This window comes from Manis javanica, chromosome 7 (assembly GCF_040802235.1).
Source record: "Manis javanica isolate MJ-LG chromosome 7, MJ_LKY, whole genome shotgun sequence".
In the NCBI taxonomy this organism is placed as follows: Eukaryota; Metazoa; Chordata; class Mammalia; order Pholidota; family Manidae; genus Manis; species Manis javanica.
The window spans coordinates 93,789,473-93,861,561 of record NC_133162.1 but is presented as its reverse complement, the minus strand read 5'-3'; the positions used below and the strand labels follow the sequence as shown (position 1 = coordinate 93,861,561).

Below are 72,089 nucleotides of genomic sequence, written 5' to 3'. Positions count from 1 at the left end.
ATAATTCTCATTCCCATAAGAATTCCTTTTTATATGCTTATATTTTTCATTGCCCTTTTCTTTCCTCTTCTCTTTTTTGTTTCTAAATCAGAAAGTATATTCCTATGTGTTAATGCTTTCCATTTCTCTAAGATATGTCAGTTACTTTCCACTTGGGTGGTCAGTAAGGGGAAAGGCCTACTAATAAGCATGTATCTCTCCATATACCAAGGATTTTTCATTGGAAAACGTTCTTAACAATTTCCACTGCTTCACAGTGTCATCCAGTCATGATAACTGAAAATACTCTTAATTTGCACAAGAATGCTTCTAATTTCAGCATGGCATATTTTCTTATTTTATTGAATATTATTATAATAATGTAACATATGCTATTGTATTTATTTACTAATAAATATATGATATATATATGTGTGTGAACATACATATATTAGTATTTGTTAAATGCAGCTATTTTGATGGGATGACAGCTTTTCAATAACCATTGTGTATTCTTATGTGTTCAAAGAAGTACTTTTTAAAACACATGAAAACACCCATCTACTCATTGAATTCACAAAACGTGTATATTGCACAATTTTTCAAAGTTCACTGTATTTTAATTCATAGGAGACATTTTGTCTGTTAAGATTATGTGCCAAGCAAGGTACAACTTTGGCATAATGATATAACCAGTAGAGATACAATGTCTTTTCTCTCTTTGGGCAACTTGTGTAGGGATGAATAACCCTGACAAGGCACATTTATGTCAACATTATCCATTTCCAATTTACTAGTAATTATTGAAGATATCTAGATTCATAGCGTTGTGGTTGGAAAAGAAACTCGATATTTCAGTAAAATTTATTGAGACTTGTTTTGTGGCCTACCATGTGATCTATCCTGGAGAATGTGCCATGTAGACTTGAAAGAATGTATATTCTAATTTTTGGATGGAATATTCTGTATGTATCAGTTAAGTCCATCTGAGTTAATGTGTCCTTATAGCCAGTGTTCTTTTATTGATTTACTGTCAGGGTGATCTATCCACTGATGTAAGTCTTCTGCTATTACTGTATTACTGTCCATTTCTTTCTTTATGTCTGTTAATATTTGTTTTATATATTTAGATGCTCCTATGTTGGGTATAGAGGTATTTACCATTGTTTTATCTTCTTGTTGGATTGATCCCTTTGTCATTATGTAATGATAATGACATGTATATATGTAAAGAACTTGATTTTTGTTACAGTCTTTGTTTTAAAGTGTATTTTGTCTAAGCACTGCTAACACAGTTTTCTTTTTGTTTCCATTTGAATGGAATAACTTTTTCCATCTCTTTACTTTCAGTCTGTATGTGTTTTTTAAGGTCTGCAATATAGTGTGGGCAGCCTATTGATGGGTTTTTTAAATCCATTCAGTCACCCTGTGTGATACAAGAGCTGAAAAAGAGTCACTCAGAGCTGAAGAATACTGTAACTGAAATGAAATATACAATGAATGGAATGAATAATAGATAGCTGCAAGTAAAGGAGACAATCAATGAGATGGAAGTTAGTAAAGAAGAACACGATGAAGCTGAGGAACAGAGAAAAAAATGGATCTCTGGGAATGAAAGAATGATGAGAGCTGTGTGACCAATCTAAATGAAACAATATTTGCATAGTAGGGGTACCACAAGGAAAAGAGAGAGACAAAGGGATAAAAAGTTTCTTTGAGGAAAGAATTGTTGCAAACTTCCCCAATGTGAGGAAAGAAATAGACATTCAGGTCATGGAAGTACAGAGAGCCCCTAATAAAATGAACCCCAGGAAGACAACACCAAGACATGTAATAATTAAAATGACAAAGATTAAGGATGAGGAGATAGTATTACAAGCAGCCAGAGAGAGAAAAAAGATTACTTATAAGGGAAGCCCCATCAGGCTATCAGCAGACTTCTCAGAAGAAAATTTATAGGCCATAACAGAGTGGCATGAAATATTTAATGTACTGAAATGGAAGGATCTTCAACCAAGAATTCTCTGCTCAGCAACATTATCATTCAAATTTGAAGCAGAGATTAAACAATTCCCAGATAAATGAAGGCTCAAGAAATTTATAACCACTAAGTCAACATTACTTATGTTAAAGGTACTGCTGTAAATGGAAATGCTCCTAAGTCTACATAGTTTTCACCAGTGAAAATAAACCCACAATAAAGGTAGTAGACCAATTAATTACCAAGCAAGTACGAAATTAAAACAAAAGTAGTAAAACAAAGTATACACAAAATCAGTCAAAGGATACACAAAAAAATACAAATTGTGACATCTAATACATAAAGTGTGGAGGAAGATGAAAAAAGAAGTACTTTCAGATTGTGTTTGAAATAGAGCAATCATCAACTTAATATAGACTGTTATAGACCAGGAAACAATCCTTGAACTTTATGGTAACCACAAACCTAAAGCCTGTAGTGGATACACAAAAAATTAGAAAGAGAAATCCAACCACAACACTAAAGAAAACCAATATAGAAAGAAAGGAACAGAGAGGAATTATTTTAAAAAAACAGAAAACATTAAGTTGGCAATAAGTATATACCTATCAATAATCACCTTAAATGTAAATGGACTGAATGCACCAATCAAAAGACATAGAGCAGCAAAAATGGATAAGAAAGCAAGAACCATCTATGTGCTGCCTATAAGAGACTCATTTCAGACCCAAAGACATACACAGACTAAAAGTGAAGGAATGGAAAAAGATACTTCATGTGCATAATAGAGAGAAAAAAGCAGGAGTAGCAGTACTTATATCATACAAAGTTGATTTCAAAACAAAGAAAGTAATAACAGACAAGGACATTACATAATGATAAAGGAATCATTACAAGAGGATATAACCATTATGAATATCTGTACACTGAACATAGGAGTACCTAAACATGTAAAACAAATACTAACAGAATTAAGGGGGAAATAGCTTGTAACACATTCATTTTAGGAGACTTTATTTTAACACACCACACATGTCAATAGACACATCAACCAGACAGAAAATAAATAAGAAAACAGAGGAACTGAACAATATGTTATATCAAAGGGACCTGACCTAACAGACATCTACAGAACACTCAACCCAAAAGCAGCAGGATACACATTTTTCTCAAGTGTACAGAAAACATTCTCCAGAATAGATCACATACTAGGCCACAAGAAGAGCCTCAATAAATTCAAAGGATTGAAATTGTATCAAGCAGCTTCTCAGACCATAGTGGTATGAAACTAGAAACAAGTTACACAAAGAAAACAAAAGGACTTACAAACACATGGAGGCTAAACAACATGCTTCTAAATAATCAAAGATAATGAACAAATTAAAACAAAAATCAAGCAATACATGGAGGCAAATGAAAACAAAAACACAACTGACCAAAATCTGTGGAAGGCAGCAAAGACAGTTCTAAGAGGAAAGTACATAGCAGTACAGGCTTATCTCAAGAAACAAGAACAATCCCGAATAGTCTAAAATCACAAACTAGAAAAAGAAAAACAAATGAAACTCAAAGTCAGTAGAAGGAGGGACATAATAAAGTTCAGAGCAGAAATAAAGTAGAGGAGAGTAAAAGAATAGAAAAAAATCAGTGAAACCAAGAGCTGGTTCTTTGAAACAATAAACAAAAGAGATAAGCCCCTAGACAAACTTTTCAAGAAAAAAAAATGAGTGTCAATACATAAACAGAATCAGAAACAAAGAAGGAATAATCACAACAGATACCACAGAAATACAATGAATTATTGGAGAATATTATGAAAAATGATAATGCCAGGAAATTGGACAACTTAGAAGAAATGGCAACCTCCTAGAAAAATACAATCTTCCAAGACTGACCTAGGATGAAACAGAAAATCTGAACAGACCAATTACCATCAATGAAACTGAACTGGTAATGAAAACACTCCCCAAAAACAAAACTCCAGGTCCAGATGGTTGTACAGCTGAATTCTACAAAACATTTAAAGAACAGCTAATACCTGTCCTTAAAATTTTCCAAAAAGTAGAAGGGAATTCTTCCAAATTCATTCTATGAGACCAGCATCACTCTAATACCAAAACAAAGACCCCACAAAAAAAGAAAATTACAGACAAATATCCCTGATGAACATAGATGCAAAAATCTTCAATAAAATATTAGCAAACTGAATCCAAAAATACATCAAAAAGATCATCCACCATGACCAAGTGGGGTTTATACCAGGGATGCAAGGATGGTACAATATTTGTAAATCAGTATAATATACTACATTAACAAAAAGAAGGATAAAAACCAAATGATCATCTTAGTAGACACTGAAAAAGCATTTGACAAAATTCAACATTCATTCATGATAAAAACTCTCAGCAGAATGGGTATAGAGGATATGGGTATGTACCTCAACATAATAAGCACTATATACAACAAATCCACAGCCAACATCATACTTAATAGTGAAAAACAAAGCTTTTACTCTAAGATTGGGAACCAGACAAGGATGCCACTCTCACAACTTTTATTCAGCATAGTACTGGAGGTCCTAACCATGGCAATCAGACAAAACAAAGAGATAAAAGACATCCATATTGGTAAGGAAGAACTTAAACTCTATTTGCAGATGACATGATATTGTACATAGAAACCCCTAAAGAACCCACCAAAAAACCACTAGAGCTAATAACTGAATTCAGCAAAGCTGCAATATACAAAATTAATACACAGAAATCTGCTGCATTCCTGTATACTAACAATTAACTAGCATAAAAAGAAATCAGAAAAACAACTCCATTTACAACTGCATCAAAAAGAAAAGAACCTGGCCAAGGAAGTGAAAGATCTATACTCTGAAAACTATAGGACACTTATGAGAGAATAAAGAAGACATCAAAAAATTGAAATCTATCCCATGCTCATGGATAGGAAGAACTAATATTTTCAAAATGGCCATCCTTCCCAAAGCAGTCTACAGATACAATGCAATCCCTATCAAAATACCAACACCATTTTACAATTAATTAGAACAAATAGTTCTAAAATTCATATGGAACTACAAAAGACCCCAAATAGCCAAAACAATCCTGAGAAAGAACAACAGAGTTGGGGGGATAACACTCCCTGACTTCAATCTCTACTACAAAACTACAATAATCAAAACAATTTGGTATTGGCACCAGAACAGATCCATAGATCAATGGAACAGAACAGAGAGCACAGATATAAACCCACACATAAAAATGATCAGTTAATATATGATAAGGATGCCATGAGTATACAAATGGGGAAATATCAGCCTCTTCAACACCTGGTGTTGGGAAAACTGGACAGCTACATGTAAGAGAATGAAACTGGAGTATTGGCTATCTCCATACATGAAAGTAAACTGGAAATGGATCAAAGATCTGAATGTAAGTCATGAAACCATAAAACTCTTAGAGGAAAACACAGGCAAAAATCTCTTGAATATAAGCATGTGCACCTTTTTCCTAGACACATCTCTGGTAAGGGAAACAAAATAAAAAATGAACAAATGGGACTACATCAAATTAAAAACTTATGTACAGCAACCTTCTGTACATCAGCAGAACAAAAAGGCATTCTACAGTATGGGAGAATATATTCATAAATGACTAATCTGATAAGGGGTTAACATTCAAAATATATAAAGAACTCATATGCCTCAACACCCCAAAAGTGACCTGATTAAAAAGTGGGTAGAGGACCTGAGCAGACACTTTTCCAAACATGAAGTACAAATGGCCAACAGGCATATGAAAAGATGTTCCACATCACTAATTATCAGGGAAATGCAAATTAAAGCCACGAGATATCATCTCACACCAGTTAGAATGGCCACTATCAAAAAGACAAGAAAAAAAGTGCTGGAGAGGATGTGGAGAAATAGGAACCCTCCTACACTATTGGTGGGACTGAAAATTTGTGCAACCATTGTGGAAAGCAGTATGGAGGTTCCTCAAAAAACTCAAAGTAGAGATACCATTTGACCCAGTAATTCTACTCCTAGAAATTTACCTGAAGAAAAGAAAATCCATGATTCCAAAGATATATGCACCCCTATGTTTATCACTGCACTGATTGCAATAGCCAAGATATGGAAACAACCTAAGTGTCCATCAATAGGTGAATGGATAAAGAAGATGTGGTACATATGGACAAAAGAATATTATTCAGCGATAAAAGAAAAGAAATCCTACCATTTCCAACAATATGGATGGACCTAGAGGGTATTATGCTCAGTGAAATAAGTGAGGCTGAGAAAGACAAATACCCTATGATTTCACTTATGTGTGGAATACAAAAACAAAGCAAAACAGAAAGAACAAAACAGCATTAGACTCCTAGACACTGAGAGGTGACTGGTGGTTACCATGGGGAAGAGGTAGGGGTGGATGGGTGGGGAGATTTAGGGAAATAAAGGGGCACAAAAAGTCTTAATCCTAATAAAAGTTGTTCATGGGGATGGTAGTACAGCATGGAGAATATAGCCAGTGGTTCTGTCACATCTTCCTATGTTGATAGATAGTAACTGCACTCATAGGGGTGAATATTTTATAATACGGATAACTGTTGAGTTACTGTGTTGTATGTTTGAAACTAATATAAGAGTGTGTATGTCAATGATATTTCAATAAAAGTAAAAAAAAAGAAATTGTCTGAAGTACCCTAAAATTTATTTCTTCCTTGTTCAAAATATCACCCACACTGCTAATTTACATGCAATTCTATATTCATTTTGCATCAAGATGCCATGGGTTTCAGCATCATATATTTCCCCTTTGATATTCCCTATATGATTATGTGATTATAATGTTCACCTGTGTAAAAATGCTCCATTTAATCCCCCACTTAGAGCAGCAAAGCAGCCACCTCTGCACCACATACCCCAAGCACTCTGCACTGGTTAATTCCCCACGAAGGTCATGTCACTCCTTCCCATCCTTTTGACATTAATTTCTCTGATAGAATCACCCCAGAACAGAGCCAGAGTGGTGATCCCTTTCCAAACCTCTCACTATGCCCCTGGAAACACACCTGCAGAGACAGACTCAAGGCAGTACAACCAATGAAACAAAATTGTAGCTGAGACCCAAGTTGCCATCATCCATCTGCATCTTGGAAAATGACAGGATGCAGTGATTCTGGAGGTCCATGTGGATTGTCTGGAGGAAACCCTGCAAAAGAAAATGCCCTTCTTGTCCTGTGTTCCTTCAGAAGGGTCAGTTAATTTTCATAGTACCCAGTAGCAGAAAAAGTTCATATGGAAAAATGGGATTTAATAGTGTCACTGTTACCCCAGGTATCCCAAATTATTCAACAGCAAAGATACAGTGGTATTAATAGAATACTCACATATTGCCTTCTAAAAACTGTTCAGACTCTTACAAGGTTGATTAGCTCCACAACTTGGTTTGTCTGGAGCTGAATCAGGCCCTTCCTCTGTAACAAATTTTGTGGTCATATCTGCTTACTGATGTAGTATCAACATAGACATTTAATTAAAAGAGTTTGCAAATAATTTCAAGTGTATAGAAAACCTGGAATATCTCTGACATTCCTTTATTCAGGTTCCCCATTTGTTATTACTGTACCACATTTGCTCCTTCATAGAAAATACTCCAATACATTTTTCCAATTACAGGCATAATTTACCTAAAAAATACTGCATTACCCACACATCAGGAAACAAACATTGTTGATAATCTAATGTGAAGATCCACTTTAAATATCAGCAACTTCACTAATTACATGAGACTTTCCTTTTCATGACTACAATTTATATAGAGAGTCCAAATTTCTCCAACCTCACCATGTACAGCCTCAGGCATCCTTGTCTTATTCCTGATCTTAGAAGAAAAACTTTCCATTTTTTTTTACTATGTGAACTGTGGTTCTGTTGTATATGGCCATTATTATGCTGAGTTCTGTTCTATCTGTACCCTGTTGGTTGAGGGTTTTAATCGAGAAAGAGTACTGTATTTTGTAAAATGCTTTTTCTGTATCTTTTGAAATGATCACGTTTTTTCTTTAATTCTATTAAAGTGATACATATTGATTTAGAGATGTCAAGCCATCCTTGCCTTCCAGGGATAAATGTCATATGGTCATGGGGTATAGTCCTTTTAATGTGTTGAATTTTGTCAATATATGTTGAAAATTTTTATATCAGGGATATTGGCATACAGCTTTCATTTCTGTAATGATCTTATCTGGGTTGTTATCAGGTAATGCTAGCCTCATAGAATGAGTTTTGAAGTGTTCCCTAGCCTTCAGTTTTTTGGAAGATTTTGATAATTGGCATTATTCCTTCATTAAATTTTTGTAGAATTAACCAATGTAGCTTATTGGTCATAGGGTCTTCTATACAGCTAGCCTTCTTATAAACTTCCCTTATGCTGTTGTAGTAAGTGGAGCTTACTGTGATGAAGACATCTCATTATATATTGTATTAGATTTATACCTAAGCATATCATTTTTGGATATGTAAATGATATTTTATTTTAAAATTTCAGTTCTCACTTGTTCATGGTTGATATATAGAAAAGTGAGTGACTTTTGTAAATAACTACCATAATTGTTTATTAGTTCCAGGAGTCTGTTGTCATTGATTCTTTTGGATTTTCTCTGTCAATAATTAGATGTGAACAAAGACAGCTATTTTTCTTCTTTCTCAATCTTTGTATCTTTTGATTCCTTTTCTTGTCTCATTACATTAGCTAAAACTACCAGGATGACGTGAAGGAGTGGTGAGATAGGACATCTTTGCCTTGATCCTGATCTTAGCAGGAAAACTCTACATTTCTCACCATGAAGTGTGATGTTAGCTATAGGGTTTTTCATAGGTATTATTTAACAATATCTCCATCATATTTTTCTGCATCTTATAGATCATGCAATTTGTCTTCTCAAAGCCTGTTTTGATGGGTTACATTAACTGATTTTTTGAATCTTGGGCCAGCCATTCATACCTGGGAAAGTCCAACTTGGTCATGGTGTATAATTCTTTTTATGTATTTGGAGTTCAATTTATAAATATTTTTGAGGATTGTTGCACCTATGTTGGGCTATGTTTTCTTGTAATATCTTTGGTTTTGGTGTTAATGTAGAATGAGTTAAGAATTCCTTCTGTTTCTACCATTTGAAAGAAGTATAATTTCTTCCTTAAATGTTGAAAAATCACACAATCTCTGTTCCTGATGCTTTCTGTGTTCTGGGTCATTTTTTTTCTTTTGGTATCATTAATCTACAATTACATGAAGAACATTATGTTTACTAGGCTCACCCTTTCACCAAGTCCCTCACACATACCCCTTCACAGTCACTGTCCATCTGCATAGTAAGATGCTATAAAATCACTACTTGTCTTCTCAGTGTTGCACAGCCCTCCCCATGCCCCCCATGCACTATACATGCTAATCACAATGCCCTCTTTCTTTTTCCCCACCCTTACCCTCCCTTCCCTCCCATCCTCCCCAGTCCCTTTCCCTTTGGTAACTATTAGTCCATTCTGGGTTCTGTGATTCTGCTGCTGTTTTGTTCCTGCAGTTTTCCTTTGTTCTTATACTCCACATATGAGTGAAATAATTTGGTACTTGTCTTTCTCCGCCTGGCTTATATCACTGAGCATAATACCCTCTAGCTCCATCCATGTTGTTACGAATGGTAGGATCTGTTTTTTTCTTATGGCTGAGTAATATTCCATTGTGTATATGTACCACATCTTCCTTATCCATTCATCTACTGATGGACATTTAGGTTACTTCCACATTTGCCTACTGTCAATAGTGCAATGATAAACATGGTGGTGCATCTGTCTTTTTCAAACTGGAGTGCTGCATTCCTAGGGTAAATGCCTAGGAGTGGAATTCCTGGGTCAAATGGTATTTCTATTTTGAGCATTCTGAGGAACCTCCATACTGCTTTCCACAATGGTTGAGCTCATTTACATTACCACCAGCAGTGTAGGAGGGTTCCCCTTTGTCCACACCCTCACCAACATTTGTTGTTGTTTGTCTTTTCGATGATGGCGATCCTTACTGGTGTGAGGTGATATCTCATTGTGGTTTTAATTTGCATTTTTGTGATGATTAGTGATGTGGATCTTCATGTGCCTGTTGGCCATCTGTATTTCTTCTTTAGAGAACTGTATATTCAGCTCCTCTGCCCATTTTTTAATTGGATTATTTGCTTTTTGTTTGTTGAGGTGTGTGAGCTCTTTACATATTTTGGATGTCAATCCTTTATCAGATCTGTCATTTATTAACATATTCTCCCATACTGTAGGATACCTTTTTGTTCTATTGATGGTGTACTTTGCTGTACAGAAGCTTTTCAGCTTGATATAGTCTCACTTGTTCATTTTTGCCTTTGTTTCCCTTGCCTGGGGAGATATGTTCATGAAGAAGTCACTCATGTTTATGTCCATGAGATTTTTACCTATGTCTTTTTCTAAGAGTTTTTTGGTTTCATTACTTACATTCAGGTCTTTAATCAATTTTGAATTTACTTTTGTGTATGAGGTTACACAGGGATCCAGTTTCATTCTCTTACATGTAGCTGTCCAGTTTTGCCAGCACCATCTGTTGAAGAGACTGTCATTTCCCTATTGTATGTCCATGGCTTCTTTATCGTATATTAATTGGCCATATATGTTTGGGTTAATGTCTGGAGTCTCTATTCTGTTCCACTGGTCTGTGGCTCTGTTCTTGTGCCAGTACCAAATTGTCTTGATTACTGTGGCTTTGTAGTAGAGCTTGAACGTGGGGAGTGAGAACCCCCACCCCCCACTTTATTCTTCCTTCTCAGGATTGCTTTGGCTATTTGGGGTCTTTGGCAGTTCCATATGAATTTTTGAACTATTTGTTCCAGTTCATTGAAGAATGTTGTTGGTGATTTGATAGCGATTGCATTGAATCTGTATATTGCTTAGGGCAGGATGGCCATTTTGATGATATTAATTCTTCCCAGCCAGGAGCATGGGATGAGTTTCCATTTGTTAGTGACCTCTTTAGTTTCTCTTAAGAGTGTCTTGTACTTTTCAGGGTATAGGTCTTTCACTTCCTTGGTTAGGTTTATTCCTAGGTATTTTATTCTTTTTGATGCTATTGTGAATGGAATTCTTTTACTGATTTCTCTATTAGTTCATTGTTAGTGGCTTTCATAGGAAAGCCACAAATTTCTGTGTTAGTTTTGTATCCTGCAACTTTGCTGAATTTCCATATTAGTTCTAGCAGTTTTGCAGTGGAGTTTTTAGGGTTTTTTATGTACAATATCATGTCATCTTCAAATAGTGACAGTTTGACTTCTTTACCACTCTGGATTCCTTGTATTTCTTTGTTTTGTCTGATTGCCATGGCTAGGACCTCCAATACTACATTGAATAACAGTGGGGAGAGTGGGCATCCCTGTCTTGTTCCCGATCTCAGAGGAAATGCTTTCAGCCTCCACTGTTCAGTATGATGTTAGCTGTGGGTTTATCATATATGGCCTTTATTATATTGAGGTGTTGGGAGCAAATCTGTGGGCCTTTAGGCATATTCGGTCACAAAAGCCTTAAGACAACAGCAACGTTTGAGTAAAGTCTTTCCTGTAAAGTCAGCAACAATGAATCCATCCACGCGTTAGAAACAAGTTTTCCCCTATTACCAAGAAACGCATTTAGTGAACTCCTAGGTTAGAGCTAATGGTTAGGTTACCTAGCAACATGTGCTTTTCTAGGTTAGAGCTAGTGGTTAGGCTACCTTGCAGCATGTGCTTTTTCTGTCCTTTGTTAATCAAGAAACACCCTCTGCCCCAGGGGAAAGCCCCTCCCTTAAAACCTCCCTCCCAAGGGCCCCCACCCCCAAAATGGCGAGCTCCCCGCTTCTCTTCCGGGTCCTCCATTCCTGCCGGCGCCAACCAAGACCCAATCACCCCTCTACACCTCCCCGCCGGTGCCACCTAAGGTCCAATTATCTCCTGACCCACCCCTTACTTGCAAACCTGTATAAATTGAGCCTGCAAACAATAAACTGTGCCAGCTTGATCAGACATCCTGTCTTGCTGGTCATTCTTTGTGTCCCTTGCCCCTCTCTTTTTTGTTTTTTTCAATTCTCTCCTCCAGATCATCGACCTCCGTTGATAGTCCTGCAGGTCAGGACAACTGGCGCCCAACGTGGGACCTCAGACGGTCCGTGAGGAGGCCCGATCGACCAAAGAGGAGGGAACGTCGCCCCCAGGAGGGTGGGCCCACCCATGAAAGGAGGTGTCTGCAGCGAGACCCTCGCCTGAGTCGCCACCTTCTGAACCCGGCGTGAGACAGACTCATGTGTATTTTCCCGGTGATGAAGTAGGACGGTAAGTAAAGTTATTATGGGGCAGGAATCCTCCCATGAAGAATTATTTATAGCCGGACTCAAGGAGTCCCTCAGGACACGAGGAACAAGGGTTAAGAAAAAGGATTTGAAACGTTTTTTTGTCTTTCTAAAAGATGTCTGTCCTTGGCTCCCTCAAGAAGGGACCATTAGTGAAAAGAAATGGCAATGCATGGGCGATTGCCTTCAAGACTATTACAGAGTTTTTGGTTCAGGAAAAGTACCTGTGTAAGCATTTAGCTATTGGAATCTCATTAATGATATCCTGCGCGTTCATCGCGAATGGCCCGATTTACAGAGAGTTGTTATTGAGGGAGAAAAAACCTTGAAATCCCGTTCTTGTCCCCCTTCCAAAGCCTCCCGGCCAGCTTCCCCTTCTTTTAAAACACGTCCTTCATATCCCGCTACAAACCCTTCCCAGGACCCAAACAAGCTCCTGCCCTTGCCAACAATTGAGTCTCTTTCTCCGTCCCCTCCCCTTGATAATTCTGCTGATCCTGTTATTCCTCCCCCAGGTATTTACTCTACTCTCATCGACCTAAACCCTGATAAGCCCCTTAGTCCTGCTGATGAGGCCACTCTAGAGGAAGGGGCAGTGCGCCATAATAATTCTGACTGGCCATCTAAAAGCCCTGCTGTTGTTCCTGCTGCTGCGTCCCGCCCTTCAACTGTAACCCTGCCTCTCTTCCTCCCACTGCCACCTTATCATTTCCCTGTTCTTGACCAAGTGTTTCCTGTCTCATCAACTCTCTCCCGTGAGCGTCTACATATGACAAATGACCTCTCAGTCCTCAGGCACATGGTCAAAAACAGAAAAGAGCAGATTCAACTCCTGCAGGCCATCCGTGATTTAGATCAGGAGCTCTCCAAATTGACTCACATAACCTACATCCCAAAACCTCCTCCTAAAAGCGTTCCCCCCCCTCAAAATCACTTGCGCAAAACCAGAAGAAAACATCCAACCCTGTCTTAACTTTCCTTGTCTCCCTACGGAGTGGAGTTTCTATTCCCCGGAGCCCCTTCCCTAGATTATTTGACCCCAATAACCCAGAAGAAGAAAGTGGTGACCCTGATATAGATGAGGAACATCCCGTGAGTATTGCTCCTGGGGTTGGAACCGAAAGAGATTTGTGGTGTGATGACCGCAATTTAGACGATGGCCCCGAGGACCGAGCTAACGGGGGCCCGCATCCTAATGACGGGCCTCCCGCATCATCTTTTTCACCTCTAGATATTTGAGCTTTGGAAAAGCTCAAGTCAGCTGTTTCCAATTATGGGCCGGTGCCCCTGTTTACGCTAGCTCTGCTAGAATCTATCACTAATGATTGGCTTACCCCAAACGAATTCCATCAGCTTGCTGGTGCAGCCTTAAGCGGAGGAGACTTTTTTCTCTGGAAAGCCGAGCTTGCCGAATTCGCAAAGGAAATTGAAAGTAAAAATCTTACTCGACTCAGTTCCCGGGACTGGACAGCAAAAAGAATTCTAGGTGAAGCTCCTTATAACACTCTAGCAGCCCAAGCATGCTTTCCCACAGGCCTCCTAGCTCAAGTTAGACAAGCTGGCCTCGGAGCTTGGAAAAAGTTACCCCCTAAAGGAGCTGCTACTGCCACTCTTACTAAGATACAGCAAGAAGCAGATGAACCCTACAGCTCCTTTGTCAGCCATCTTACGGAGGCTGCCGAATGCATGTTCGGAATCCAAGAGCCTGATAACCCTTTTATCAAGCAGCTAGCTTTTGAAAATGCCAATCCAGTCTGCCAGGACCTGCTTCGACATCATCGTAAAGAATCAGTATCCGACTTTGTGCGCCTCTGTGCAGGCGCCGGAACTAGTCATGCCATTGGACTGGCTATTGGAGTTGCCTTGCAAAGGGCAGGCATTAGCTCAACACAAAAACTTGCTTTAATTGCAAGCAGCCTGGTCATTTTGCCAAAGATTGCCCACTGCCTCGAAACCCTTGACCCCCCAATTCTAGCTTTAATCTGCCCCTCCCTAGTGGTTCAGGCAATGCTCCTAAATCAACTAATCCATTCCCCCCCCACCCCTTGTCCCAAATGGCAAAAAGGATATCACTGGGCCAGAGACTGTTGGTCAAAAACCGATATTCAAGGTCTGCCCCTCCCTCTTAAGAACCAGGTAAACCCCTTCAGGGGGCAGCTGCCGGCCCCCCTGCAAAAGATGAACCCCGGGGCAATTGGGTTCAGCCCCTCAACAGCGACCAAAAACCAATGTCAGACAGTAACCCAAAGTCAATCTCAGACCTCTGGAGAGCCACAAAAAACAGCCCAGGATTGGACCTCTGTTCCACCACCAGCACAATATTAACTCCAGAAGAAGAGGCAAAGCTTTTGCAGACAGGCATCCGAGGATCCCTACCCCCTAACACCTTTGGCTTAATTCTGGGACGTGCTTCAGCCTCCCTAAAAGGGCTTCAAATACACCCTGGAGTGATTGATCCAGATTTCAAGGGAGATATCCAAATCTTAGCCTCCACGCCTAAGGGCCCCGTATACATCCCAGCAAAAACTACTCTTGCCCAACTTCTCCTCTTACCCCTTATCCCTTCCTCTAACAAGTGCCTTAAAGAGCACCACGAAACGGGCGACATCGGCACCACAGACATCTATTGGGCTCAACAAATCACGCGCGCCCGCCCCATGTTAATTCTGTCCCTAAATGGGAAAGCCTTTCAAGGCCTCCTAGACTCAGGAGAAGATGCCATTGTTATTGCTAAAGAACAGTGGCCCTCTTCCTGGCCCCTTACAGACTCCACTACCCACCTACAAGGAATCGGGCAGTCTCAAAATCCTCAAGTTATTTCCCAGTCTATTCATTGGTCAGACCAAGAAGGGAATTCAGGGACAGTTATTCCCTTTGTAATTCCTAAGCTTCCAGTCAATTTATGGGGACGAGACATTCTCTCTCAAATGAATATTATTATGTGTAGTCCAAATGAGTTAGTGACCAGGCAGATGCTGACACAAGGCTACTTGCCAGGCCAAGGGTTAGGAAAGAATGCACAAGGCATTAAAACTCCTGTGACCATCCTATCAAATACTCAAAAAAGGGGACTAGGATTCCCTTTCTCCTAGAGGCCACAATCATACCTGTACCCCAGCAGTATGCTGATAAAATAACATGGAAAACAACCGAGCCTGTCTGGGTTGATCAGTGGCCTCTGAAGACAGAAAAATTGCATGCAGCCACGCAGCTTGTACAGGAGCAGCTGGCAGCAGGTCATATTGAACCTTCCAATTCCCCCTGGAATACCCCCATCTTTGTCATTGCAAAAAAATCAGGCAAATGGAGGCTCCTGCAAGACCTTCGAGCCATTAATAAAGTTATGGTACCTATGGGTGCTCTGCAGCCCGGTCTCCCGTTCCCCGCAGCCATACCCATAAACTATTATAAAATTGTTATAGACCTGCAAGACTGCTTCTTTACTATCCCTCTCCATCCTGATGATTGTGTTCATTTTGCCTTTAGCCTTCCCCAAATCAACTTTAACAAACCAATGCCTAGGTATCAATGGCACGTTCTTCCCCAAGGTATGGCGAATAGCCCTACCCTAGTCCAAAAATTCATAGCTCGAGTTCTAGTCCTCGTCAGGAGACAATGGCCTCATATTTACTTCCTTCCTTATATGGATGACATCCTTATTGCTTCTCCTGATGAAGCCCAAGGCATTGCCTGTTTTCAACATCTTATAGAAACCCTAGAGGCCTCTCATTTAAAAATTGCTCCCAATAAAATTCAATTTTCCGAACCCTATACTTACCTAGGCTATAGCCTCCAGGCTCACAGGATTTTCACACCCAAAATAGAGCTCCAAACTTCCTCTCTCAAAACGCTGCACGACTTTCAAAAATTGCTAGGCAACCTACAGTTTTTAAGGCCATACCTGAAACTTCCCCCTGAAAGCTTAACTCCCTTAAACAATTTACTAGCAGGCGACTCACATCCCCTCTCCCCCCGCACCCTAACGCCCTTAGCAGTTGCTGCTATAGAACAGATCAATCAAGCTATCTCTCTACAAACCTCTTTCCACATTGACTACTCTTCTCCTTTATATCTTATCATTTGTGCCACCACCCATGCTCCAGTAGGAGTTTTTTGGCAGTCAGGCAAGACCCCTGAACAATGAGGCAAGCCTCTTCTTTGGGTCTACCTCTCCAACAAACCTGTAAAAGTCATAACACCTTATTTTTCCCTAACTGCCTCTATTATCATAAAAGGGAGAAAATTAAGCAGACAGTATTTTGGTAAAGATCCCGATATCATTGTAGTCCCATGTACTACAGAGCAGATAGATTGGTTGCTACAAACCAATGATGACTGGGGTATTGCCTGTGCCTCCTTTGCTGGGACCATAGATAATCATTATCCCACTGACCATTTGATTCAGTTTAGCAGACTGCATCCCCTAGTTTTTCCCAAAGTTACCTCCCCCTCTCCTTTGCAAGAAGCCCTCCTCATCTTTACAAATGGCTCAGCAACAGGGCAAGCAGCATATGTTATTCAAGGTAAAACCCCGGTTTCCCTGTCCACTTCCTTTTCATCTGCCCAACTTGTTGAACTTTATGCAGTTCTCCAAGTGTTCCAATCACTCCCTAATACCCCTTTCAATCTTTATACAGACAGCTCTTATATAGCCCACTCAGTACCTCTCCTAGAAACCACTCCCTTTATTAAACCTTCATCTAACGCCGCTGATCTGTTCAAATTCAATATCTCATAGTCCGATGCTCCAAACCCTTTTTTATTGGCCATTTGCGAGCTCACACAGGACTCCCCGGCCCTCTTTCAGCAGGCAATGCCCTTGCTGACCAAGCCACCCATACTCTTCCCTTAATAGCACCAACCTTTAGCAGTGTACCCCTAACTCAAGCTCAGCATGCTCACTCCCTCCACCACCTTTCAGCAAATACTCTGCAGCTCATGTTCAAAATTAAAAGAGAGCAAGCCCGAGAAATTGTCAAAAGATGTAATGACTGTGCTCCACATCTTCCTGTTCCTCATTTAGGAGTGAACCCTCGGGGACTGATCCCGAATGAAATTTGGCAAATGGATGTCACTCATTTCACCCCTTTAAAAAGATGAAATATCTTCATGTTACTATAGATATCTTTAGTGGTTTTATTTTTGCATCGCCCCTTACTGGAGAGGCTTCTAAAGATGTCATTACCCACACCTTGCGCTGTTTTACAGTGCTAGGCAAGCCAAAGATTATAAAAACCAACAATGGGCCAGGTTACACAGGAGCTAAATTCCAGTGCTTCTGTTCTGACTTCCAGATAAAACATATCACAGGCATCCCATATAATCCCCAAGGACAAGGAATTGTAGAGCGAGCTCATCAAACACTTAAAAACATGCTCTCCCGCCTCAAGAACAATCCCCTCATGTATACGACTATCAGCCCCCATAACCAACTTAGCCATGCCTTGTTTGTCATTAATTTATTGACGCTCGACTCCCACGCATGCTCAGCTGCTGATCGGTTATGGCACCCCAAAACCAATGAGCTTCAAGCATTAGTAAAATGGAAAGATCCACTGACCTTCACATGGGAAGGTCCTGACCCTGTTATAATCTGGGGCAGAGGGTCCGTCTGCATTTATGACCAGCAAAACTCCGAGACTCAATGGCTCCTTGAGAGACTAGTTAAAAGTGCTAACTCACCACCGTCCAGACGGGAGTCCCTCCGCCTGAGACAAATTCTCCTTCCATTGCAGATGCAGTCGCCAACAATCCTCGTTCTCCTGATTACAACTACAGTTCTGAGTCATCAGCCAGCACCACCACCCGCGAAGTCCCAGCATTTCCCCTGGAACTACACCTGGATAGTGCTGTCTGAAAGAGGAGATGTTGTTTGGTCCCGCTGTCAAACCTCACCAGACGTCTGGTGGCCAAAAGTTCTACAGCCCGATCTCTGTAAGCTGGCCCTCAGTGCAGGAGCCCCTTGGGGAGTAGAACATCTCTTCGAGCAGAGTGAAGCACTTTTTATCCTTCGTGCAGGTCTCGCCTACCCTGGGTGCTCTAACCCAGGGCACCGGTCAGTTCTTAGGTCATATCCCTTTTATGTTTGCCCCAGGCAACACCGGCCCCGTCACCTCCTTCATAAATGCGGAGGCAAGACAGATTATTATTGTGCATCATGGGGGTGTGAGACTACAGGAGATACTTACTGGAAGCCCTCCTCTTCCTGGGACTTTATCACTGTCAAAGCCAATTATTCCCACAATCCTTTTGAGGGGCATAAATACCCTGAAATACTCCCCAAGTGCAAACCTGAAAATAGGGCCAAAGGTTGGTGCAATCCTCTCTCTATCACACTCACTGAAAAAGGGACACAAGCCTCAAACTGGGCACAAGAATATACTTGAGGCCTTCATTTATATAAAGACCATTATGATGAAGGCATCACCTTTACTATTAAACTCCTTAAAGAGTTCCCTGCCACCCCTTCTGTTGCCATAGGCCCAAATACAGTCCTAGGTGGGAAGCACCCTCCCTCACCAAAGCTCTCCACCCTCTCACCTAAACATAGCTTCACAACTAGTAGTCTTAAACCCTCCCCTACTCCACCAGTGCCCACTTCAGCGAGTTCTAAAAAACCTTGTCTTCACCCTCATAAATCAAACCTAAGAAAGTATTAATTCCGCCACCCCTGAGCTTACCACCGAATGTTGGTTATGTTATCTCTCCTCCCCCCCCCCCCTTTTATGAAGGCGCTGCCATCCCTGGTAATTTCTCCACCTCCAATGATACTCACAACTGTCGTTGGGAACGCGCTAGTTGGGAAGGCCTAACCTTAGCCCAAGTAGTCGGTAACAGGACTTGTATAACTAACACTCCTCAAATGATCCCTCATGAGTACACCCACTTCTGTCGAGAAATCTTCCCCATTGAACAGAGACCCCAATATATTGTTCCCCCCAATGACGCCTGGTGGGTCTGCTTAGATGGACTCACCCCCTGTGTCTACAACCCCATATTACAAGAACATGGATTTTGTGTTCTCGTAAAAGTTATACCCAGGCTTATTTACTACCGGTCTGATGAGTCCTTCCATATCTGGGAACAATCTTCAGACCCTTCCCTCCCTAAACGCTCCCGCTGAGAACCCATTACTGCTGTTACTATTGCTGTTTTGCTTGGCCTAGGGGCTGTAGGTGCCGGTACAGGCATCTCTTCCCTAGTTCTTTTTAACTCTTGCTATCATGAACTCAGTGCCACTATAGACCAAGATATCCAAGAATTGCAAAAAGGAATCTCTGACCTGACAGATTCGATCTCATCCCTTGCTGAAGTAGTTCTCCAAAACTGCAGGGGGCTAGATCTGCTCTTTCTGCAGCAGGGCGGGCTTTGCGCCGCCCTAAAAGAAGAGTGTTGTTTCTATGCTGACAAAACAGCGGTTGTTAGAGATAGTATGAGAAGGGTCAGAGAAGGGTTAGAGAAAATAAGAAAAGAAAGAGAGCAGAGTGAAAGTTGCTATAAAAATTGGTTCTCTACCTCTCCATGGCTCACTACTCTTTTGCCCTCTCTCTTAGGCCCCCTCATAGGATTAATATTGCTCTTGTCTTTCGGCCCTTGGGCTCTTAAACATTTGACGAGCCTTGTAAAAAAGCAAATAGACACCCTTGTTGGCAAGCCTATTCAAGTCCACTATCACAGACTTGCTCGTGATAGCGATGATGAGGAAGCTCCCTCCCCCAGCACATATGAACATCAGTATGACTCTTCTAAGAGTCATTGAGTAAGCTGACTGAGTACCCAGGGTAACGGCAGCAAAAAACCTGCCTTGAGGGACATGTCTGATTGCATAGAGGTTTGTGTCCAGCATCTTCCTCTCCTCAAAAAATAAGGACATTTCATGCATAATTAAGCAACTCCCTTCTCTTCAGCACAGTCTGTAAGACTAAAGGAGTTCTCGTGTGCCAGGCACCCATATGCCAGGTACCCACTGAGGATCAGACCTTTGACCCCCCCCTTTTTTTGGAGTGCTCAGCTTTACAGAATTCTCACTGAAAAATATAAATTCTTACAACAAATCAAGTCAAGACTGGTAGCCAATGACGGGTAAGATATGGTTGTATAGGGAATAACAACATAAGACAGGGTATAGTCGCTAGAAGACTATATCCCCATGACGGGTAAGGATTTCCTTCAGCCATACAACCTGACAGGCACAGGCCTTGACCCAACCAGAGCTAGGCTGGCTGTTCCAATATAAGAAAAATAGGGGAGATGTTGGGAGCAAATCTGTGGGCCTTTAGGCATATTCAGTCACAAAAGCCTTAACATAACAGCAACGTTTGAGTAAAGTCTTTCCTGTAAAGTCAGCAACAATGAATCCATCCACGCGTTAGAAACAAGTTTTCCCCTATTACCAAGAAACGCATTTAGTGAACTCCTAGGTTAGAGCTAGTGGTTAGGTTACCTAGCAACATGTGCTTTTCTAGGTTAGAGCTAGTGGTTAGGCTACCTTGCAGCATGTGCTTTTTCTGTCCTTTGTTAATCAAGAAACACCCTCTGCCCCAGGGGAAAGCCCCTCCCTTAAAACCTCCCTCCCAAGGGCCCCCACCCCCAAAATGGCGAGCTCCCTGCTTCTCTTCCGGGTCCTCCATTCCTGCTGGCGCCAACCAAGACCCAATCACCCCTCTACACCTCCCCGCCGGCGCCACCTAAAGTCCAATTATCTCCTGACCCACCCCTTACTTGCTAACCTGTATAAATTGAGCCTGCAAACAATAAACTGTGCCAGCTTGATCAGACATCCTGTCTTGCTGGTCGTTCTTTGTGTCCCTTGCCCCTCTTTTTTTTTTTTCAATTCTCTCCTCCAGGTCGTTGACCCCTGTTGATAGTCCTGCAGGTCGGGACATTGAGGTACTTGCCCTCTATGCCCATTTTGCTGAGAGTTTTTATCATGAATGGATGTTGAATTTTGTTGAATGCTTTTCCAGCGTCTATGGAGATGATCATGTGGTTTTTGTCCTTCTTTTTGTTGATGTGGTGGATGATGTTGATGGGTTTTTGAATGTTGTACCATCCTTGCATCCCTGGGATGAATCCCAGTTGGTCATGGTATATGATCCTTTTGATGTATTTTTGAATTAAGTTTGCTAATATTTTGTTGAGTATTTTTGCATCTACGTTCATTGGGAATGTTGGTCTGTAGTTTTCTTTTTTGGTGGGATCTTTACCTGGTTTTGGTATTAGGGTGATATTGGCTTCATAGAATGAGTTTGGGAGTATTCCCTCCTCTTCTATTTTTTGGAAAACTTTAAGGAGAATGGGTATTATGTCTTCTCTGTATGTCTGATAAAATTCCAAGGTAAATCCATCTGGCCCAGGGGTTTTGTTCTTGGGTGATTTTTTGATTACCGCTTCAATTTCATTGCTGGTAATTGGTCTGTTTAGATTTTCTGTTTCTTTCTGGGTCAGTCTTGGAAGGTTGTATTTTTCTAGGAAGCTGTCCATTTCTCCTAGGATTTCCAGCTTGTTAGCATATAGGTTTTCACGGTATTCTCTAACAATTCTTTGTATTTCTGTGGGGTCCGTCGTGATTTTTCCTTTCTCGTTTCTGATTCTGTTGATGTGTGTTGACTCTCTTTTTCTCTTAATAAGTCTGGCTAGAGGCTTATCTATTTTGTTTATTTTCTTGAAGAACCAGCTCTCTGTTTCATTGATTTTTTCTATTGTTTTATTCTTCTCAATTTTATTTATTTCTTCTCTGATCTTTATTATGTCCCTCTGTCTGCTGACCTTAGGCCTCATTTGTTCTTCTTTTTCCAATTTTGATAATTGTGACCTTAGACTATTCATTTGGGATTGTTCTTCCTTCTTTAAATATGCCTGGATTGCTATATACTTTCCTCTTAAGACTGCTTTTGCTGTGTCTCACAGAAGTTGGGGCTTTGTGTTGCTGTTGTCATTTGTTTCCATATATTACTGGATCTCCATTTTAATTTGGTTGTTGATCCATTGATTATTTAGGGGCATGTTGTTAAGCCTCCATTTGTTTGTGATCCTTTTTGCTTTCTTTGTATAATTTATTTCTAGTTTTATACCATTGTGGTCTGAAAAGTTGGTTGGTAGGATTTCAATCTTTTGGAATTTACTGAGGCTCTTTTTGTGGCCTGGTATGTGCTCTATTCTGGAGAATGTTCCATGTGCACTTGAGGAGAAGTGTATCCTGTTGCTTTTGGATGTAGAGTTCTATACATGTCTATTAGGTCCATCTGTTCTAGTGTGTTGTTCAGTGCCTTTCTGTCCTTACTTATTTTTTGTCTGGTGGATCTGTCCTTTGGAGTGAGTGGTGTGTTAATTCTCCCAAAATGAATGCATTGCAGTCTATTTCCTCCTTTAATTATGTTAGTATTTGTTTCACCTATATTGGTGCTCCTGTATTGGGTGCATATATGTTTATAATGGTTATATCTTCTTGTTGGACTGAGCCCTTTACCATTATGTAATGTCCTTCTTTATCTCTTATTAATTTCTTTATTTTGAAGTCTATTTTGTCTGATACTAGTATTGCAACACCTGCTTTTTTCTCCCTGTTGTTTGCATGAAATGTCTTTCTCCATCCCTTGACTTTTAATCTGTGTCTGTCTTTGGGTTTGAGGTGAGTCTCTTGTAAGCAGCATATAGATGGGTCTTGCTTTTTTATCCATTCTATTACTCTGTGTGTTTTGATTGGTGCATTCAGTCCATTTATATTTAGGGTGATTATTGAAGGATATGTACTTATTGCCATTGCAGGCTTTAGATTCATGGTTACCAAAGGTTCAAGGTTAGCTTCTTTACCTCCTTACTGTCTGACTTAACTCGCTTATTGAGCTGTTATCAACATTGTCTGATGATTATTTCTTTCCCTTCTTTTTCCTCCTCCTCCATTCTTCATATGTTGGGTGTTTTGTTCTGTGCTCTTTTTAGGAGTGCTCCCATCTAGAGCAGTCCCTCTAACATACCCTGTAGAGGTGGTTTGTGGGAGGCAAATTCCCTCAACTTTTGCTTGTCTGGGAATTGTTTAATCCTTACTTCATATTTAAATGATAATCGTGCTGAATACAGTATCCTTGGTTCAAGGCCCTTCTGTTTCATTGCATTAAATATATCATGTCATTCTCTTCTGGCCTGTAAGGTTTCTGTTGAGAAGTCTGATGAAAGCCTGATGGGTTTTCCTTTGTAGGTGACCTTTTTTCTCTCTCTGGCTGCCTTCAATACTCTGTCCTTTTCCTTGATGTTTGCCATTTTAATTATTATGTGTCTTGGTGTTTTTCTCTTTTGGTCCCATCTCTTGGGAGTTCTGTGTGCCTCTGTAGTCTGAGCAACTATTTCCTCCCCCAGTTTGGGGAAGTTCTCAGCAATTATTTCTTCAAAGACACTTTCTATCCCTTTTTCTCTCTCTTCTTCCTCTGGTACCCCTATAAACCTAATATTGTTCCTTTTGGATTGGTCACACAGTTCTCTTAATATTGTTTCATTCCTGGAGATCCTTTTATCTCTCTCTGCATCAGCTTCTATGCGTTCCTGTTGTCTGGTTTCTATTCTATCAATGGCCTCTTGCATCTTCTCCATTCTCCTTATAAATCCTTCCAGATTCTGTTTCACTTCTGTAATCTCCCTCCGGACTTCATCCCTTAGCTCTTGCATATTTCTCTTGCATATTTCTCCAGGCTGTTCAGTCATTCTGCTGTGGGCTTGCACAAGCCTGTCCTAGTCCTCTCTGGTGCCATTGGTGCATGGATCTGCTCCTGGTCCCTTCCGGTGCCTCCACCTCCGGCACGCGCTACCACTCTCCTGCTACTGGGCCGGTGTGTTGGGCTCCTCACCAGTTGGAGGAACGATTGGCAGGCTGCTTAGTGCCATGAGGGGCTTCAGAGCTGCACTGCCTCTCCGGGGTTTAGGGTGCCTAAGTTTCCCCAGAATTCCCAGCTGCTGGCTGAGTGTGCTGGGGCAACTTCATCCAACTATGGGGTCCCTGTCTCTTTAAGACTTGCAGAAAGCACTTGCTTTTCTTTTGTCTCAGGGGTGCTGTTTGCAGAGACCTGCCCACAGGTTTTGCTTTTCCGTTTCTCTAATATCCAGCACCCTGTGCACCTTGTGTCTGTGCTCCGGGTGCGGATTTCTAGAGCTGGTTGTTTAGCAGTCCTGGGCTTTCACTCCCTCCCTGTTCTGATTCCTTTCTTCCCACCGGGTTTTGGGGTGGGGGAGCATTCGGGTCCCACCTGGCCATGGCTTGTATCTTACCCCCTTCATGTGTTGTTGAGTTCTCACAGATGTAGATGTATCCTGGCTGCTGTACTGCATCCACTGGCGTCTCTTTTAGGAATAGTTATATTTATTGTATTTTCATAAATATATGTTTTGGGGAGGAGATTTCCTCTGAACTACTCATGCCGCCATCTTCCTGTGGCTCATTTTTTGAAAATCAAATCTATTTAACTGATAGAGGACTGTTCACATAGGCTTTTTTTTTCTATGTGAATTTTCAGACAGATTCTTGCAAGGAGGTAGTTTGTTTAATCTGTCCTTTCATATTTGTGGGCACAGGGTTGTTCATATTATTTCTTTATTGAAGTTAATATCCTTAGAACATTCATAGATTTGTCCCCTTTTCATTTATATTAGTAATTTATATATGCTGTCTTAGCCTAGCTAGAGGCTTATCATTTTTATTGATATTTTCAAAGCATCAGCTTTTGAGTTTCATTCATGTTCTGTTTTTTATTTCATTGGTTTCTACTTGAATTATTATTTATTTTGCTTAATTTGGATTTAATTCACTCTTTTATTGCTAGCCTCCTAAGGTGGACACTTATATTATTGATTTTTTATCTTTCTTTTCTTCTAATAATACACATTCAATCAATGCTAGACATTTCCCTCGAAGCATTTCTTTCACTGTATCCTACAAATTTTAGTTATATTTTTCATTTTAATTTAATCCAAAATATTTTTTAAATTTCTTCTTTGACTGATGTGTCACTTCGATTTGTATACTTACAAATTTGTTCACATCATGTAATTTTAGATTTTCCAGTCACCTTTCTGTACTTAATTTCTAATTTAATTCCACTGTTGTCTAGAAATTGACATCACAACTACCATTGTTTGAGCCATCTTTTTGCATATATGCCTTTCAAACTGCGTTAAATGCAGTACATGCAGTAGAAGTACTTTTTCACTGAAAAATCATTACAGGGAAGCAATGAAATTGTCAGTCTTAGAAATATCTTTTATCCGTGTGACTATGGAGTGTTCCATGCACCAAAGTGTGCTAAACACATTCTCTCAATGGAAAAACTCTGTGCTTATTAATATGTATATAAACATCATTTTTAGAAACATATTTTATATATGTGCCATTACAAATGTTTTAAATATTGTCGCTATGGTGAATATATTCTTTCAATGAAATAGCATTGCATTTATCACCTATACAAATAGCATTCTTAGAAATGTATTTTATGTATAATATATATATATTTTATGTGTATATAAATAAATATATATATGTATACCTTTACAGAGCATATTAAATAAAACATATATTTCAACAAAATAGCATTACCTGGCTTCAAGGAAATTCTGCCACTCCTAGAAACATGTATTATATGTGTCAAATTATAGAGTACAGTCCATCTACCAAGTGGGTTGAATGCTTTCTTTCAATGAAATAAGATGATATTTACATATGTTTATAATTAGATCTTAAAAACATTTTTATACCTAAGTCTGTAAGCAATCTAGTAAAAGCTGCATATGTGGTAAAAACAATCCTTCATTGAAATAACACTATATTTATGCACATATAAAATTCTTATACTAGAAATACCTTCTATGTGTGAACATTTATGGAATGCATTAATGCAACCCATATGGTGAACACATAGTTTAATTGAAGTAATACAAATTAGATAGGACAAAATTCTATCACTCACAAAAGCAACTTTTATACAGGTGGCTGTATGTGTACCAAACGCAGCATAGTATGGTAGACACATTTTGCCATAGAAATAACTATATGCACATATAACTAACATTCTTACATTTATAATAGAATTCTCATCTTTACATAGTTTGAAAATTCAACTTTATTGGTTTTCTAGGTATAAAAAGATGTACTAATCAAACATGCAAATAATATAGAAATATAAAAAACATACAAAATATATAATAGAAAAGTATAAAAAATAGAAAACAGAAAATTACCCTGCAGTTGCAGCCCTGGAAATAATCACTGTTAAAAGATTGTTTTATACCTTAAATACCCTTTTCTATGTCCACATATGAATCCACACTAAAGAATTTTTAAAAAAGAATGAATTATACCATAAACACTATGCTACAGACTTTTAAAAATGAAACATATTTCATGGACCTAATGCTCAAACACATAGATCGATTTTAAGGACTTGATTAGATATGCCATAATTTATTTACTTATTCCCCTACCAACAAACTACGTTGTTTTCAGATTTTTATTGTTGTAAATACAGCAATAAACACCCTGAATGTATTTCTGTATATGGTTTTAATTACTGAGGCTAACATTTACCATATTTAAAATAAGGGCAATTATAAACAATTAAAAATTTTGTTGAGCTAGCTAAGAAAAAAAGCTATAAAGGGAATGTGGATATCAATATTCTTTATTCTGCCCATTTCCTGAGGCATAGGAATGTCTTGTTGGCATGGAATGTTATTTCCTGGAGTACTAACTGGAGGTGCTGGGTTATAACTTCTGTGTTCCTTACAGATGAGTGGCCTATGTTCCTTACAGCTGCACTGAGCTGGCACCTGAGGGAGAGCTGTGCCTCCCAGTGCAGGTCTGGGAAGTGACCCCCAGGTTGAATTGGAAGACAATTACAGACCGGCTGAAGCTTCTCCATGACAGCCTGGGAATGATACCTTTTATATAGAGGTGAGTGTAGATCATGTTCTGCAATTTCCATAGTCATAAATATATAAGGTCTAGTAACATTTTTATAGTGGTGCTTTTTCATAATTTATTAAATGCCGTAATACAGTGAACACATTCTTTCCTTGAAATAACACTACCTGGATCCAATTGGATTCTATCATTCATGGAAACATTTTTATACATGTGACATTATATAGTTGATGACATGCAATGCAGTGTGTTGCACACATTCAATGAAATAAGACTGCTTATTTATAGATACAAGTAGCATTTTGAGAAATATCTTTCATATCTACTCTTAAAGACTTTTCTAGCAGGGCATGTAGTGATCACATTCTTTAGTAAAATAACAATCTGAATGCAATTAATTATGTCATTAATTAAAACATCTTCTATTCATTTAACTTTACATAGTGAATTCTATGCATCACAGTATGTTACTGAAATAACACTGTTATATTCATAGACCCAAACACCATTCTTTGAAATATAGTTCATCCATATGTTTTTAGAAAGAGTATTTGTAAGTCCGGGGAAAGGAAATCCTGGGGCAAAAAACCTCTAAAAACTGAAATCAGATGTACTAAATGCAGATGTACTAAAGCCAGGTGAGATATTCTGGAAATATTACAGTTTTACCCACAGGCCACCCCTCCAGAAATCTCGCCTTACAAATTTACTCGTTCCCCCTCTTCTGACCAAACTAATGACATACAATAGCAACAGCAATAAAATCATGATAATCCTTAAACCAGAGGCTTCAGTCTATGCAGATTAAGTAAGTGTACTTTACAGCACAATCTCACTAAGCACAAAATATGTTTCTACACCTGTTACTCATTCCTAACAACCATGCTAGATTGCTCACAAAATTTTTACCAAATATTAGACAAAGTCGAGCCTCTCTTTAAGCACTTTTTTCTTGACAACAGCAACACAATCACGATAGTTCTCAAGCCAGAGGGTTCAGCTAGGTTCAAAGTCCCATGCAGATTAAGTCCAAAGCTCATCTATTCCAGCCATCATGTGACAGCTGCAGCCAGGGGGTACATTCAGGACACAAGGACTGTAGAAGCAAATAACTGTGATTTTGGGGGAGCCACTTTGCTGTTCTTCCAGGAAAACACAGGAGGCCAGATTCCAGGCCTTTTCCCAAAGGTACCAGAAAAGCCAACCATTGCCAGTCCATGTGTCAAAATGTCTAGGGCCTTGTCCATTTTATTCCTACTTGCTGTACCCATCCTTGCAATGCACATCCAATAAAGTAGTTGCCTTGATGACTCTCAATCACTGGCGACCAGCCATAGGCTGCAAAGAAACGCTCTAGGCCCCTCTTGGTGGTTTGCTGATCTGCACAACATGCAGGGCACTCCTTCCAGGCTCAGCTGACATCTTCAAAGGTCAATGGCAAGCCCCACTGATGGGCCCACATTGTCTTTTGCTCCATGTGCAACAAATGCTGATATAGCCATTGGGCCACATCAGAGGCAGGCTTTCTTTCTAGCCAGTGCACCTGGGCTAATGTGTCTCTGCTTCATCATTCCCTGGGGATGCCAAAGGCAAATGGCCAGTGACACGATATACGGTAGGTGTCTGTGCCACACCACTCCATGGCCTTCAGGCCCAGTCTCTCACCCACCCTGCAATGGGATAGGTGGTTATTACCTTGATCTGAGTTCTTCTGGCAGTGGGCTCCATAGCCAGCAAGGCATAGTATACAGCAGCCAGTTGCTTCTCTATCAAGGTGACCCAGACCTCTGCTCCTTTCCATAGTTGTGACCAGGCTCCAGCCAGCTGCAGAAGCAGCAGAAGTGGCAGAAGCAGTAGCCTTAGGTTCAGGCCATGAGCTGGGGTCAGCATGGCCAGCAGAGGTGGTAGCACCTCCACAACCACACAAGTGCAGACACACATCCCTCAGAGCAAGCGCCACTTCTCCTCATCATTTCTAGGGGTGGCCCTCCCAAAGGTTGCACTCATTATAACAGATATTGGGTTCAGAGGAATGCTACCAACTGCACCAGGTGTAATCCGGGGAAAGGAAATCCCAGAGCAAAATACCTCTAAAAACCAAGATGAGTCAAAGGGAGAAATAAAATTTAAAACCCGTTTTTTGCTTACAAACTGCAGTCCCAGCCCTTCTCTCTTTCCTGCTCCAGTAGAAGCAAAACCGGCCCTCCCCCTCACCTCTCAGGTACAGATAAGCCTTCCTTGCCCAGGTAATTACCCATTGATAAGGAGATGAACTTCTCTCCACCCCTGAGGAATGATGCAAATGCACTAAAGCCATACTTCTTTCTACCTCTGAATGCCTATTGATATGCAGATATACTAAAGCCAGGCAAGATATTCTGGAAATATTACAGTTTTACCCATAGTATTAAATTCAGTATAATGTGGTGAATACATACTTTCAGTGATATTACTCATATGCAACAAAATTCTATAAATTTATAAAAACTCTAAAATGAGTTTGGATATGTTCATTCTTCAAATTTTATAAAATTTTGAGAAGGACTGGTATTAAATCTTCCTTACATGTGTGGTAGATTTCACTAGTAAAAACATTTGGTCTTGGGATTTTCTTTGTTGGGACATTTTTGATTACTGATTAATTCTCCTTACTCATTATTTTTAGATTTTCTACTTTGTTATGATTCAGTTTTGATAGGCTGTGTGTTTCTAGGAATTTATCCATTTCTTACAGATACCAGATTTATTGTTCTAATTGTTTCTGGTGGTCTTGTATTTATATATAGATAAAATGTATTTCTATTTCTGTGGTATCAAAATTGTAATATTCCTCTTACATATATCTATGTATGAAAATTTATCAACAACTATAAGTAATGTAGATTTTCTCCTAACTTTTTCACTAGAATGTTTATAGTTTTGCATTTTCTATTTAAGTAGCTGAAAGATTTTGAATAAAATTATGTCTAAAGAGCAAAGTTTGTGTCTTTGTTCATCTATTCCCATAGGGTCATTAGTCTCAGCATCATTTGTGGATGGTGACTAAGAGTAAAAGACAGAGATGGAAGACTAAAGACTAAAGAGAGTCTCTTCTGTGTGAAAGTGCTTTTATTCCTTTGGCCAAGTTCAAGTAGTCTGTATTTGTATAGATCAATATGTTGGCTCTCAGTTCTTTCATTTTTCTATGTGTACATTCATTTAAAATATGCTCTTTCAATTGTTAGAGCTTTGTAATTTATCTTGAAATTGTTTGAGTCCATCAACTTGTTCTTCATTAGTATTGTGTAGGCTAGAGAAAGTTAAAAATGATTCTGTCAATATCTACAAAGCAGCTTGCTGAGATTATGGTTAAAATTGCACTGGATCTTTAAATCAATTTTAGAATTACTGACTCCTCCTTATGGGGAGAGGCCTCCTCCCCTGGAAACTTCCCCCATGTCTCCTTTCAGGCAGTGAATCAGGAGGCTGTGCAGAACAGAGAGGATGGTGCACAGTGAGAAGAAGTCCCTCGGGACCTGCCTTCCTGGAAAGGGAGGAGGATGAGCTGTGAAGTGGGGAGCAGGGGCCCTGCTCGCTCTGACTTCAGTCCCCCTCAGTTTACATCTCCTCTCCTGGGTGGGACAGATGCTTAGGGTGCCAAGGGACAGCATACCTGGCCCCAAAGAATATCACTCCCATAGAAGATTTTAGTTCAACCCAAGGCAGAAATCAGGCAGGTAGTGGTTGTCCCACCACTGGGACATAGGAGTCAAGGTCAACATGCCCTTGAAAGGGCCTAGGCTGTGCCGGGGCTTAGACCTCAGACTTCAATCCTGAGGTGGGAAAGGAGAAGAGGCAGCCCTGAAGGCTAGGAGGGCATCTCCAGTGGGCCTCCCACAGCACACCTAGGCCACCTCATTCCCATGCCCCAACCAACCCTCCAGCCCAGTCTCGGCCATCAGTGCCTGGGCTGCTGAGGCAGGCGGTGGTGATGCAGTTGGCCACACTGTTGAACTGGGTAATGGTGGCTCGGACTGTGGTTGCCTGGAGCTCATTGCTGGGCTTGTTCCTCTGGGACCAGGTGGAGCCCAGGTGATGATGGGGCTACACCTTCTTGAAGAGCTCCTGGGGAGCAGGAGGAGTGTTACCTGGCCCTACCACACCCCATCTAGTGTCCCCAGAAGGGATGTCCTGTCAGGGATGAAGCTCAGAAAGCTGTGGCCTAGCCTTGTGGGCATCCCTGGGTTTTCTTCTCTATCGATTTAGGGCACCCAGCACAGGATGACCCAGGACCCAGTACAGGTGGGGAAGGGGGAGGGTCACTTGCAGCCAGCCCACCTCACCAACATTTATCTCCTGGATATTAATAATATATGACTAAAATGACTACCATTGCGATTGATAATGAGTAAAGGACTATAGGGCCCTACCACATTACCTTTAATGCAGGGTACTATTGCATGAATTCCAGCTATAATAATGCATTTTGTCATGTAATCAAAACTCCAGGAATACCTCAAGATCAGTGATATTTTCCGACTCTTTCCCTTTCCCATACCAGTCCCCAGATGATGTAAGTTGAAGTTTGAATTAAAGGTGTCATGCTGTTACTTGTTAATATCACTAATGTGTATTATTTAAATTAATAACATTTTAGGAGTTTAAGGACATGTTAGAATTTAATCATTCTGGTTTTTGTGGTGGATCCTCCATTGCAGACTGGAAATAGCAAAGGCTGTTTGGCTTCATGAAGTTTGAATCTGATGATGTAGCCAAGATTGTTGCTGAAACAATGAGTAGCTACCATTTTGGTGAAAGACCCTAAAGCCTGAGTGCCCCCGTCCTACCTGTGGGACTGCATGGGTGCTACTTGGGGGTTCAGCTTGAAGGACAGGTTGCTCAGCTGCCTGGACATCCCACTTTATCCTTGAGATATGCTCTTAGGAATGGTCCAAGGATTTGAGCAAATTTCCAGACACCTAACTGGAATTTTGCAATGTTCAGAGTGAGAGCTGTTTCATATGCTGAGATGGAATTGGTACAAAGTTCTTTAGGAGAACATGGGAGAGCAGTTTAACCCATCCATCGTGGGGTGTGGAAGGCTTCTCTGAGGACATATTGTTTAGGTTGAAATGTGAAGATTAAATAGGAGTGAGCCAGGTGAAGAGGGTGGAAGTGAGGATTGAGACTATTTCTGTCTGTGTGGCCAGCAAATGCAAAACCAGAGGTGGCTAACAGTATTTGGCTGTGAGGAGAACAGCAATAGGTGTGGGAGAAGCAGTAGAAGAGAGGAGGTCAGGTTACTGAAGGCCTTATTAGTATGGGATTTAGAGTACATCCTGAGGGCAGTGGGAAACCATTGATGAACTCTAGGTAGAAAAACCTTACGTAAGGAAGCACCTTTCAAAGCCAGTCAAAATTCCATCAGCTGCAGCTCTTACGAAAGAGAGGCCACAGCGAGGAGAGGAGTCACCCACCAGATCAGAAGTTCATCCTGCACAGAGTAGAGGTGCCGACTTTGCCTTTCCAGAGCATCTCAATCTGGAGCCCAGTGCCCTCCAGAGGTGGAGTTCAGTGTCTAGCCTCCCTGCACTCATGGTAGCACCTGACCCTCCCAGGTGCCCAAGCCATGCAGGTCTGCACAGGCCACTGAGAGGCTGCCCAAGTGGCATCTCTGTCTCTCCATCCTAGCGCCGGGAGGGCATTCTGGTCACCTTGCTGATGTCATGGCTCCATGCACACATCAGCTGCACGGCTTTTGCCAGGAGCAAACAGGCTAAGTAGGTGACCTAAAAGGGGTCAGGCCACAGTGATGGAGGATCACTGCTGTGCTGTATATGACTTTGGAAAGATAGCTCAGAGTTCTGAGAGAACTCTGACATGAGTTCATGTATGAAGATTAACCACATTATCTTTTATTCTGAGTGGAAGTGATTTATTTTGGAGGTGATCCCAGGAAAATACATGTTGGGAGTGAAGTGAGACAGTGGAAGGAAGTCAGTAAAGGGTGTGTTAGCAAGCAGGTTACCTCTTAGGCAGCTGGGCACCATCCTGCTGGGTAACACTGGAGACAGAAATATTCCCAGTGACAGGGAACTGGGGCATTTATCTACCAATTCCCCATCCGTCACTGGTTACGGTTGGATTCCAGAGGTTTGGGCTTGCATTGTATATGGTTCCATTGTGCTTCCATATCCTGAAAATAGCCCCTATGCAGGGAGATGCAGCTAAGCAGTGAGCTGCCTTTGTCCTGGAGAGGTGCCCAGAGCAGATGAGCTTGACAGTGATAGTTCAACTATCACTGGGGCCCTTCTGCCTTCAGGAACTCCAGAGACTCGGTGTCACCAGGATACTCCTTTTACTATGCATCTTCTTTACTTATGTATTCCTAGCTCCTGGAACATTGCTGGGCACATAGTAGGTGTTTAATTAGCAGTTGTTGACTGTGTGAGTTCCCTTCAGGTACCTGCTTTATTCTTCCAGGCTTCTTCGTGTACATGGGAGACACATCTTGATTGGGAAAGTCTGAAGTCAGCATTAAACCTTTTCCTTCCCACTGGTTGAAGACTTCCTCTTTTTTTTTTTTTTATTAACATAGGTCATTTCATACTGCCTGAAAAAGTACATCAAGAACTTTTTAGAGAGTGGCATATTCCATTAAAAAGCCATCACATACTGCAGTGAAATGATACAATCAGATCTGGACATTTCAGAAGCTATGGAGGGAGAAGCAATTTAAAAAGAAAGAAAAATTGCTCAGGAAGAGATTAGCTAAAATGGTGAAGTGAAATACATTATGATTTCCCTTCAATGGTAAGTTTTCCTTCATGAACATGTTTTTTGTTTTTCTTCTTGGGGGGTGGGATTCGTAATTCATTACTTATAACATGTTTATAATTTTATATATAAACTGTATATAGCCCAGTGTTTATCGCATACTAGGTTTTGAGTACATTTTTGAAACATTTCATTGTAAGTTTTCCTCAAAGTTTTTTAGAGCAGATCCTATTATCTCTGTTACACAGAAGAGGAAACTTCTCAAAAAGATTAGCACCTCTGCAAAGTTTTTGTGATCTGTTTTAAAATTATTGAAGGTAAATCATTATTTAACCAAAAACCATAATGCTCATAGATTACAATCAAATATGTTACCAGAATTAAATGACAATTGTTTTATTTCATGCTATCAGTAAATATCAAGACTCTGAATTGAACACCCTTTTTATGCCATTCTAGTAAAAATTTTGTTTCATGTTCTTTTTTTTGTATCATTAATCTACAATTACATGAAGAACATTATGTTAACTAGACTCCCCACTTCACCAAGTCCCCCCGACATACCCCTTCACAGTCACTGTCCATCAGCATAGTAAGATGCTGTAAAATCATGACTTGTCTTCTCTGTGTTGTAGAGTACGCCCCGTACCCCCTCCACATTATACATGATAATTGTAATGCCCCCTTTCTTTTTCCTGCCCTTATCCCTCACTTCCCACCCATCCTCCCCAGTCCCTTTCCCTTTGGTAACTGTTAGTCCATTCGTGGGTTCTGTGATTCTGCTGCTGTTTTGTTCCTTCAGCTTTTCTTTACTCTTATACTCCACATCTGAGTGAAATCATTTGGTACTTGTCTTTCTCAGCCTGGCTTATTTCACTGAGCATAATACCCTCTAATTCCATCCATGTTGTTTCAAATGGTAGGATTTGTTTTCTTCTTATGGCTGAATAATATTCCATTGAGTATATGTACCACATCTTTTTTATCCATTCATCTACTGATGGACACTTAGGTTGCTTCCATTTCTTGGCTATTGTAAATAGTGCTGCGATAAACATGGGGGTGCATCTGTCTTTTTCAAACTAGGCTGCTGCATTCGTAGGGTAAATTCCTAGAAGTGGAATTCCTGGGTCAAATGGTATTTCTATTTTGAGCATTTTGAGGAACCTCCATACTGCTTTCCACAATGGCTGAAATAATTTACATTCCCACTAACAGTGTAGGAGGGTTCCCCTTTCTCCACAATCTCGCCAACACTGGTTGTTGTTTGACTTTTGGATGGTGGTGATCCTTACTGGTGTGAGGTGATATTTCATTGTGGTTTTAATTTGCATTTCTCTGATGACAAGGGATGTGGAGCATCTTTTCATGTGTCTGTTGGCCATCTGAACTTCTTCTTTAGAGAACTTGTCTGTTCAACTCCTCTGCTCATATTTTAATTGGATTATTGTTTTTTGTTTGTGAGGTGTGTGAGCTCTTTATATATTTTTGATGTCAACCCTTTATCGGATCTGTCATTTATGAATATATTCTCCCATACTGTAGGATACCTTTTTGTTCTATTGATGGTGTACTTTGCTGTACAGAAGCTTTTCAGCTTGATATAGTCCCACTTGTTCATTTTTGCTTTTGTTTCCCTTGCCCAGGGAGATAAGTTCATGAAGAACTCACTCATGTTTATGTCTACGTGATTTTTGCCTATTTTTTTCTAAGAGTTTTAAGATATCATGACTTACATTCAGGTCTTTGATCCATTTTGAATTTACTTTTGTGTAGGGTTAGACAGTGATCCAGTTTCATTCTCTTACATGTAGCTGTCCAGTTTTGCCAGCACCTTTTGTTGAAGAGACTGTCCTTTCCTCATTGTATGTCCATGGCCCCTTTATCGAATATTAGTTGACCATATATGTTTGGGATAATGTTTGGAGTCTCTATTCTGTTCCATTGGTCTGTGGCTCTGTTCTTCTGCCAGTACCAAATTGTCTTGATTACTGTGGCTTTGCAGTAGAGCTTGAAGTTGGGGAGTGAGATCCCCCATACTTTGTTCTTCCTTCTCAGGATTGCTTTGGCTATTCGGGGTCCTTGGTGGTTCCATATGAATTTTTGAACTATTTGTTACAATTCATTGAAGAATGTTGTGGATAATTTGATTGCGACTGCATTGAATCTGTATATTGCTTAGTGCAGGATGGCCATTTTGAAGATATTAATTCTTCCAAGCCAGTAGCATGGGATAAGTTTCAATTTGTTAGTGTCCTCTTTAATTTATCTTAAGAGTGTCTTGTACTTTTCAGGGTATAGGTCTTTCACTTCCTTGGTTAGGTTTATTCCTAGGTATTTTATTCTTTTTAATGCTATTGTGAATGGAATTCTTTTCCTGATTTCTCTATTAGTTCATTGTTAGTGTATAGTAAAGCCACAGATTACTGTGTGTTAATTTTGTATCCTGCAACTTTGATGAATTCTGATATCAGTTCTAGTAATTTTGGGGTGGAGTTTTTAGGGTTTTTTATGTACAATATCATGTCATCTGCAAATAGTGACAGTTTAACTTCTTCTTTACCAATCCAGATTCCTTGTATTTCTTTGTTTTTTCTAATTGCTGTGGCTAGGACTTCCAATACTATTTTGAATAACAGTGGGGAGAGTGGGCATCCCTGTCTTGTTTTCCCAGTCTCAGAGGAAAAGCTTTCAGCCTCTCACTGTTCAGTATGATGTTAGCTGTGGGTTTATCATATATGGCCTTTATTATATTGAGGTACTTGCCCTCTATGCCCATTTTGCTGAGAGTTTTTATCATGAATGGATGTTGAATTTTGTTGAATGCTTTTCCAGCGTCTATGGAGATGATCATGTGGTTTTTGTCCTTCTTTTTGTTGATGTGGTGGATGATGTTGATGGGTTTTTGAATGTTGTACCATCCTTGCATCCCTGGGATGAATCCCAGTTGGTCATGGTGTGTGATCCTTTTGATGTATTTCTGAATTGTTTGCTAATATTTTATTGAGTATTTTTGCATCTACATTCATCAGGGATATTGGTCTGTAATTTTCTTTTTCGGTGGGGTCTTTGCCTGGTTTTGGTATTAGGGTGATGTTGGCTTCATAGAATGTGTTTGGGAGTATTCCCTCCTCTTCTATTTTTTGGAAAACTTTAAGGAGAATGGGTATTATGTCTTCTCTGTATGTCTGATAAAATTCCAAGGTAAATCCATCTGGCCCAGGGGTTTTGTTCTTGGGTGATTTTTTGATTACCACTTCAATTTCATTGCTGGTAATTGGTCTGTTTAGATTTTCTGTTTCTTTCTGGGTCAGTCTTGGAAGGTTGTATTTTTCTAGGAAGCTGTCCATTTCTCCTAGGATTTCCAGCTTGTTAGCATATAGGTTTTCACGGTATTCTCTAACAATTCTTTGTATTTCTGTGGGGTCCGTCGTGATTTTTCCTTTCTCGTTTCTGATTCTGTTGATGTGTGTTGACTCTCTTTTTCTCTTAATAAGTCTGGCTAGAGGCTTATCTATTTTGTTTATTTTCTTGAAGAACCAGCTCTCTGTTTCATTGATTTTTTCTATTGTTTTATTCTTCTCAATTTTATTTATTTCTTCTCTGATCTTTATTATGTCCCTCTGTCTGCTGACCTTAGGCCTCATTTGTTCTTCTTCTTCCAATTTTGATAATTGTGACCTTAGACTATTCATTTGGGATTGTTCTTCGTTCTTTAAATATGCCTGGATTGCTATATACTTTCCTCTTAAGACTGCTTTTGCTGCGTCTCACAGAAGTTGAGGCTTTGTGTTGCTGTTGTCATTTGTTTCCATATATCGCTGGACCTCCATTTTAATTTGGTTGTTGATCCATTGATTACTTAGGAGCATGTTTTTAAGCCTCCACGTGTTTGTGAGGCTTTTTGCTTTCTTTGTACAATTTATTTCTATAGTTTTATACCTTTGTGTTCTGAAAAGTTGGTTGGTAGGATTTCAATCTTTTGCAATATACTGAGGCTCTTTTTGTGGCCTCGTATGTGGTCTATTCTGGAGAATGTTCCATGTGCACTTGAGAAGAATGTGTATGCTGTTGCTTTTGGATGTAGAGTTCTATAGATGTCTATTAGGTTCATCTGTTCTAGTGTATTATTCAGTGCCTCTGTGTCCTTACTTATTTTCTGTCTGGTGGGTCTGTCCTTTGGAGTGAGTGATGTGTTAGAGTCTCCCAAATTGAACACATTGGATTCTATTTCCTCCTTCAATTCTGTTAGTATTTGTTTCAAATATCTTGATGCTCCTGTATTGGGTGCATATATGTTTATAATGGTTATATCCTCTTGTTGGATGGAGCCCTCTATCATTATGTAATATCCTTCTTTATCTCATTACTTTCTTTGTTTTGAAGTCTATTTTGTCTGATACTAGGATTGCAACACCTGCTTTTTTCTCCCTGTTGTTTGCATGAAGTATCTTTTTCCATTCCTTGACTTTTAGTCTGTTCATGTCTTTGGGTTTGAGATGAGTCTCTTGGAAGCAGCATATAGATGGGTCTTGCTTTTTTATACATTCTATTACTCTGTGTCTTTTGATTGGTCCCTTCAGTCCATTTACATTTAGGGTGATTATTGAAAGATATGTACTTATTGCCATTGAAGGTTTTATATTTGTGGTTACCGAGGGTTCAAGGTTAGCTTCTTTACTACCTTACTTTCTGTCTTAACTTGCTTATTGAGCTGTTGTAAGCACAGTCTGATGACTCTTTCTTTCCCTTCTTTTTCCTCCTTCTCCATTCTTCATATGTTGGGTGTTTTGTTCTGTGCTCTTTTTAGGAGTGCTCCCATCTAGAGCAGTCCCTCTAACATACCCTGTAGAGGTGGTTTGTGGGAGGCAAATTCCCTCAACTTTTGCTTGTCTGGGAATTGTTTAATCCCTCCTTCATATTTAAGTGATAATCGTGCTGGATACAGTATCCTTGGTTCAAGGCCCTTCTGTTTCATTGCATTAAACATGTCGTGTCATTCTCTTCTGGCCTGTAAGGTTTCTGTTGAGAAGTCTGATGATAGCCTGATGGGTTTTCCTTTGCAGGTGACCTTTTTTCTCTCTCTGTCTTCCTTCAACACTCTTTCCTTGTCCTTGATGTTTGCCATTGTAATTATTATGTGTCTTGATGTTGTCCTCTTTGGGTCCCTTCTGTTGGAAGTTCTGTGTGCTTCCATAGTCTGAGCAACTATTTCCTCCCCCAGTTTGGGGAAGTTCTCAGCAATTATTTCTTCAAAGACACTTTCTATCCCTTTTTCTCTCTCTTCTTCCTCTGGTACCCCTATAAACTGAATATTGTTCCTTTTGGATTGGTCACACAGTTCTCTTAATATTGTTTCATTCCTGGAGATCCTTTTATTTCTCTCTGCATCAGCTTCAATGCTTTCCTGTTCTCTGGTTTCTATTCCATCAATGGCCTCTTGCATCTATCCATTCTGCTTATAAATCCTTCCAGAGATAGTTTCATTTCTCTAATCTCCCTCCAGACGTCATCCTTTAGCTCTTGTATATTTCTCTGCAGCTCCATCAGCATGTTTATGATTTTTATTTTAATTTCTTTTTCAGGGAGACTGGTTAGGTCTGTCTCTGCAGATCCTCTCTCAGGGGTTGTCTGGACTATTTTGGGCTGGACTAAATTTTTTTGCCTTTTCATGGTGATAGCAGTGGCTGTAGTCATGTTCTGGGGGTTTCAGCTGGGAGAAGAAAGTCCTTTCCTGTTTTCTGGATGCCTTGCCCTTCTCTGCTGCCTGTGTTGGTTACCCGCACTCCTGGAGCAGCCAGCAGGTTAATCCCCTAAGCTGCTGTGGGCGGAGTCTCCATCAGAGCAGTGCAGAGTCCTGCAGGGAGTGGCAGGCACTCCAGGTGCGCTTCTTCACAATAGCGGTGCCCATGCTGGGCAGCTGTGTACCAGCAGTGGTCTTTGGTTCTGGCCCAGGTGCCTGTGCATCGGGCTGTGATTCCGGTGAGCTGCTGGGAGTGCAGCTGCTCCCTCTGGCAACCTCTGCAGGTGTGCGCGGGCTTCTCCCATGCCCCTGTAGCACCACTGCCGCTGGCACGCACAGGCCGCTCCTGGGCAGCTTGGTTGCCACCATCGCGTGCTTGTGCAGACCTCTCCCTGACCCCTCTGGCATCGGGGCCGCCAGTGCATGTGGGCTGCTCCCGGGCCACCTTTTCACCACTGCCGTGGGCTCACACGGATCTTGCCTGGGCTCCTCTGGTGCTGCTGTCGCACGCAGGCCGCTCCCAGTCCCTCTGGCACCAGTGGCGCACATGGGTCACTCCCAGTGCCCTCTGGTGCCATCGCCCCCAGCACGCACTGCCACTCTCCCACTACTGGGCCAGTGTGTTGGCGTCCACACCAGTTGGGGGAATGACTGGCAGGCTGCTTAGTTCCATGAGGGACTTCAGAGATGTGCTGCTGCCCAGGGGGTTAGGGTGCCTAAAGTTCCCCGGGATTCCCAGCTGCTGGCTAAGTGTGCCAGGAAGACTTTATCCAGCTGTGGAGTCCCTGTCTCTTTAAGACTTGCAAAAAGCACTTGCTTTTCTTTTGTCTCAGGGGCGCCGGTTGTGTGGACCTGCCCACAGGTTTTGCTTTTCTGTTTCTCTAATATCCAGCACCCCATGCACCTTGTGTCTGCGCTCCAGCTGCAGATTTCTAGAGCTGATTGTTTAGCAGTCCTGGGCTTTCACTCCCTCCCCATTCCAACTCCTTTCTTCCCACCGCGTTCTGGGGGGGGGGGCATTTAGTTCCCACCTGGCCGTGGCTTGTATCTTACCCCCTTTGTGTGATGTTGAGTTCTTGCAGATGTAGATTGTTGTACTGTATCCACTGGTGTCTCTTTTAGGAATAGTTGTATTTATTGTATTTTCATAAATATATATGTTTTTGCGAGGAGATTTCCACTGAACTACTCATGCCACCATCTTGGCTCTGCCCCAGGATTCATATTCTTTTATACTGGAGATATTCTTAAAGCTGCTACCAGAATTAACCAGAAAGCATCAATTTCTGTGAATTAAATGAGTAAGGGTTGAAATGTAGCAAGCCTATTTCCATGCCAGTGGGTTAGCACAGATTTTCATTCAGGTCTTCTTTGCTTGCTTGCTGGATAAGACCTTAATGAATCCTCTCTTTCATGGTGAGAGCTATGTGCCATTTACTGTAAAACAAGAATGCAGTTCATTTGGGTATGTCTAGTTTAGGTAAAGTCTTTTCTTAAATAAAAATTGAGATTGTTTTGAGTCTTCCATAGACTGTCTCAGCTTATTTCCAAAAAGCTAGTTAGTTGGTAAGAGATGGCATCTATTCCTGAGTTTATTAGTTTTTCTTAATGTTATCTAAATGCTGGGAGACTGAGTTACCCTCTTTGGGCCCAGTTCCTGGTTCTTTGCCCAAATCCCAAACATAGTCTTTAACAGTATGTATGAAAAGAGCATTATGTCACAGACCTCGGGTTCTAGCCATCTTGTTAACTAAGAAGTAGGACAGCAAGGCATGGAAACAGTCCTGTGGGACCTGCTGTTGGCTGTTAGTTACTCTGCATGGAGATAGGCCTGCTTTATTGCCACCATTCTGAGCTTGGCTGGGACAAGTCTTCTCTCTCAAGGCCTGCCTTTCATATCCTCCTTGGCTTCACCTCCCTGGTCAGGTCTTTGCTTTGCCAGCCCCAGGTTTTGGCCTTCCTTCCCCCTCTGCAGCTTCTGTCCACTCCTCAGTGGCCCCTCTTTAGTTTTCTGTGCACTTCAGACTATTCACTGTATTTGCAGACTTTGCTTTTTAAGTTGAAATGCTCTTCCACTTAGGGAAGATTTGCTGATGACATGTATGGTATTCTGGGTTTAAAATGTAAATATGTCAGGCTACAGTTTATTGCTTCTTTGTTTATTTAAGATTTTATATAAAAAATGCTTCAAACACTAATCTTCAGAAATCTGCAATAATGTAAATTTTTATTTATCGTATTACATGTCAGATATTAGGGAAAGATAAATGGGAAAATATAGTCAAGACTATTATAGCTGATAAACATGCAGACTAATGACGTCTCTGAAAATTTTTGAAGGTTTTACCTAAGAAGAAGAAAAAAGAGGTTTCAGGCACTCTGAAAACTCCTGAGAAGACTGTGGATATCCAGGTAAGATTGTCTTCAATATTATGGGTATCAGGTATATAGAAATAATTTGACAGAGGAAGAAAATGTTCAGCTATTGTCACTTTATTAAAATTTCAAATTTAATCTTATGAATTTTTGGTAAACCTTACTCGTGATTTAGCAGATAAAGTGAGTTTAGCAAAAGTTATTGTGAATTTATTACAGTTTTTGCCTTTTCAGTAAGGTAACTGAGTCAGGGAAAAATGAAGCCTCTATTTTTATAAATGTAACACTAGTTTTCTACCAAATACCCTATAATAGAGCATATTATATTGCAATTAGTTGTAAATTTCCATAGTAGGTCTGATAAGTACCTAAACTCTTTTTGTCTGTTTTTGTTTTTTATTTTGGTGTCATTAATCTACAATTACATGAAGAACATTATGATTACTAGGCTCTCCCCTTCACCAAATCCCTCCCACATACCCCTTCACAGTCACTGTCCATCAGCGTAGTATGTGTAATTGTGTTGCTGAAGATGAAAACAGGCCTAAAATAGCATGGCACAACTTGTAGAAATAAAGAGAAGTTGATATTTGGGGGGAGAGGTAGTAAAGTCATTCCTCATCCTCCCACATTTATGTATTATAATCTTTGCTTGTTGAATCCAGGGCCCCACACCAGTTTATACACAACATATTTGAAGAAACAAAAATCTGAAATGACTGAAATGGATGATGACAAATGAAACAGTTTTCAAACAGCCATAGCTTGAATAAAAGAAATTCAGGAGACTCAGACACCTACAAGTTCAAGGAGAAAAAGATTAAGAAAAAGCAGTCAGTGATTCTGAATACATTATGTATGATATTTCTTCTGAAAAATGTGTGTGGGGGGGTTTCTATTTAACTAGATGAAATGCAATGATTAAGAATTTATGGAGAAAACTGTGAGTTCACAACAGTAAGGAGAACAGTAATTCTGACTTCCCTGTCCCTGTCCTCTCTGGACTTCATGGGCACAGCAGCTGCAGCAGCCAGGCCCCCAGCACCAATCCCTCCTGGCTTCCTCTGGTTTTCTTGGCAGATTCCATAGCTGTCTGTGGTGACTCTGCCTGGATAGAAGGGTCACCACTAGCTTCAGGCTTAAGTCCCCAACTGCTGCTTTTGCTGTTACTATCAAAGAAAATAAAATCTTCCTTAACCTTCTGTGTGGGTCTCTGTTAGGCTGTGTGCATTTAACCCATAAAGGGTGCCTTAGACTTTGACATCATATGGTTGAAACTGAAAGTTAAATTACATGGAGAGTGAGAAGGCAGTTCAAGTATGTATATATACACATATAGTCATTTTTTCAATGTTACTCAGTTTTGGGTGGACTAGCAAGGATTAATAACTATCATTATGTATCAGTATCATCGATGTGAAACTGTATTTCAAGAGTCAAACAGTGACCAACAAATAAATACTTTCTCCAGTTTATTTGTATGTGAGCAGAACTTGGGTGTCTTTAAGTAAAATAGTGTGTCTTGACTTCTCAACTATTTTAAAGTTTCTGATATTTGAAATGTGCTTTTTGTTTAGCTAATCCAGATTCATTAAAAATGCCCATGGCCACCAATCATTTTTTTCATCCAGTATCTGTTGAATATTTAATATGGTAAGATAATGGGCTAGGTGTTCTGGTACAGAGTGCAAAAGAGAATTGGTTTTAAGTCTATACAAAGAGCAGATTTTATCTCTAGAATTGCACCTGACACAGAATATGTTCAACATGTTTTTCTTGACTGAATGAGGAACAGAGTTGCCTCCTTTTTTGAACTGTCTTGAACTTTGTGGATTTGGATGTCCCTCTGGTTTCCCCTTCAGGGAAGGCATGGGTTAAGCTTATCAATGCAGTTTCTTGTTTATCTCCCCATGGGCATATGCACTGAAACACACATGTACATATAGCAGGAAGAGCTGAATATTTGCTGTTCCCAACCTGCTCCCCACCCACCTCATTTAGGCATGGTACCATTCATCATCACCTAATGTGTAAAGAATTTTCTACTGTACCTTGAAGCTTGGTGTGTGTGAATTCATCTTCAGTGTATCATGGCCATGGATATTTATTAAAGAAATAGAATTGAAATTATGTAGTATAAAGAATATTGTCCTGTTGACTAGATTAGGATCTTCAGAAGAAAATTCATTGCGAGGTCATTTTAATTTTCAGATTTTGTAGTGAGAAAGGCTGGAATCTGGAGTGGAAAACCCCCTCAAGCCAATAAAATATGAAATGTTTGCAGTAATATGGAACAAGTAAAAAGGGTACAATTCAAAACTGTATAATCAGTATGACCATGACCATTTAAAAATGCATTTGTCTAAATAGGAAGATAAACATTTTGATAATGTGGAAGCATGTATTTCTGTTATATACAGTCAGAAGAAAAAGTTAAAGGAAAGAAAACAAGAATTAATCCAGAGACTAGGTTCCAATAAACCTATATATTTCTCCAGCTGCATATTTACCATGAAATGGGGTGGTAAATGAATAAACCAGGTTTCCTTCTATTGCTAGTATTATTTGGAATACAGTCTAGCCATATCCAAGGCAATCTGGTCCCTATGACTGGAAATTGTAACCCCGGCTGACTGAAGGTATGAGGCTTGGATAGGCTGTGCTGATGTGGATTCAGAGGCTGGCTGTAATGCAGCAAAGGCTCTTTCCTGTTCAAAACTGGCAAGGTAGCAAGCAACCTAGGGCTGTGGTCTCCCATGCAGTGACTATGATGCAGATGGCTGCCATCCTTAACCCAGAAGTGATTTTATTTCTATATATACTTTTTTTTTTTGAGAGGGCATCTCTCATATTTATTGATCAAACGGCTGTTAACAACAATAAAATTCAGTATAGGGGGGGTCAATGCTCAATGTACAATCATTAATCCATCTCAAGCCTAATTTTCATCAGTCTCCAATCTTCTGAAGCATAACGAACAAGTTCTTACATGGTGAACGAATTCTTACATAGTGAATAAATTCTTACATGGTGAACAGTACAAGGGCATTCATCACAGAAACATTCGGTTTTGATCACGCATTATGAACTATAAACAATCAGGTCAAATATGAATATTCGTTTGATTTTTATACTTGATTTAGATATTGATCCCACATTTCTCCCTTTACTATTATTATTATTATTATTTTTTTAAATAAAATGCTGAAGTGGTCGGTAGATGCAAGATAAAGGTAGAAAACATAGTTTAGTGCTGTAAGAGGGCAAATGTAGATAATCAGGTGTGTGCCTATGGACTAAGTATTAATCCAAGCTAGACAAGGGCAGCAAAACATCCACGGATGCAGAAGATTTCTCTCAAAGCAGGGGGATGAGGTTCTGAGCCTCACCTCTGTTGATCCCCAATTTCTCACCTGATGGCCCCCCTGCGACTGTGCCTGTCTTAGGTTGTTCCTCCCTTGAGGAATCTTACCCGTCTCTGGCTAACCAGTCATCTTCCAGGGCCATACAGGGAAATGTGAAGTTGGTAAGTGAGAGAGAAGCCATATTGTTTGAAAAGGTTAGCTTTTTACTTCTTTGCAGATTTATGCCCTGTGGCTTCTATACCCAGCACTTGTCTCGAGGTATCTTTACCACCTGGAGGAATTATGATACTCGGTAACTTCGATATGAGGCACGAATTCTATTTAAGGGTTGTAATTAGGAAGGAAGAAGAAAAGCTATAGAGGTAGCATATGGAAGAAAACATGGGAGGATTGATTATTTCTTTGACATATCTTCTTGTAGAGTACCTTAAGTATGTATAGGTTTTAAACTACTAACTAATTTGCACACACATATTAACATGATAGGAATACGGTGACATAAACAAAGCAAATGTATAATTACCATCCATCTCCAGTGAAGCCAAGAAAACCATTTAGGCACCCTAGGCATTTGTGAAAATTTGTCTATGATATGATGGATATTGTCCTACTGTACTTGAACAGTCTGAGAAAAATCAGACAAATTAAAGCAGCCCATTTCTGGGATCTGTTCACATCCCATATGTTCTTTTAACCATAGATAGTCTATAGTCATGAGATTTTGGAGTGCTACAACTTGCACCCCTCCCAACTCCTGGTTGAGTTCCAACAGTACAGATCTGGTCAAATTCATTGTCTCACTGTATGCACATACCAGCCTAGACATCTTCCTCCTCATTCCAATGGCAAGTCCAGGAAACGGTGGGGTGGACGCAGCCACGACCGCAGCATCGCCCGGATCCCTGTGGAGGCATTTTGATGATCATCCCCTGGCACGAGTCCTCCAGAGAGTGCTGATGCCGGAAGCTCCTCCTCATATCGTATCTTAGTTCATTTTCTGGGTATCCAAGCTAGGCCTTGATCTTCTGCATAGAAACAAACAGACCCTTTGCCCACACTTTGACATGCCCTCTATACCACTGTGCAGAACTCATTGGAGGTCAGCACACAGGGACTGCATTTTTTTTTTTATTAAGGGAAAGGAATATTATCAGAAAAGAGTACCGCCATAGCTGACCATCTGACACCCTTTAAGTGATCAACATTAAGGATATTTAAAGCATGCATTGATCTTTGATTTACCAATAGTTTTATCCTATCAAGGAGGAATCCCCTTTTCTTTCTTTCTTTCTTTCTTTTTTTTAAATCTTTAATCTACACATACATGAAGAGTACTATGTTTACTATGCTCTCCCCTATATCAGGTCCCCTCTAACAACCACATTACGGTTACTGTCCATCAGCTTAGCAAAATGTTGTAGAATCCGTACTTGTCCTCTCTGTGTTGTGCAGCCCACCCTCCCCTTTCTCCCTCCCCCCCATGCATGCTAATCTTAATACCCCCCTTCTTCTCCCCCCCCCTTATCCCTCCCTGCCCATCCATCCTCCCCAGTTCTTTCCCTTTGGTACCTGTTAGTCCATTTTTGTGTTCTGTAATTCCGCTGCTGTTTTGTTCCTTTAGTTTTTCCTTTGTTCTTATACTCCTCAGATGAGTGAAATCATTTGGTATTTCTCTTTCTCCGCTTGGCTTATTTCACTGAGCATAATACTCTCCAGCTCCATCCATGTTGCTGCAAATGGTTGGATTTTTCCACTTCTTATGGCTGAGAAGTATTCCATTGTGTATATGTACCACATCTTCTTTATCCATTCATCTGCCAATGGACATTTAGGTTGCTTCCAATTCTTGGCTATTGTAAATAGTGCTGCGATAAACATAGGAGTGCATCTGTCTTTCTCAAACTTGATTGCTGCATTCTTAGGGTAAATTCCTAGCAGTGGAATTCCTGGGTCAAATGGTAGGTCTCTTTTGAGCATTTTGATGAACCTCCAAACTGCTTTCCACAATGGTTGAACTAATTTACATTCCCACCAGCACTGTAGGAGGGTTCCCCTCTCTCCACAGCCTCGCCAACATTTGTTGTTGTTTGTCTTTTGGATGGCAGCTATCCTTACTGGTGTGAGGTGATACCTCATTGTAGTTTTAATTTGCATTTCTCTGATAATTAGCGATGTGGAGCATCTTTTCATGTGTCTCTTGGCCATCTGTATTTCTTTTTTAGAGAACTGTCTGTTCAGTTCCTCTGCCCATTTTTTAATTGGGTTATTTATTTTTTGTTTGTAGAGGCATGTGAGCTCTTTATATATTCTGGACGTCAAGCCTTTATCGGATCTGTCATTTTCAAATATATTCTCCCATACTGTAGGGTTCCTTTTTGTTCTATTGATGGTGTCTTTCGCTGTACAGAAGCTTTTCAGCTTAATGTAGTCCCACTTGCTCATTTTTGCAGTTGTTTTCCTTGCCCGGGGAGATATGTTCAAGAAGAGGTCACTCATGTTTATGTCTAAGAGGTTTTTGCCTATGTTTTTTTCCAAGAGTTTAATGGTTTCATGACTTACATTCAGGTCTTTGATCCATTTTGAGTTTACCTTTGTATATGGGGTTAGACAATGGTCCAGTTTCATTCTCCTACATGTAGCTGTCCAGTTTTGCCAACACCATCTGTTGAAGAGACTGTCGTTTTGCCATTGTATGTCCTTGGCTCCTTTACAAATATTAATTGACCATATTTGTTTGGGTTAATGTCTGGAGTCTCTAATCTGTTCCACTGGTCTGTGGCTCTGTTCTTGTGCCAGTACCAAATTGTCTTGATTACTATGGCTTTGCAGTAGAGCTTGAAGATGGGGAGTGAGATCCCCCCTACTTTATTCTTCTTTTTCAGGATTGCTTTGGCTATTCGGGGTCTTTGGTGTTTCCATATGAATTTTTGAATTATTTGTTCCAATTCATTGAAGAATGTTGCTGGTAATTTGAGAGGGATTGCATCAAATCTGTGTATTGCTTTGGGCAGGATGGCCATTTTGACGATATTAATTCTTCCTAGCCATGAGCATGGGATGAGTTTCCATTTATTAGCGTCCCCTTTAATTTCTCTTAAGAGTGACTTGTAGTTTTCAGAGTATAAGTCTTTCACTTCTTTGGTTAGGTTTATTCCTAGGTATTTTATTCTTTTTGATGCAATGGTGAATGGAATTGTTTTCCTGATTTCTCTTTCTATTGATTCATTGTTAGTGTATAGGAAAGCTACAGATTTCTGTGTGTTAATTTTGTATCCTGCAACTTTGCTGTATTCCGATATCAGTTCTAGTAGTTTTGGAGTGGAGTCTTTAGCGTTTTTAATGTATAGTATCATATCATCTGCAAATAGTGACAGTTTAACTTCTTCTTTACCAATGTGGATTCCTTGTATTTCTTTGTTTTGTCTGATTGCCGTGGCTAGGACCTCCAGTACTATGTTAAATAACAGTGGGGAGAGTGAGCATCCCTGTCTGGTTCAAGATCTCAGAGGAAATGCTTTCAGCTTCTCACTGTTCAGTATAATGCTGGCTGTGGGTTTATCATATATGGCCTTTATTATGTTGAGGTACTTGCCCTCTATTCCCATTTTGCTTAGAGTTTTTATCATGAATGGATGTTGAATTTTGTCAAATGCTTTTTCAGCGTCTATGGAGATGATCATGTGGTTTTTGTCTTTCTTTTTGTTGATGTGGTGGATGATGTTGATGGATTTTCGAATGTTGTACCATCCTTGCATCCCTGGGATGAATCCCACTTGGTCATGGTGTATGATCCTTTTGATACACTGTTGAATTCTGTTTGCTAATATTTTATTGAGTATTTTTGCCTCTACATTCATCAGGGATATTGGTCTGTAGTTTTCTTTTTTGTGGGGTCTTTGCCTGGTTTTGGTATTAGGGTGATGTTGGTTTCATAGAATGAGTTTGGGAGTATTCCCTCTTCTTCTATTTTTTGGAACACTTTAAGGAGAATGGGTATTATGTCTTCTCTGTGTGTCTGATAAAATTCCGTGGTAAATCTGTCCGGCCCCAGGGTTTTGTTCTTGGGTAATTTTTGATTACCGTTTCAATTTCTTTGCTCGTAATTGGTTTGTTTAACTTTTGTGTTTCTTCCTTGGTCAGTCTTGGGAGGTTGTATTTTTCTAGGAAGTTGTCCATTTCTTCTAGGTTTTCCAGCTTGTTGCCATATAGGTTTTCATAGTAGTCTTTAATAATTCTTTGTATTTCTGTGGAGTCTGTCGTGATTTTTCCATTCTCATTTCTGATTATGTTGATTTGTGTTGATTCTCTTTTTCTCTTAATAAGTTGGGCTAGAAGCTTATCTATTTTGTTTATTTTCTCAAAGAACCAGCTCTTGGTTTCATTGATTTTTGCTATTGTTTTATTCTTCTCAATTTTGTTTATTACTTCTCTGATCTTTATTATGTCCCTCCTACTGCTGACTTTAGGCCTCATTTGTTCTTCTTCTTCCAGTTTTGATAATTTTGATGTTAGACTATTCATTTGGGATTGTTCTTCCTTTTCAAGTGTGCCTGGATTGCTACATACTTTCCTCTTAAGACTGCTTTCGCTGCGTCCCAGAGAGGTTGGGGCTTAGTGTTGTTGTTGTCATTTGTTTCTTTATATTCCTTGATCTCTATTTTGATTTGTTCATTTAGAAGCATGTTGTTAAGCCTCCATGTGTTTGTGAGCCTTTTTGTTTTCTTTGTAGAATTTATTTCTACTTTTATACCTTTGTGGTCTGAAAAATTGGTTGGTAGAATTTCAATATTTTGAAATTTATTGAGGCTCTTTTTGTGAGCTAGTATGTGGTCTATTCTGGAGAATGTTCCATGTGCACTTGAGAAGAATGTATATCCTGTTGCTTTTGGATGTAGTGTTCTATAGATGTCTATTAGGTCCATCTGTTCTAGTGTGTTGTTCAGTACCTGTGTGTCCTTACTTATTTTCTGCCTGGTGGATCTATCCTTTGGGGTGAGTGGTGTGTTGAAGTCTCCTAAGATGAATGCATTGCAGTCTATTTCCCTCTTTAGTTCTTTTAGTATTTGCTTCACATATGCTGGTGCTCCTGTATTGGGTGCATATATATTTAGAATGCTTATATCCTCTTGTTGGAGTGAGCCCTTTATCATTATGTAGTATCCTTCTTTATCTCTTGTTACTTTCTTTGTTTTGAAGTCTATTTTGTCTGACATTAGTACTGCAACCCCTGCTTTCTTCTCACTGTTGTTTGCCTGAAATATGTTTTTTCTATCCCTTGACTTTTAGTCTATGCTTGTCTTTGGGTTTAAGGTGAGTTTCTTGTAAGCAGCATATAGATGGGTCTTGCTTTTTTATCCATTCTATTACTCTGTGTCTTTTGATTGGTGCATTAAGTCCATTTACCTTTAGGGTGACTATTGAGAGATATGTACTTATTGCCATTGCAGGCTTTAGATTCGTGGTTACCAAAGGTTCAAGGTTAGCTTCTTTAGTATCTTACTGCCTAACTTAGCTCGCTTATTGAGCTGTTATATACACTGTCTGGAGAGTCATTTCTTCTCTCCCTTCTTATTCCTCCTCCTCCCTTCTTCATATGTTGTGTGTTTTGTTCTGTGCTCTTTTTAGGAGTGCTCCCATCTAGAGCAGTCCCTGTAGGATGCCCTGTAAAGGTGGTTTGTGGGAAGCAAAATCCCTCAGCTTTTGCTTGTCTGGGAATTGTTTAATCCCGCCCTCATGTTTAAATGATAGTCGTGCTGGATACAGTATCCTTTGTTCAAGGCCCTTCTGTTTCATTGCATTAAGTATATCATGCCATTCTCTTCTGGCCTGTAGGGTTTCTGTCGAGAAGTGTGATGTTTGCCTGATGGGTTTTCCTTTATAGGTGACCTTTTTCTCTCTAGCTGCCTTTAAAACTCTTTCCTTGTCCTTGATCCTTGCCATTTTAATTACTATGTGTCTTGGTGTTGTCCTCCTTGAATCCTTTCTGTTGGGGGTTCTGTGTAATTCCATGGTCTGTTCGATTATTTCCTCCCCCAGTTTGGGGAAGTTTTCAGCAATTATTTCTTCAAAGAGACTTTCTATCCCTTTTCCTCTTTCTTCTTCTTCTGGTACCCCTATAATACGAATATTATTCCTTTTGGTTTGGTCACATAGTTCTCTTAGTGTTGTTTCATTCCTGGAGATCCTTTTATCTCTCTCTATGTCAGCTTCTATATGTTCGTGCTCTCTGGCTTCTATTCCTTCAATGGCCTCTTTCATCTTATCCATTCTGCTTATAAATCCTTCCAGGGATTGTTTCACTTCTGTGATCTCCTTCCTGACATCTGTGATCTCCCTCCGGACTTCATCCCATTGCTCTTGCATTTTTCTCTGCATCTCATCCCATTGCTCTTGCATTTTTGTCTCCATCTCTGTCAGCATGTTCATGATTTTTATTTTTAATTCATTTTCAGGAGGACTGGTTAGGTCTGTCTCCTCAGGTGTTGTCTCTGTGATCTTAGTCTGCCTGTAGTTTTGCCTTTTCATAGTGATAGAGATAGTTTGCAGACCTGGTACGATTGACCGCTGGAAGAGCTTCCCTTCTTGTTGGTTTGTGGCCTTCCTCTCCTGTATCAATAGCGACCTCTAGCGGCTTATGGTTGTCTGCTGTGCGCAGACAGGGCTTCTGCTACCTGCCCATTTGCTATGGAGTTGATCTCCACTGTTGCTGTGGGCGTGGCCTGGCTGGGGCTGCTCCTCCAAAGTGGTGGAGCCCCGTTGGATGGTGAGCGGCCGGGTGGGTATTTTTCTCCGTAAGGTGCCTCTGTGCTCCCTGTTGCCCAGGGCGTTACAGTGCTCAGAGATCCCCAGATTCCCTGCCTCTGGTCTAAGTGTCCTGTCCTGCCCCTTTAAGACTTCCAAAAAGCACTCTCCAAACCAAAACAACAACAGCAACAATGAGAGAGGGAACAGAAAAAAAAAAAAAGGAAAAACTACGCGATTTTTTTTTTTCCTCAGGCGCCGATCCCAGGCACCCGCTCACTGGTCCTGCTGCCCTGCCTCCCTAGCACCGGGGTCCCTGTCCCTTCAAGGCTTCCAAAAAGCACCCGCCCACTGGTCCTGCAGGGAAAAATGCATGATATTCTTTGTCTTTAGGCGCAGGTCCCAGGCACCCTCTCACTGGTCCTGCTGCTCTGCCTCCCTAGCAATGGGGTCCCTGTCCCTTTAAGGCTTCCAAAAAGCACTCGCCAAAAAGAGAATGAAAAAAAAAAGGAGGAAAAACGCGCGATTTCCTCCGTCCTCAGGCGCCGGTCTCAGGCACCCACCCACCAGTCCTGTATGGAAAAACGCGCAATCTTTGTCCTCAGGCGCCGGTCCCAGGCACCGCTCACCGGTCCCGCCACCCTGCCTCCCTAGCAACAGGGTCCCAGTCCCTTTAAGGCTTCCAAAAAGCACTTGCAAAAAAAAAAAAAAATCCGCTCCGGTTTCTTTCCACCCGCCGGGAGCCGGGGGGATGGGCTCTCGCGTCCCGACGGGCCTGGGCTTGTATCTTACCCCCTTCGCAAGCTGCTGGGTTCTTGCATGTGTGGATGTGGTCTGGATGTTGTCCTGTGTCCTCTGGTCTCTATTTTAGGAAGAGTTTTGTTTGTTATATTTTCATAGCTCTATGTGTTTTTGGGAGGAGATTTCCACTGCTCTACTCACGCCACCATCTTGGCTCCGCCTCCCCACAGCTTCATTTTGCTGATGAGAAATCAGAATACCACAGAGAAGAAATTCCTTTAGGGCTACACAGTGGCTGAGTGGGACTGGAAGCTAGGCTCCAGATGCTTGCTCAGACAAATTTCCTTTAGAAATCCTGGGTGATGTCCTTTACCCAGAAATAATTAAGAGTCCTAAAAACTCATAGTAGCACATAGTAGGTGCTCAGTGAACTTTAAAAAATAGAATACATTTTATAAATGGGATGTAAAAAGCAGGTCTTCAAGCAGGTAGTGGACCCAAATCCTGTCTTCAAACAGAAAGTCTTGCTCCTTTTGGTATGGTTATTAAAATAGAGTTTTGGAATGAAGTAGCAGGGGAAGGGAAGAAGTGCCCTCATGAATTCTTCAGGGAGCAGAAGACAATGGTTGTGGGAAGAGGATGTGAACAGGGGCACCCAGGACATCAAACACAGAGGAGGGCAGTAGCTGGACACTTTCCCTGCCCTCAGGTATCATGAATTCTCCCACCCTGAAAACAAGGGGAAGGTTCACAAGTTTCCTTGGAAAGGATAGATACAAAACCTTCATCTGGCCACTCAGCACATTCCATCCTCCCTGGCCAGGGCTGTGACCAACCGGCCCCATGGGCCAGGTGCTGGTGCAGTAATCATGGAGGAAGAGAGGCCCTATTTCTGTTGGGATGCTGAGGGGACAGATATAAGTCTGTAGCTATGAAAGCTATCTTGCTTTTATAAATGGAAAACCCATCTGAGAGTGACACCAGCCCAGATGGAAGAAAGGGATGCAAGCAAAGCCAAGAGATCAGGAGAGATGATTCCTGCTGACATCAGTGAGCACCCAGGTACAGCCTTGACTGAAGCTGTCCTTTGACTTCTCAGTTACATTTTGCTGCTCCTGCATAGTTTGCTTATTTAAGTCATTTTGGCTTTTGTGCCACAGGAAAAAGAAATTATGACTCTTCATTCCTTTCAGATGGCTAAATGGAGAACCCTGAAACTGTATGGATTAAGCTTAACTTCAAGGAAGAGCTTCCACATAACAGGGCAAGACTCCACTCTGCTTTGGAGAACCAAATGGATTCAAGCAATATCTGCAGAAGGCTAGCTACAGGCAAGACCACTTACATCATTCAAATTAATCAGTACAGGATTAACCCTGTTAAGGTAGCAAGTGATGTCCCTATCTTAGAAGACAAGAATGAGGCTCAGAGAAGGCAGGTAAGTGGGCCATAGTGAGGAAGTGTGGAAAGAGACTGAAAACCCAGGTTCAGCTGCTTGCACTCTGAGAAGCCACATCATGGTTTGTCCATGGCTAAGGCACCCAACCCCATGCCCACTATGCTGTGGGTGCCTGAGACTTGGTAACTGCCAGGCAGCCATAACAAGACTCACAGAAACAATTCACGCTGAAGGGAAGAGGGGGAAGTTTCTTAATCAGAACAACCACACTGTCCCAGCTCCTCCATTCATCATCGTTTTGCTTTGTTTTACTTGGCAATTACAGAGTCATGCTTATGTGGCTTCATGAACAGTCCTCCACTTACAAGCTCCCATTCATAGGGGAGGCCAAGAGTTTTCATCCCCAACGTGGGGATATCTTTCTTTGAACCTTGGGGGACCCTACTCCCTACTTACATACCAGAGGTCATTTCCAGAACATGCAAATAATCTCACCAATTTGAAACCAGATGTATGCATAACTGCTTTTTCCATGTCTCCCTGGAAACTCAGCCCATATGACTCGTTCTCTGCATTGTGGCCTCCTGTGTCAGCCACAGGAGACACCGAGCTGACAATAAATCAACAGTTCAGCACTTGAAGTCATGCAAGAGGTGAAATCTGCCAGCTAAGAATCTCTATTTATAAGGGACCTCACATTTCATGCTGAAGAGGCTATGAAAGTTGCCAGGGTCTGAAGCAATGCTTGGACCAAAGTGAATCCACAGTCTTACTGTTAACTAGAGACTTCTGGCTATGATAGGAGGTGGGAGGTGCCTGAGGTGTCCTGAAGGCTGACTGTGTTTAAGCTTATGGTTCACAGAAAAGAAAAGGCAGAGGCCTGCCTCAAAGGTGTCCACATACCAAATGTGGACAAGCCAGATGGAGCACTATAGACCATGAGCTGCTTTCATGAGAGAACAGCAGGGAAACAGGGGCAGAAACCCAAGTCTGTAGAGGGACTAGTCAAGGGTAGGGATTAACTGATATCTGAGTACTGTATCAGTTAGATTTGTTTGTCTGAAGTGACATAAAGCCCTACTAAAAGTGACATAAACTACAAAATCATCTAATACTTAATCTTTAGTAATGATGTGAGAGTTGGCAGGCCTAGGAGTGGTCTGGTGGCCCAACAATGTCCTCAGTGACTCAGATGCCATCCACCTCTCTACTCCACTATTAAGAAAATATTGTTGTCTCTCATGTATGCAGTGCGGCTGCTTCCACTCCAGCTGCCACATTTGTAGAGTCAGCGCTCAAGTTGGAAAAAAGGAGGCTCCTTCTTCCCTGCTCACCTCTTTTCCTTTCAGAAAGGGAAATTTCTCTCAGAAGCCCCCATAGACATAGAGATCCCTTATAAGTAGAGATTCTTAGCTTAGAATTAATCAAGAGCCATTATGTCGGGTGCTGGTCTGAACCACCAGCCTAATGACACAGTGGGCAGTTGGATGGAAGGGACTGCACAGTGGCCTTCCCAGAAGAGCATCCCCGATATCCCTCCTGCTCAAAATGCCCCTCCTAATACATTTGCTTATTTCAGTTTCAATTCAAGCTGCCCCGTCAGGGAAGAGGCCATATCCAATTCTCCCTGAAATTTTTGAGTACTGCCCCTAAAGGAAATTGGAAAAAACCACTACTGCTTTTGTGACTACCCCCAATGATGGGAAAGTGAGACCCCATGAGTATTGGACCCAAGTTTATGGGAAAAAGATATGGAAAATTTACCTGGGTCAAGGTTCCTTCCCCTGCCCCTGTGTGGCCTCCAGATAACGTATTCAATGATTAATGGCAAAAAGTGGGTACAAAGAACAAATTATATTCTTTGGCTAGCCTGCCAAAGAACAACCTGGCAAACTATAAAACAAATGAGAACAGGGCATTACCTAACTCCAGATCAGAAAAATCTCCATTGTAAGTGTAGGCTGAGAGCACTGACAGGAGGAGCAAGCACATTGGACTCTGATGATGTGTCAAAGTCCCCTGCTGCTGCCCTCTCCCATGTCAGACCTTGATGACGTGTCAAAGTCCCCGGCTATTGCCCCCAACCAACCTGATATGTTAGCTAATCCTCGCACTGTTGTATATCTAAGCTCTGCCTCCCCCTACCTTCTTTGAAAACTCACTGCCTGTCTGCTTACATGTGCGAATTCCCCAGCCTCTATTTCTGTAGACTGAGGAAATCTCACCCGGGTGTTTGCATTCAAATAAATTTCCTGGCCCTTTGTTGCCTCCCTTCGCCTGCTTATTTCGGCTAGAATTTATCTTACATTTGGCGCCAAAACCTGGGAGGAGTGTGAGTGTGGGGCCCCAACCAGCCACCGGCAGCCCTGCCCCCTCCTTCCCCGACCTGGGACTTCAGCCTGCTCTCTGCTGCATGGACTATTTTCTGGTGAATCCCTCAGTTTCACCTGATCTGCTTCCCTTCCTAACTCCATTTCATCTGGTCCATCCAAAATCATAGCTACGTCCAAGTCTGGGCATTCAGCCCATCTGTTGCAAGTATCCGGGATACTCGCCCCTGGCCCTGTGGTGGGAGAGACGTCCCTCACCCAGGCTCCCAGGCTGTCTCCCCTGACTTGGTGTGCCTGGGATGCTGGGCACTCCTCTCAGTGGAATTATTTTGGGAAGTGGGAGCAGACATGGGGAACTAGTCCTCCAAAGCGGAGGCTCAGACCCCACTGCAGTGTTTCATTTCTAATCTGGCTACTCTATATTTGTCCTGGGAAATTCACAAACGGAAGTTAGTCTTCCTTTGCTCTCGGGCCTGGCCTCAGTACCCTTTGGACAATCAATCTCACTGGCCCCCTGAGGGAACTTTTGATTTTGGCCTCCTCACTGACTTAACTAATTATTGCCACCGGGGAGGAAAGTGGAGTGAAATCCCATATGTGCAAGCCTTTTGGACTTTGCACACCCATCCAGATCTATATGTTAAGTGTTCTCCTTCCCAAGTTTTGTTGGCCCAGGCCTCCGCCAAAGACTGCTGAGCTCTACCACTCCTATTACTGGGAGGCTCTTCTCTGATGGACTTGGTGGAGGATCTCAGCTACTACCCTTCCAGCTCTTCCAGGCCCACCACGGGGGCCACCTCCATTCCTCATTGTTCATGTCCTCCATCTTGTTCTCCTTTTCTCCCAGTCTCTCCTTCACCTTGCTATCCTTCTCTTCTGGTCTCTCCTCCGCCTTGTTCCCCTTCTCTTCCAGTCTGGCCACCATTTTACTCCATAAGTGCTGACTCCACTTTGGATAAAACTCCCCCATATCCTAGTCCCCTGCCTTCAAGTTCTGCACCAATTCCCAAGTTGTATCCCCCACTACCAAAAGTCACCTCCTCCGTCCCTTCCTTCAAATCCACCACTGTCTTACTCACCGCAGCTGGCGCCCAAATGGTATAGCCCTCCTGTAACTCACTCTAAGTCACAGCAGTCTCAAGCCCACGTGATAGCTCCTCTAAGAGATGTAGTGGGAGCTGAAGGAGTGGTGCAAGTTCATGTTCCCTTTTCCCTGGCATGCTTGTCCCAAGTGGAACAGCGATTGGGATCCTTTTCCTCCAACCCCATAATGTTTGCTAAACAGTTTAAATATCTTACTCGAGCCTACAAGCTCACCTGGCACGATGTACATGTAGTCCTCCAATCCACTCTAACCCCAGAGGAATATGACTGTGTCACGTCAGCGGCACAGCACTGTGCCAATGAAGCCCATGCCACGGATGAGCGGGAACCTATGGGCAGAGAAGCTATTCCTCTACAAGAACTCCTGTGGGATTATAATTCTCCCGAGGGTGAAACATGCTGAGATCGCATGATTCGCTACTTATTGGCAGATATGAACTCTACTGCACAAAAAGCTATCAATTACAATAAGCTTAGAGAAATTACCCAGAAACCTGATGAAAACCCATCAGAATTCCTCAAGCGCCTCAAAGAAACTCTAGGAGCTTTCACTAAGATTGACCCGGCCTCAGCGTTAGGTTCCTCTCTCCTAGCCATGCATTTTATAACTCAGTCAGCTCCTGACATCAGGCACAAGCTTAAAAAGGCTGAAGATGGTCCCCAAACCCCTCTAGGAGACCTAGTAGATATGGCATTTAAAGTTTTTCATGCCCAAGAGGACGAGAGTGAGGAAGTCAGCTGCCCAAATGGCAGAACAAACTCGTGCCATAACAGCTGCTCTGTGGCCAGCTCATAGAGATCGTCAGGGTGTCCCTGAAGATCAACTCGAACCTCCAGGCCCTTGCTTTCAGTGCGGCGAAGACACGTACTGGGCATGGAAGTGTCCCAACCCACGTAAACCGACCTAACCATGCCCCAGCTGTGGTAAGCGAGGTCATTGGAAAGTAGACTGTCCACTAGAGGGTGGTCCTCCCCCGGCGGCAGAGTCCCGTGGGGGGCAGACGCCCTTGAAGGACTACCCTTCAGACCTGCTGGGCATCCTTGAAGATTGAAGACACCTGGACTCGGACACCCCGATCACCCTCGCCAAGCCCAGGGCTAAGCTGGGTAGCGGGTAAGTCAATCTCTTTCTTGGTGGACATGGGGGCTACCTACTCTGTTCTCCCCTCCTTTAAAGGGCCTTTATACCCTGCCAAGGTCTCTGTAGTTGGAGTCATGGGAACCTCTTCCAAGCCTTTGGAGACGGGCCCAGTAGCCTGCACCTTTCAAAGCATCCCGTTTACTCACTCCTTCCTTGTCATGCCTTCCTGTCCTACCCCTCTATTAGTAAGAGATTTGCTCTATAAGTTAGGAGCCTCTATTTCCCTCTTACTGTTAGTGAACCATGGGACCAACGCTGGGAAAAAGGAGTACAGGGCAAGCTGTATGAAAGTGGTCAAGCCTTTCCATGGGGCACGATCGACATCAAAAGAGAGTGGACCACTGTAAACACCACTCTCATGGAAGTCTTAAACACCCAAGCACGGGTATCAAGTAATATTTTAAAAACAGAACAGGCACTAAAACAGAGGATCCAGTCAGGCCCCTACCCCCACTCTCTACGACCAGCAGGAAACCAACTTTCCTGGGCCAGAGTCATTAGAGCAACAGTGCAGTTTCTTAATGCTTCACATATCCTCAGCAATGTATCTAATTGTTTCCTCTGCACCTTCCTTCAACATCCTCTGGTGGCTGCAGTCCCCATTAGTTTTTTCCAGGCTCAACCATTAAACTCTGAAAAAGACTGTGGCCTCCCTTTAAGCAAAGTACCGATGTGAAAAACAAGCCTTGAGCCCAAAGCTCGGCATAAGCCTGGGGTCACCAGAAATGGCACGAAAAGCCATTGTCCCTGCTCACCTGCTACCTGACCCAGCATTCCACTATCTCAGAATTGCCAATGAGAAGCCAATGCCAATGACGGGTGACTGTAGACACTCCAATTTACCTTCAAGGAGGTGGATTCTTCTGGTGCAATAGCACACTTACCCAGTGCATCAACAGCACCACGGTAGGATCCTGCTTTTCAGTAATGTTGGTGCCCCAACTAACTTTGTACAGCAAACCTGAGGTAAGACAGGCACTAGGCAAATGGTCTATATATCAAAACACTAGACAGAAGAGGGCGGTTTTCCACCGGTGCTGGTGGGACTGAGTCTACTTACTGCAGTGTCCGTGGCTACCACAGGGGCAGGAGCATTAGGCCATAGCTTAGTGAGCTCTCAAACTCTAGCATGTCAATTGACAGCAATAGATAATAGAGTGAGCCTAACCTTAGGAGAAACCTCAACCTCCCTTATTTCCCTCCAGTGACAACTTACTTCCCTTGCTCAGGTCACCCTTCAAAATCGGCGGGCCTTAGATCTGCTTACTGCAGAAAAGGGCGGAACCTGTATTTCTTGCAAGAAGAATGCTGCTACTATATCAATGAGTCTGGGGTCATAGAGCAAAGCGTAAAAAAACTGCAAGAATTACAAAAAGACCTCCACAAAACATGAGTACCTGAAGGTGGCTTCAGTCTCCCATAATGGCCTGGCTAATGCCTCTGCTAGGCCCCTTAATAACAGTTTGTGGTTTACTCTTAATCGCCCCATGTGTTTTCAAGTTCCTTCAACAGCGCATAGCAGAAATTTCACACATAAAAGTTAATCAACTGTTGCTGCGTGAGTACTCACCCCTCCCGACTGAGCCTCCAGCCATCAACCAGCCTTAAACCCCCCACATCACCCCTCCTGAGCCGGAAGTAGCCAGATCTACTTGACACCCATTATAACCAAAAGCCTGAAATGTAAGGCTGAGAGCACTGACAGGAGGAGCGAGCACGTCGGACTCTGATCACGTGTCAAAGTCCCCGGCTTCTGCCCCCTCCCAACCTGACAAATTCGCCAATCCTCACACTGCTGTAAATCTAAGCTCTGCCTCCCCCTACCTTCTTTAAAAACTCGCTGCCTGTCTGCTTACGCGCGCGAATTCCCTAGCCTCTATTTCTGTAGACAGAGGAAATCTCGCCCGGGTGTTTGCATTCAAATAAATTACCTGGCCCTTTGTTGCCTCTCTTCACCTGCTTATTTCGGCTAGAATTTATCTTACTGTAAATCTTACCAAAAATGGGTCTGAGGCACAGTCCATAAAATTTGTCCCTGCCTGACAAAAAGTTATCGTGTTCTTTTAGAGAAAGTGTCTTTCTTTCCTACAGGAGATGAAGAATGGGAGTATAGCTATGAAAGAATGAGGGCCCTACATAAAAATAATATAATAGTGAACTTTAGATAGTCATCTGAAAAAAACCCCAAGAGTCTGGCACCTACCTAACCTTTGTAAGATTTTCTGGCCATAGTAACTAAGAAAAAAGCTTACTTAGAAATGTTAACTGCTAAGACCTGCCAAATGATTTAATCTCATTCTCCAAACTCATGTAACTGTGCTATGTGTCAATTATATGATTAATATCTGTACTTTATGTAATCAAAGTATATAATCAAGCTGCTACTTTTCATCAAAGGCTAGGCTCAGCTTTTGCTAGTGTCTGGGTCCTCATTTATTTTGGTTAGTCACCAACACCTTCCATCCTTCAGGGATTCCTGGACTCGCTGGAGCTGGACTCTGGCACCCTTACCTCAACCAATCACTAGCAGGAGGGAAACAGTTGCCATTCCTGACTCGGCCAGCTCTGATTGCTGCAAATTGTGTGTCCACAGGAAGACGGGCATGGGCTGGGTAAAGGCTACTCTGTGAACAGCCAACACCCTCCTGCCATCAGGGAGGGAGGGATAGACAAGAGAGCTGAGAGCTCTAGGACAAAGGAGCAGAAGAGCAGCAGGAATAGCATGGGCAAAAGTGCAGAGGTTGGGGAGACAGCCTGTCTGCTTGGGATTGCTAGTGGCTCATTAGGGACATAGCATAGGTGGGGAAAGGTGAGCAAGGCTTCATGTTCCATCTTATACCTGGTTGGGACACACCACAGGCAATGGGGGGGCCGCTGAGCTGTTGGGCAAAAGAGTGAGTTCAGGAGCAAATGGAAAATCACAGGTGAGCAGAGGTCCCTGTACTGTAGGAATTGGACAGAGCCATTCTGTGATAGGCCATAATGCTACTAATAAACTTCAGAGGCCTCTGTTCAAACAGATGATTATAATTGATGAGAGTAAAAATGTCTGTAATTAATGAATTTATTAATAGCAGTTAGCTGTTTCTGGATATTAGAATGTATCCATTTAGCTCAACCATGCAGACAGCTATGTCATCATATCTGTGGCACCTGCGCCTGTCCCACCTGCCCTGAGTCTGGCTTTGGGGACCACACATCCTCATGTGCTCAGAACCACCCAGCAATTTCTGTTGTATTTTACACAGGATGCCCCCACCTCTGGGGTGAGAGTGACTGTGTCCCAGTTTACATAGGAGGAAATGGAGGCTGAAAGGTAAGGTGCTTGCTGGTGAGTGTGGGGGTGGGATTTGAACCCAGAGACCACCATGTTGTTTTATCATTTCACAGTAGGGCACCCCTCCCACATCCCCAGCCAGGATGCTTGCTAAACCTCAGAAGTCTCAGCACTCCCACTCATTCCAGCACTCCTCTGGGGCAGGTGGGGGGAGAGGAAGAGGGAGAAGGAGGGCTCTTTTCTACATGATGTTCACCTGTGCAGGGGGGCACACATGGCACCCCACAAATGTGTCATTTGTTATGACCTGGGGCCACCCAGGCTGAGCACTGGGTATACCCTGTACCCTCAGGGCCCACCGTCCACAGCAGGTGGGCTGCAGGTGAGGTACCCGTAGCCTAACCATGACTGAGAGGACAGCACCTTCAGTTAAGGTGCCTTATTCTTGATCACATCTTGGAACTCAGGTGTGCCCCGGGGCCAGGTTTGCCAATTCCATCCTTAGAGGGCAAACCGTAATCATCCGGGGGATGATCTTTCAAGAAATTATGCACTTATAACCCAAGTCAAGACCCTTTCCCCACTCCCTTGTGGCCCTCAGCCTCTCCACTTTTATTTCTCTTCAAGACCAGGTTTTTGCTTCAAATCGAGTTCCATTATGAACACAAATGCTGCCCCTTTCATGCATCAACCAGTATAAAAGTCCACCCCAAACTCTTCTTTCCTTCCTGTTGTTGATGACTCCACACAGGGAGAGCTCTTTAAATGCATTTCTGTAGAATTAAGAGCTAAGTATTCAGGATGATGGGGCCAGAAGAGGCCTGTCCCCCACAGAGAGGTGGCAATGCTGATGACTCATCTATGAAACTTCAGGCCACTGAAGTGTCAGCAGAAGGTAGAGCTGCAGTCAAAGTCTGAGTGGGCTTAGAGTAAATCTATTAAATACATCCATTGGGCCACCTCTGGCATGGCAGACCCCAGAAATGTGGCTGCACAAAGGGAATGCAGGCATGGAAGACATAGGGTCCCCAGGTCTGCATCCCCTGCTTTCCGGAAGGTAGTGGTTGAGATAGGGTTTTGGAATCAGACCACTGGAGTTCAAAATTAGTTTGATTAGTTACTAAAAGCAAAAGGAGCCTCAGTTTTCTCATCTGTAAAATTGGAATATTGAAACCTCTCCCTTTTAGGGTGGGAGGAGATGAACTGAGGTAACAGACAAAGCATGGGAGCCAGCTCAGCTAGGTGAGGCACCCAGTCACGTTGTTACTCTTGTGATTACACTTTCCCTGTAAAGAGCTGGGGTGTAGATAGTTTAGGCTCTGAGGGACTGATAATCTCTGTCACAGCTAAAGAAGTAGCCCTTACGTAGGTAGTCCAAGCTCTCAGGCCCTGCATTCTGGATGATGGGGATCTGGGTGCTTGGGACCTTATCTGAGCCTAACTCCTAAGTGGTAAAGGCAACACAATGGAAATTCAAGTATAGAATCGAACACATATGAAAACATTTATATAATTTTCAAAGAAGTAAAACAATATCTCTTCAAATGGAAAACTTACCACCTTCTTCTATTGAAGCCTTACTATCAAAACAAATTACAGTTCTCTCAGAAATTACTGTATAAGCATAATGAAATTCTAGTTGGAATTCAAACAGATTTCTATTTCATGGATTTTTCCACAATTGGTCATGAAAAAGTAAGTGTGTGAGAAAGGCCTAGAAAAAGTGTTCAAAATAGTTGGGGGAGGATAACATGACTTCCTCCTAGACATAAAAATGTTATGTGTTGAGAATGGAATTGACACTGGAATGGAATGGAAAATCCAGACACAGACCTCAGTGAAAAATGGTAGCTTGTCCAGTAATAAATGGTGCTGATACTCCACTTAGAAGAAAATAGAGTGGCATTCCCTGCCTCACATAATATTTTTGGAAATTTTACCCAGATTAAGGGCTGCAATGTAAAAAACAAACACACAAAAATTTTTTAAAAGAAAACAATATTCCAAAAGTAGAAGAGGAGGGAATACTCCCAAACACATTCTACAAGGCCAACATCACTCTAATACCAAAATTAGAGTTTTTGTGGCAAAGACACCACAAAAAAAAGAAAATTACAGACCAATATCCCTGAAGAACATAGATGCAAAAATTCTCGACAAAATATTAGCAAACCAAATTCAAAAATACATTAAAAAGATCATCCATCATAATTAAGTGGGATTCATACCAGGGATGCAAGGATGGTACAGTATTTGAAAATTCATAAACATCATCTATCACATCAACAAAAAGAAGGACTAAAACCACATGATCATTTCCATAGATTCTGAAAAAGCATTAGGCAAAATTCAATATCCATTCATGATAAAAATCTCTCAACAAAATAGGTATAGAGGGCAAGTACTCAACATAATAAAGGCCATATATGACAAACCCACAGTCAACATTATACTTAACAGCGAGAAGCTGAAAGCTTTTCCTTCAATATAGGGAACAAGACAAGGATGCCCACTCTCCCCACTTTTATTCAACATAGTTCTAGAGGTCCTAGTCATGGCAATCAGACAACACAAAGAAATAAAAGGCATCCTGATGGATAAGGAATAAATCAAACTGTCCCTGTTTGCAGATGACATGATATTGTACATAAAAAACCCTGAAGAATCCACTCCAAAATTACTACATCTAATATCTGAATTCAGCAAAGTTGTGGGGTACAAAATTAATATACATAAATCTATTGCATTCCTATACACTAAAGATGAATTAGCAGGAAGAGAAATCAGGAAAACAATTCCACTCACAATTGCATCAAAAGGAATAAAATACCTAGGAATAAATCTAACCAATGAAGTGGAAGACATACTCTGAAAACTACAAGACACTCATGAGAGAAATTAAAGAAGAAACCAATAAATGGAAACACATCCTGTGCTCATGGATAGGAAAAATTAATATTGTCAAAATGGCCATCCTGCCTAAAGTAATCTATAGATTAAATGCAATCCCTATTTAAATACCAACAGCATTTTTCAATGAACTAGAGCAAACAGTTCTAAATTTCATATGGAAAAACAAAAGACCCCAAATAGCCAAAGCAATCCTGAGAAGGAAGAATAAATCTGAGGGACTTATGCTCCCTGACTTCAAGCTCTACTACAAAGCCACAGTAATCAAGACAATTTGGTACTGGCACAAGAACAGACCCATAGACCAATGGAACAGACTAGAGAGCGCAGATATAAACCCAAGCATATATGCTCAATTAATATATGATAAAGGGGCCATGGGTATACAATGGGGAAATGACAGCCTGTTCAACACCTGGTGTTGGCAAAACTGGACAGCTACATGTTAAGAGAATGAAGCTGGATTATTGTCTAACCCCATACACAAAAGTAAACTCAAAATGGACCAAAGACCTCCAAAACTACTAGATCTAATATCTGAATTCAGCAAAGTTGTGGGATACAAGATCAATACACAGAAATCTATTGCATTCCTATACACTAATGATGAATTAGCAGAAAGAGAAATTAGGTCAATGTAAGTCATGAAACCATAAAACTCTTAGAAAAAAATATAGGCAAAAGTCTCTTGGACATAAACATGAACAACTTCTTTATGAACATACCTCCCCGGGCAAAGGAAACAAAAGCAAAAATGAACAAGTGGGACTATATCAAGCTGAAAAGCTTCTGTACAGCAAAGGACACTATCAGTAGAACAAAAAGACATCCTGCAGTATGGGAGAATATATTCATAAATGACGTATCCGATAAGGGGTTGACATCCAAATTATATACAGAGCTCACGCACCTCAACAAACAAAAAACAGATAACCAAATTAAAAAATGGGCAGAGGAGATGGGATTAAAGATGGCAGCATGAGAGGAGAGACAGAGGCTTCCTCCTAAACTGGATACAATTAGAAAATACAGTTGGTGCAACTAATCCTGAGAGAGCAACAGGAAAGAGGACGGTGTCAGACTGCATGCAACTGGAGAAAAGAGCAGACCTCACCGCACTGGGTAACGTACCAGAGCTGTGGGTCCACGGGACCTGAGCCCTTCCCCCACCCCAGTTCACCAGCGGGAGGAAGAGAAATGGAGCAGGGAGGGAGTGGAGGCCTGGGACTGCTGAATACGTAGCGCCGGAGATCTGCTCTGGGAGCACAAACCTACATTTCATGGTGCTTTCATGAGACTCGCATGAATACCAGGTTGGAGAGTTAATACAGGCAGAGTTTCTGGGGAGACTGGGATTCCAGCCACTTGTGGAAAGCAGGGATCCATATCCGGCTGCTCTGGGACAAAAACTTATACCTGTGTGACTGGCCCACTGGCTCAGGCAATGGAGACAGGCACAGCAGCTGTGAGGCAGGAAACAGCTCTTTCCTCCCCACAGGCACAGTACCGCTCCCCTGCGACCCCCGACGTTGTTTCAGGGGCTGAGCAGCTCCAGAATAGAGCTTCTGGACACTAGAGGGCGCCATATACAAACATGAAATGCCAAAGGAACCTTGTCCAGAGTAAAATTATTAATACAAGTCCCGAGAAAGCTTAAAATGATATGGACCTCATGACTCTTCCTGAAAAATGGGCAGAGGAGCTGAACAGACACTTCTCCAAAGAAGAAATTCAGATGGCCAACAGACACATGAAAAGACGCTTCACATTGCTAATCATCAGAGAAATGCAAATTAAAACCACAATGAGATATCACCTCACACCAGTAAGGGTTGCCACCATCCAAAAGACAAACAAAAACAAATGTTGGTGAGGTTGCAGAGAAAGGGGAACCCTCCTACACTGCTGGTGGGAATGTAAATTAGTTCAACCATTGTGGAAAGCAGTATGGAGATTCCTCAAAATGCTCAAAATATACATACCATTTGACCCAGGAATTCCACTCCTTGGAATTTACCCTCAGAATGCAGGAGCCCAGTTTTAAAAAGACAGATACACCCCTATGTTTATCGCAGTACTGTTTACAATAGCCAAGAAATGGAAGCAACCTAAGTGTCCATCAATAGATGAATGGATAAAGAAGATGTGGTGTAGGACTCCAACCTCCCTGAGAAATAAGTTAGCCTAAGAGTAGCCATCTTGAAGCCCAAAAAGCCATTCTGATATATGACTCAGAGGGAACAACTGAAACCAGGTAACTCCTCTGGAAAAACAAGTTAATCAATCATGACTGCTGGCAGCGCTAACCTTTCGGTTAGTTAAGCATAAAAGCTGACCCTACCTTGCTACACCCCCAGGACGTGGCACTAACCCAGAAATCGTAGGTTTGAAAAATTACTGCCTTTGTAGTATTGTTATCTTGCTATGTAGTATTGTTATCTTGTTACTACAACATAATCTGTAACCATGGTAATTCTCTAGGGCTGAATGCCTCAGAAAATCCTAAATAACCACTTAGTTGTAAGTACTCAGGGTCCTCGTTGAGACCCGTTGCGACGGGCTGACTTGGACCCCAACTAGTTGGCTTCTGAATAAATTCCTCTTGCTTGTTGCATCAAGAAACGTCTTTGGTGAGTGATTTGGGGCGGCGCCTTCCTCAGGGGAATCCAACATTTGGGGGCTCGTCCGGGATCGGGCGTCCACCCCGCTTCACTCCCGAAGTCGCTCTTGGAGGAAGAGGTAAGATTAGTGGCGCCTTGAGTTGTATGTGTTCTGTTTTCTGTTTCAGTGAGACCGGTCGGAGTTCTGAAGGGTACCCGCTGTCTGGCAGCCGTCTCAATCCCGTAAAGGGGCTGTGACTGCAGTCGGTAGACGTACTAGAGCACCGCAGGCTGCAACCCTGGGGGACGCCCCAGGGAGGTTGGGAGGCCAGGGACGCCTGGTAGCCTCCCGTCTGTTTTTCCGGCAAACTGAACCTGATGAGATAGGGTTGATTTTTGGGCGCCGAGAATATCAACCCTCTGATTCCTTTCGGTTTCTGTTCGAGGCTCTGAAAAGAACCAAAAGCGGCTGCTGTGTGTCTAATCTGTGTGTGTCTTTGTTCTTTGTGTCCTTTACGTGTCTAATTATTGTTATACTGACAATGGGACAGACAGTGACGACTCCCCTTAGCCTGACGCTAGATCATTGGACGGAAGTTAGAGTGAGGGCACATAACTTGTCAGTAGAAGTGAAAAAGGGACCATGGCAGACTTTCTGTACCTCTGAATGGCCCACCTACAATGTTGGGTGGCCCTCAGAGGGGACTTTTGATCTCCCCACCTTATTAGCAGTAAAAGCTGTTGTCTTTCAGGATTCGTCTCAAGGACACCCGGATCAGCAACCCTACATTGTAGTCTGGCAAGAGTTGGTGGAGAACCCACCACCCTGGGTAAAGCCCTGGGTGCAAAAGAAAATGGGCCCTCGAATTTTAGCTGCCCAGACTCAACCTCAGAAAAAGGAAAAGGAAACTACCAAAGTTTACCCTGATACTCAGGATTCGCTTATAATTGATGATCCCCCTCCCCCTCCTTACCCTCCTGCCCCCACGGCACCCCCGGAGCCCCCACCCCCAGCACCCTCAGCACCCTCAGCACCCCCAGCACCCCCAGCTCCGGCACCCTCAGTCCCTGATGCTGAGGCAGTAGGGCAGGCTCCGGGACCTGCCCAGGGCACCCGGCGCCGCCGAGGGGTCATCTTGGACCCACCGGGTATCTTTCCTCTCCGGTCTTATGGAGTTCCCATTCTTGGAGAAGAAGGGGAACCACCTTTCCAACCCCTGCAATATTGGCCCTTCTCCTCTGCTGATTTGTATAATTGGAAAGCTAACCACCCGCCCTTTTCAGAGGAGCCACAGAAACTAACTGGTTTAGTAGAGTCTCTGATGTTTTCCCACCAGCCCACCTGGGATGACTGTCAGCAGCTTTTGCAGGTGCTCTTTACCACGGAAGAGAGAGAGAGGATTCTCCTGGAGGCACGGAGGAATGTGCCTGGAACCGACGGACGGCCTTCGCAACTCCCTCATGACATAGAGAGGGGGTTCCCGTTGACTAGACCCAACTGGGACTTTAATTCTCCAGAAGGTAGGGAGCGACTAACCATCTATCGTCAGGCTCTGGTGGCAGGTCTCCGTGGGGTCGCAAGACGCCCCACCAATTTGGCCAAGGTAAGAGAGGTCAGCCAGGGAGCCACTGAAGCACCTGCAGTATTCTTAGAGCGCCTGATAGAAGCCTTCAGGCGGTATACCCCCTTTGATCCCACTTCTGAGGGGCATAGTGCTTCAGTGGCCCTTGCCTTTATCGGGCAATCGGCACCCGACATTAAGAAAAAGCTTCAGAGATTGGAGGGCTTACAGGATTTGTCGCTGAGAGATTTAGTGAAAGAAGCAGAGAAAGTTTATCATAAGAGAGAGACTGAAGAAGAGAAGGAGTTAAGGAAAGAGAAGGAGAGGGAAAGTAAAGAAGAAAAGAGAGATAGGAAGCATGAGAGAAATTTAACAAAAATCTTGGCCGCAGTAGTAGAAAGTAAGGGACGGCCGCCCTCTAGTGGTAGAACTAGTAAGGCAGGGTCCCTGGGCAACCGACCTCCTTTGGATAAAGATCAGTGTGCGTACTGCAAGGAAAAGGGGCATTGGGTGAAAGAATGCCCTAAGAAGCCACCACGGGGACCTCCGAAGAAAGTGTTGTCCCTGCTAGAAGATGAGGACTAGGAAAGACGGGGCTCGGAGCCCCTCCCCGAACCTAGGGTAACTCTGAAGGTGGAGGGGCAACCCATTGAGTTTCTGGTAGATACCGGTGCTCAACATTCAGTACTGACCCAAGCTAGAGGCCCCCTTTCTAGTAAAAAGTCTTGGGTGTTTGGGGCCACGGGTCAGAAACAATATGCATGGACTACCCAAAGAACAGTAGACTTAGGAGTGGGACAAGTAAACCACTCATTCCTTGTTATACCGGAATGCCCTACACCCTTGTTGGGAAGAGACATCTTGACCAACGTCGGGGCCCGAATATCCTTTCAGACTGAAGATACCCAAGTGACTGATAGAAAAAAGAGACCCTTGGGCCTAAGCATTCTGTCCATAAAGTTAGAAGACGAGTACCGCCTTTTTAAGGAACCAGAACCCTCCCGAGTTAATCAGAGGTGGCTCAACCAGTTTCCAGGGGCCTGGGCAGAGACGGCAGGTATGGGACTCGCTGTAAACCAACCCCCGGTGGTCATAGAATTAAAAGCCTCAGCCTCACCAGTAACTGTGAGACAATATCCAATGAGTAAAGAAGCCAGAGATGGGATTAGGCCCCATATCCAGAGGCTCATAGAACAGGGGATATTAGTAAAATGTAAATCCCCATGGAACACTCCCTTGCTGCCTGTAAAGAAAGCGGGAACAGGAGATTATCGACCAGTGCAAGATTTGAGAGAAGTTAATAAGAGAACACAGGACATTCATCCCACTGTGCCGAATCCTTACAACCTGCTAAGCTCTCTGGCCCCAGAAAATACTTGGTATACAGTCTTAGATTTAAAAGATGCCTTCTTTTGTTTGCGCATGCACCAGAGTAGCCAACCGCTGTTTGCTTTTGAGTGGAAAGACCCCTCCACAGGAACTACTGGACAATTGACCTGGACTCGCTTGCCACAAGGATTCAAGAACTCACCTACCCTCTTCGACGAGGCTTTACACCAGGACTTGGCCTTTTACCGAGCCTCCAACCCGCAGGTAACCTTGTTACAATATGTTGATGACTTACTGATAGCCGCTCCTACACAGGAAGTCTGCCAAGCGGCTACTGAAGCCCTTTTGACTGAACTAACTAGGCTGGGGTATAGAGCATCTGCCAAAAAGGCACAGATCTGCCAACCACAAGTGACTTATTTAGGGTATTCCCTGAGAGAAGGGAAGAGGTGGCTTACTGAAGCCCGGAAGCAGACTGTGACGCAGATCCCGGTCCCTACTACTCCGCGCCAAGTCCGCGAATTTCTGGGAACAGCAGGGTTCTGCAGATTGTGGATACCCGGATATGCCACCTTAGCCGCCCCCCTGTACCCCCTAACCAAAGAGGCAGCCCCGTTTGTTTGGGGACCTGAACAGCAACAGGCCTTTGATGAAATCAAGAAGGCCCTCCTGTCGGCACCCGCTCTGGCCCTGCCAGACGTAACTAAGCCATTCGTCCTTTTTGTGGATGAGCGGAGTGGAGTGGCTCGGGGAGTGTTGACCCAGCAATGGGGACCTTGGAAGAGACCTGTCGCCTATTTGTCAAAAAAATTAGACCCAGTAAGTAGTGGGTGGCCTGCCTGTTTGAGAGTAGTGGCAGCTGTGGCCCTCCTAGTTAAAGATTCTGACAAACTGTCACTGGGACAGAAACTTACTGTAGTTGCTCCACATGCGTTGGAGAGTGTAATTCGGCAACCACCCGAGAGATGGATGTCGAATGCCAGAATGACTCACTACCAAACCTTACTCCTGAATCGTGATCGAGTAGAGTTTGCCCCCCCTGCCATCCTAAACCCGGCCACTCTGCTCCCCGATTTGGAGAAAGAAGTGCTTCACACCTGCCAGGAAATCCTGGCTGAAGAGACAGGAACCCGCCAGGACTTGCAAGATCAGCCCTTAGGGGGAACGAGACTCCTGACTTGGTATACAGACGGGAGCAGTTACATCATGGATGGTAAGAGAATGGCCGGAGCTGCAGTAGTAGATGATGACCGAGTTGTATGGGCCAGTGGACTCCCAACGGGCACCTCTGCACAGCGAGCAGAACTCATCGCCCTGACTCAGGCCCTAAAGATGGCAGAAGGTAAGAGACTTAACGTCTACACTGACAGCAGATACGCCTTTGCCACTGCTCATATACACGGGGCTATTTATAGACAGAGAGGGCTGTTAACTTCTGCCGGGA

The 72,089-nt window shown here is 42.1% G+C and overlaps 1 protein-coding gene across 2 annotated transcripts; it reads left to right on the top strand.

Annotated features, from left to right (window-relative positions):
- Window positions 1–12,358: 12,358 nt before the first annotated feature.
- Window positions 12,359–56,644, top strand: LOC108410155 (uncharacterized). 2 transcript variants are annotated; one of them, XM_073241302.1, is made up of 5 exons: window positions 12,359–21,255; window positions 27,137–27,301; window positions 33,849–34,063; window positions 42,111–42,182; window positions 54,187–56,644. In XM_073241302.1, the coding sequence occupies exon 1, from the start codon at window positions 17,463–17,465 to the stop codon at window positions 18,750–18,752; it is 1,290 nt and encodes a 429-aa protein (XP_073097403.1). In that variant the 5' UTR covers window positions 12,359–17,462; the 3' UTR covers window positions 18,753–21,255; window positions 27,137–27,301; window positions 33,849–34,063; window positions 42,111–42,182; window positions 54,187–56,644. The 2 variants fall into 2 exon arrangements, with proteins under 2 accessions (XP_073097403.1, XP_073097402.1); XM_073241301.1 differs by lacking the exon at window positions 54,187–56,644 and adding an exon at window positions 42,812–43,730.
- Window positions 56,645–72,089: the final 15,445 nt, after the last annotated feature.

What these genes read in the sequence shown, in the direction of transcription:
- LOC108410155 (XM_073241302.1), top strand. Translation starts at nt 17,463, where the DNA reads ATGAAATATCTTCATGTTACTATAGATATCTTTAGTGGTTTTATTTTT.